Genomic DNA, 71,446 nt, shown 5'->3' with positions numbered 1-71,446 from the left:
TCAGATGATTTTCTAAATCTCTAAGGCACTCCAGATTAGCATTATACCAGCCATGTGATGAAGCCCTTTTATAGAGTGTGGGCGGGACCTTTGCAGGCCACCACCAGCTACTCTAAGCAAGTTCTAGTTGGTCTCAGGGGTCAGCAGCTAACAAGAGGGCACTTAAGAGAAACGTGAGTGAGGTCCCCACAGCGTGGAACAGTCCCACCATTTGTCTCAGTTGTGCCCTCAGACATGCGTGGATCTGGTGGCATGGACATAGGTACTACTTTATGAAGTTTTCCATGGTGCTGATAAGCACGTGTCTCCTGATGAGCTAGCCTAAGCTGTTCAGCGTAGCCCAGAGCCAACGGGAGCGGACTGTTCTCATGTCTGACACTTGAGTTGATGCCCTAGCTCTGCCAGACTCAGGGCTCTATGAAAGTAACCAGTTGCCTCTCCCTCACCACACGAGCTGCTAAGTAAATTCCAGTCAGGTGGATAGTTTCCTCTCCTAACACAATTCCTTGAAGGAGAGAAATAAATGTACACAGTTTACTTGGGACAGGGGCAGATCATCATCCACAAGCTTCATGGTTTTCATCTGCACTGTTTTATCATTGAATGCCTCCTGTGAAGCTCACTAGAGTAGCATTTGTCTTTCTGTCGTTTTCTTTATGTAGGAATTACAATTTGATGCAAATCTTGCCAGGTCTGCCTTCAAATGACCTAGACAAACTCCTCTTATCTGTTTAACCCTCTTTCATTTCCTCCTGATTGCTACAGCACCTTAAGAGCCCAATTTATATGTCATTTTAAGTCATCAAAATCCAGCAAAACCTCTTCTACCTTGTAGATCACACTCAGCAAGGGGCTCAGCTAAGCAACTAAAGCGTCATTCCCAGGTTGCCTGCTGAATCGACCTACTTAAATGGAGGAAATAGTCCCTTGTTCAGTAAACTGGGCACCATACACCACCTTGATTACCTTCTCTCAGCAGCTCTGTCCCTTCTCTTTCAGACCCTGATTCATGGGGACCTCAGCTGCTAAGAACCAAGTGTCCCTAATGGCATATATAAGCCAGGCCACAAGGAACTGATTTTTGCCCTGTCGTCCCAGATTACTCAGTCTGTGTCCCTAGAAGGGATGGCTTATTTTACTCAGCTACTTCCACAGCATCCAGGCTGATCCATGTACCCTGTGTTCCATGGTGAACCAAGCTGTGAGTTCTTTCCCTTCCTTCTTACGAGTGTCTCCTGCCACAAGCCGTTCCAAGGCAGAGAGTGTTCCCCACTCTTGACATTTGGTATACCTTGCCTATACTGAATCATAGGCCTTGCCTTCTTGTGCATCAGAAGCGTCTGAGAGGTAATTCTGTCATCTTTACCTTATTCTTCAATCTTCACTGGCTGACTCTTCTCATGGGATCAAGTTTTTAATCACAGGAGGGACTCTTTACCAGAGCTCCTTTGTGTTCTCTTTCCCATTTGCATTCCTCTCAGCAGCAGAAAGTGGAGAACCAGCAGCTCTTAACTCATCCTCTTTTGTCTAAATTACCTGCTGAATTAGAGACTAACATGAGGGTGAGGACAGCCATCTTGGCCTCCACTGCATATTTTATTAGCATAGTAGCCATCATAAATGCTATTGCAGCTGGCTGGAGTCTTGTCTCTTGTATTCTCTGGTCCTTCAACTGTCTTCAGGTCGAACCCCACTTATTACGGAGGAAGGCCACTTAGTGAACATGGAGCAAGAAAGCTATCCTGACTGAGCACTGCCTCTCACCTCCATGGAGACTCCACCTCCAATATCTCAGCATTAGTCGTGTGTCTTACCACCCATAACAAGGCCCGTGCAACTGCCGCCATAGCAAGAAGGCACATGTCTCACACCACATGGGGAAGATTGAGGTTCCTTACAAAACTGTAGGTGATCTTCAAACTGCAGTACCTCCTCAAAGCCTCTCCCATCTCATACATGATGACTTCATGGAGGCCCACTTTTCAGGAACTTTATGTACTCTAGCAACTCCCCAGTCTCCCCAGTCACCACAGTTCAGAAGGGAAGCTGAAGAGGAAAATGGCTAGAATTCCAGAGGAGGCCCTTCTGCTGGGTGTGTTAAACTCTTCCTTGCTGGGTTATGCTGACTCGTGCCTTTAATCCCAGCACTTGGGAGGCAAAGGCAGGCTGTGAGTTCCAGGCCAGCCAGGGCTATACAGTGAGACTCTGTCCAAAAAGAACTAAAGTTCCTTTACTGCTGTGTAGAACTAGCTCTGTGAGACTGGGGTGTTGTGCAGGGTGGCACGGGACACCATGGCATGCCCAGAGGAAAACCTTGTTGCAGTACATCTAGTGAGACAACCCTTTGAGGACGCCTGTCTCCTTCACCTCTCTTTTCCCATCCAGGTTCAACTCCTTCCATCCAGAGACACACAAGCCAATGCACAGAGAGTGTGGCTTCATCCGCCTCAAGCCTGACACCAACAAGGTGGCCTTTGTCAGTGCCCAGAACACAGGTATGGTGCCCCTAACCCAGGGCCTGCTGGTCAGTGTTCTCCACAGCCTTGAGCCTTCTCCTAGTGTAATCTTGGTTGTGGTGCTTTTCCTGTGCCAACACAGTACACGCCCGAAGGATAGGTCCTAGCAAGAAGAGGCCCACTGACCACATGGTCCTTGTCAATAGCTGTGTGACCTTGACCATAACAAGTCTCACTCGTGTTCAGAAGTAACAGCTTGGAATGGAGCTACCACCAGGCACTGTCAGACATGGGCTCTCTCTCACTCGCTGACTCCTTCCCCAGCACAGGGCAGAACTATAGCTGAGGGTACTACTCTAGCCACCGAGAAGTGCAGTTAGGAGGGCTGGGGTCCAGGCGTATCTACAGAGATGACCCTCCATCTAGCATTTGCCCTTGTGATCCCAATTTCTTAGAGGTGTGAGACAGGGGGATTTCTTGATTCACTGAATTCTAGACCAGCCTAAGCAACATAATGGGACCCCTTCCCCAAACAGGTATGGGTGCTGGGGAGATAGTTTAGTAGGCAAGTGCTAACTCTGTATGCATGAGGACCTGAGTCTGGATCCCAGTATCCACATAACAGAGTATAAACACAGGCTAATCTCTAGGGCTTTCTGATTGGTCAACCAGCCTGGCAAAGAAGTGAGCTCCAAGTTCAGTCAGAGACTGAATGTGTCTCAAAAAAAGTAAGAAGGAAAACACTCAAAGTCAGCCTCCGACTCCATATGAGCGTATGCAGAGCAACGGTGAGGGAGAGAGAGAATTCTGAGTCACTTTCCTGATATCTGCAAGAATGGCTCATCTCCCCTTGTGAGAAGGGAGAGACACCACATCTGGATGGTGGTAAAGTTCAGGTTTCCCTTGACTGTCTCACATGCTTCAGAGGGTGGGAGTGGCTTGGGATCACATTAACTACCCCTCCCTTGCAGGTATTGTGGAAGTGGAGGAGGGTGAAGTGAATGGGCAGGAGCTGTGTGTCTCATCCCATTCCATCTCCAGGATCTCCTTTGCCAAGGAGCCCCATGTGGAGCAGGTGAGCCCAACCTTCCTCCCAGATGTTCCCAGACAGTTTGCCCTTGGCAGTGGTACCACACCATCCGATAGACTGGGGCCTTACAAGAGTTTCTTAGCACTGCTTCCCCTCCTCTTGTCCTCTCGCACACCCTCCCGTGGTGTGAGTGGTCCCTACTGTTAATACTTGCTTCTTGCACCCTTTAGGTTATGGTCTTTCCAATCCAGATGCACACTTTATGTTTGTGCTTTATACCTTTGTAAATATGCCCAAATATATTAAACAGATTTCTCCTAAGTTACTGAGCCAGAGGGTAAGTGTACTTCCAGGGTGATCCTGGTGAATAGTTTCACAGAGAGATTACTAGCATGGCCTGAGTCCCTGCTTCCTGCCTTAATCCCATTTTTGTTAGACTTGTGAATGAAGGACATTTCCTATGCTATCTATTGGCCATTGTATTTATTACCTTGTATGTTTTTTTAAGATTTATTTATTATATAGAAGTACTGTAGCACCAGAAGAGGGCATCAGATCTCATTACAGATGGTTGTGAGCCACCATTTGGTTGCTGGGATTTGAACTCCAGACCTCTGGAAGTGCAGTCAGTGCTCTTAACCGCTGAGCCGTCTCTCCAGCCCTATTACTACCTTGTATGTTAATACATTCTGTTTATGCTGGGTTTCCCGTAGGTAGAGATTCTGTCATTGACTTAGAGGTTTGTTACATGCTGGGGCTGTTATCTGCGGTATGTTCCCTGTATGACTTGTGTGGCCCAAGGCAATGTCTTCATTTACGGTACTGCTGCCCCAGGTGTTCACTTTGCCACATCTGGACTCAGATTCCTACTTCAGGATTTGCCTTCTACTCCAAAATAATAACAACAACAATAATAATAATATCTCATTTTCTTGTACTTTGTAGACTTGCTTTTCTCTGTTAGACCTTTAATCTGTCATATTTGCCTTTCTGTGTGATTCAGGATGTTCTGACATTCACCAACTGAGTGATTTGTGTCTTTATGTGGTTTATAAGGTGCTGTGTATCTCTTAGATTATGCTCGTATGAACAGAGGCTCTGGTTCTTTCTTTATGTGCTGAATCAACCTAGCCCTGAGCTTTTCTTGTGTGAGAGATTTTTAATTACTCTTCTATCTCAGTGGGTCTGTTTAAATTGTTTGTTTCATCTTGATGTATCTTTAGTAGGTCATGTGTCAAATTTTTTCCATTACTTTTAGGTTTCCCAATTTGATAAAGTACAAATTTTCTAAAAGTCTGTCTCACAACCAATCTATAACTCCTGTCATTCACAGACACCACACATGCACATGAAACACAGACATACATGAAGTAAATCCAAAAGAAAATGAGTTTTTTGAGCAGTGTGACTTCTTTTGTTTATCTTAAGTTTTTAGACTTAAGTTTTCTGCATCTTCTGTAGAGCTAGTTTGGTGGGCAGAAATGTCTCAAACTTTTTATCATGGGATATTTTCCTTCTATTGTGATTGATGTTGTTGTTGTTGTTGTTGTTGGGAATAGTAGTTTGTATATGTGCCTATTCATCCAGGCCCTTCTGTCTTTCAGACTCTCCCCATAGAGAAGTCAGTGGCCCTGCATGTATAAATGCAGACTTGGTTTTTTTCCCTTGCAGTTTTAATATTCTTTCTTTGTTCTGAGCACTTGATGTTTGATTATTTGTAGTGGGAGTTTCTTTTCTTCTCCTGATTATATTGTGTTCTATATGCCTCTTGTACCCCCTTTCTTTGAGAAATTTTCACACAGGGTTTTGCTAAACATATTTTCTATGCTTTTGATCTGGGTTTCTACCTAGTCCTTTATACCTATTATTAGTGGGTTTGGTCCTTTCATAGTGTCCCAGATTTTTGGAATGTCCTGTGCCTAAGATTTTAGATCTATCATTTTCTTTTACTTTGTCTTCCAGATGTGAAATTCTGTCTTCCAATGGTTTAATCAGCTTGGGGCGGGGTGGAGGGTGTTGATCTGATTGCTTTGTTTTCATTTCTTTGTAAATTCTATTTTCTTATCTCGAATTGCTTTCATTAATTTATTCAGCTATTTACTTGTGGTTTCTGGTCTTCATTGAGATATTTATTCATATCTTCTTAGGGTCCTTGAATATACTCATAGTTGTTATTTGAGTCCTGTCTTGTGCTTCAGCCACATTGCTTTTCTCAGGAAAGACTACAGTGGGGTGCTGATTCTAGAGGGGACATGGTTCATGTTTGTGTTTGGGGCTGTGACCTGTTACCTGAGCATGGGAGTCAGGACATGTGTGAATGTCTGCTCACACCTCTGCTGGGTGTATGTTGGGTCTCTGTTGGGTTGTGGATCAGCTGGATGAGTTGCTTAGAAGTGAAGCTGGGAGTCCCAGTGGAAGCCAGGATATTGTTTAAACTAGACAGGCTCAATCCAAGAAAGCCCTTTAACCCTCCCTGGGCCAGCAAGTATTCTAAGTGGGGTGCCTATTTTGCCTCCTTATTCCTTATTTCCTTGGTGGCTTCCTAGTACTCTTAAATAAGTGGGTCTTTCCCCTCTATGACAAAGTCTTGTGCACCACTATATCCAAGTTATTTAGTGTTGGCGATCTAACCCAAGGCTTCATTTCATGTTTGCAAGCAAACACTCTACCAATTGAACTACAAATCCCTAACTAGAATCTTGTTTGTCTGTTTTTAAATTTATTCAAGAGATAGATAGGGCTGGAGAGATGGCTCAGCAGTTAAGAGCACTGACTGTTCTTCCAAGGTCCTGAGTTCAATTCCCAGCAACCACATGGGATCTGATGTCCTCTTCTGGTGTGCATGAAGACAGACCACTCATGTACTTTAAATATAGATAGATGGATGGCGAGTAGATGATTGATATGTAGATAAATAGATAGATAGATAGATAGATAGATAGATAGATAGATAGATAGATAGATAGATAGATAGATAGATACAGTGTATGCATGCATACATGTGGTCCTTTGTTAGAGCAATAAGCACTCTTAACCTCTCTCTGGGACCATCTCTCCAGCCCAGTTAACTAGACTTGTAATAACTGACATTTTTATCTTTTTTTCAGGAAAAGGGTTGGGAGTCCACATAATGGGCATGGCAGAAGCAGCCGATGGAGCACTGAAGTGATAGGCCCTTAGAGAGTTCTTTAGACATTCATTTGTCATATGGTCACAGTGTCCACAAGCACTCTGTACACGAGCACATGATATTCTTGTGGAAAGAGCCGTATAATAGGCCAGTGCTCCCCAAGAGCTGGCCCAGTTTAAGGCTCAGATGGAAGCAGGAGCTGATAGGAGACCAAAACCATAGGAGACTTCTGAAAGCTGAGCACACACCAGCCATGTCCACCTGCTGCTTGGGAGAAGTGGCTGAGGAGCCTAGAGCCACAGCCTCGACCCTGGTGTGTCCCGTGGTTTCTCACACAGTCTAACCTCAGTGGTCTGTCTCCTGCTCACAGGCCTGTGACCAGTGTTTGACACAGGGGGTGTTTATTCACTGCTTATCCAGTGTTTATTCAGTATTTTTGGTTTTGTTTTGTTTTGTTTTTTTCTAAATAAAACCCAGGATAGCTTGGAGCCAGGCTGGCCTAGAATTTGAGACAGTTCTCTTGTCCCAGCCCGCTGGGTGCTAGGATTGCAGGCATCACCACCACACCCAGCCTTTGTTGAATCCTTTGAAGATATAAACTAAAGTGTTCTGTCTTGTTCTTCACTCAGATCACTCGGAAATTCAGGCTGAATTCTGAAGGCAAACTTGAACAGACGGTCTCTATGGCAACCACTACACAGCCAATGACTCAGCATCTTCACATCACCTACAAGAAGGTGACCCCTTAACCTGGAGCTACTGCCAGAGCCTGGGGGGGAGCCTGGCACCTGCATCCAGCCCCCCAGTTTAGTAGTCATGGTGTGCCCACAGGTTCTGCTGACACTCAAGTGTTGTCCAGATGTTCTTGTAATGGCATAGAAAACCAAATAAAAGGCCTTTATTTTTATGGCTGAAGATTTTGAATATTATCAGTGTGTAGACTGTACATTTCTTATCTGCTGCTGATAGTTTGTATTACAGTCTTGAAGATACTAAGAAAGGGTCACAGGCTCCCTCCCTCTCCCCGTCCATCTCCACCTGCTATCTACAAGTTTTGTTTTTCCGTTTTGTAGTATTGGGGATCCAACCCATGCTAGGGAAAGTCTATACTGAATACTACACCTTCTAGCACCTTTCTTCTACAGAGGTCCGTCCGTCCGTCCATCCATCCTTCCTTTCCTCCTTTCTTTCTTCCTCTCTCTTTTTTTTTTCTCCCTCTTTTCTTTTCTTTCTACATAGCCCAAGCTTGCTTTGAACTTAAGATCCTCCTGCCTCGGCATCAGAGATGTATACTACCAGGCCTGGAAAGTTTTTTCATAATACAGGTCCGTGTGGGAATCCTCATGAGACAGGGTCAGATACCAGAAAGTAGGGCAAAAATACTCAAGCTGCCAGAGGCAAACACTTAGGGTACCAGGGTCAGTACCTCAGACCCCGAGGAGAGCCCTGGGCTGGTACCCAGGAGCCATAGGCCACATGAGCATGGAGACTGTCCAGAGTCAGCTCTGCTGCCAAGGGGATGCTGAAAGGTCCTGCTGTGCTCTGCAGGGTCGCCACCTCCCTGCACTCCAAGCTCCCTTACCCTGTAGCCTGAAAGCTCTACCTAAATTTTGCCTGGGAGCACTTCCAAGGAGGTTGAGTTTGCACTTTGTTTTGTTTTTTTATTTGGGTTTTTTCTTTTTTTTTGTATTTTTTAAATTGGATATTCTCTATTTACATTTCAAATGTTATCCCCTTTCCCCCCCACTCCCATCCTCCACTTGCTTCCATGAAGGTGCTCCCTCTCTCAACCACCCTCTCCCACCTCAGCACCTTGGTGTTCCCCTGCACTGGGAAAATGAGCCTTCATTGGATCAAAGGCCTCTCTTCCCTTTGATGCCAGACTCAAATTTGTACTTTAGCGCATATGAGGAGCTCACACACAGATGCTTGTCCCCTCCAGCATGTTTGGGGAATCATATACCCTCTTTTTCTTTTTTCCCCAAGTACTGGAGTTGGAACACAGTTGAGCAGTAGCCCCACCGGCCTAGCCTAGGTCTCAGCCTTGTCTTCCATCAGCCTTCTACCTGGAAGTCTGTGTGTGACCTATCAGCAACATGGCTGTCCGTTCCCTGTTGCTTCTGGTTGTCATGCTGGGATTCTCCCAGAAGCTGTCAGAGCCACAAAGGTGACATGCTCATGTGATGCTTTTTCCTTGGGTGTGAGCTATGGTGTGGGGGTGCCCTCATGTGTCCAGAGACAGCCAGCAGACAGCACTCCTCTCTCCTCCTTTTTTTTTTTTTAACTCTTCCCTGGGTGTCAGGACACTTATTTGTGACTTGCCTGCAATTTCAGTCAGGTGCTGTTTTTTACTTTGGCCCCTAGAGACCCAGGTTCCAGAGCTCTGGATCTTTCTGGTGGAAATAGAGACCAAAGCCTGGAAAACACAAGTTCTTCTGGTGGGCTGCTCAACTTCCAGGCCTTTTCATGAACAAAAGCCAGGATGTTTTTGTTTTGGAAACAAGGTCTCAAGTAGTCTAAGCTGACCTCAAACTCACTATATAGCCTAAGATGACTTGGAACTCCTGATTCTCCTGCCTCTGCCTCCTAAGTGCTTTTGTTACAGGTGTGTGCCACCATGCCTGATTTTATGCAGTGCTGAGGATCAACCCTAGAGCTTTGAGCATGCCTGGCAAGCCCTTCACCAACTGAGCTCCAGCCCCAGGTCATTTTATATTTATTTCCTCTACTTTCCCTGAGACAACGTGTGAGGTTTGATTCAGAGTCCATGGCCTCCTTGAGGCAGTTAAATGTTAGCTTGACTACACTGAAAAGTACCTAAAGATTATTAGTGCAGCACAGCCCCGGGTGTGTCTGAGAGTCTCCGGCACTCGCAGATCATAGGGCCTCTGACTTAATCAGTGGGTTAATCATTTGATGCCACATAATATGGTAGCGTTATTAGGAAGTGGTGAAAGGTAAGGGTGGAGCCTAGCTGGAAGAAATAGGTTAGGGAGTGTCCTCCTTTCCAGACTACATTAGCCTCTGACATACACATTTTAAAACAGAGATGAAGGACTGTGGAGGGAGCTCAGTCACTACAGTTCTTGAATTTAGTCTTGAGCACCTATGCAAAAAATGTATTGCCATATATCCCTATGTTGTGACTATTCCCCCACACCATACAACTGCCATCTTGAAGCAGTCAGGCTGTGCCTATTTGCAAAAGAGCATCCCAGCTGGGCTTGTTGACTATATATGCCCTCCATATTGGAGGGGTGGGGAGGGTCAGGAAACCCTCTCCTGAGTATACAGCTATTCTCTTCCACCTGTTACATACAGATGTGCCTTAGTTGCACATGACCTCGGAAGGGGCTAGAGTGTGTAGTCTGGAGGAGACGAGAAGAGTTGAGCTTCATCTGTGGGAAAGCCCTCACTCATCTCTGCTGGGTAAAGTCTTTCCCGGTGCAGGGGAGTGCCCACCCTGAAAGCCCAATAATGTCATGGGTTTACTGTAGTGAGAATTCTGGAATTTCGGTTTCTTTAGAAGCACAGAAATATCGTAAGAATGTGGTTTTGTTTTAATCTCAGATGTGGGGATATGAGGTTGCTTCAGACTACTCAAGGAAGCTGACTGATTTGATTTGTCTTGTGCTCTAGCAGAGGCGTGGTTTGCCAGCTGCAGACAGTGTCTGCAATTGTGTGACCTTTGGGATTCTGGGAACTTTTCAGAGGGTATATAAATGCTGGTGCCCTGATAGGGGTTCTCTGTCCCTCAGTGAGGTTGGTTGCAGTTTGTTAGTAGTCAAGCTCAAAGAAGAAATGAAAGGGGAAAAAATTAGGTTCAGGGATCTCTATCTCCGTTCTTCCTCTCTATCCTTTCTCTCCTGTCCGGTGATAGAGAGTGAAACTGGGTTGGGGGGGTCATAAAGGTGGGGAAAAGAACCCACAAAGTAGCAAATACCTACTACAGTTCACCAGAGTGGATTTTGGCAGAATCGTGCTTTGGATTGTTCTAGGGAGCTTGGGAAAAGGGATTGACTGCGTCTCCATGTGAAGGAACTTCAGTTCTATGCTGGGAACGTGTGGACAGGAGGGTCCCTGGGTTGGCTGGCCACTCAGTCCAGCCAGTGGACATGCTCCAGATTCAGTGACAGAGATTGTCCAAAAAAGCAAAATCAGGAAAAGCAATAAGGAGGAGGACTAGAGAGATGGCTCGGAGTTTAATACACCCACCATGCCGCTGTTCCAGAGGGTCAAGGCTCAGCTCTCAGCACCCACATGGGGCAGCTCACAAACTGCCTGTGTCTCCAGCTCAAGCGGTTCCAACACCCTCTTTTGGTCTCCGTGGGTGCACATGCACATAAATAATAAAATATTTTTAAAGTATTTTTTTAAGGTAGAATCTAGCATGGTGGTGCTTGCCTTTAATCCCAGTACTTCGTGCTGAGGCAAACGGATCTCTGAGTTTTGAGGCCAGAGCTAGGTGCTCCAGGCCAAAAAGAAACTTTGTCCCCCCCAAGCCCCCCCAAAAAAAAACAGGCTGGAAAAGATGGCTCCGTAGCTGAAGAGCATTTATTGCCCTTGCAGGGAGCCAGGGTTCAGTTTGAGCATCTACACAGTGGTTTATAACTGTCTGTAACTCCAGATCCAGAGAACTTAGCACGCTCCCTCTTATCTCCGTAGCACCAGGAACACATGTGGCATATATGCACATACATCAGACAAAACATGCATACAGTTAGTCTAAAGTATCTAAAAGATGGACAGTCCACAGGAGCACGCACATGTGTGTGAGCATCTGCACACAAACAACATGGCTGGAGAGGTGGCTTGCCTGTACGGCTCTTGAGGTACCGCCTCACCCACACCCAGCATCTAACGGCCTCCTGTAACTCGGCTCCAGGGGGTCTGCCACCCTCCTCCAGCTCTTTCAGGCAACCACACACACACACACACACACAGAGCTCCAGCATCACAGCCTGAAAGGAAAACAAATTGAAGTCTGAGGAAGAGCTTCCTAAAGACAGAGCTGTTTGTAACCTATGATGTGGGGTCCTGAAGGGAAAGAGCCCTTAGTTCCCTTAGGCTCCACAGGATTAGGAGAATTACACCATTTTGTCGGTGGCCCTGAAATCCTGTCAGTTCCTTCAGATTGATGAACAAGGAAGGTGCTCTCTTATTGCAGGTTTGAGGGAGTGGGACAGGGCGGGGCTGGGGAAGTAGAAATCGGGAAGGCTCTCTGGAAAGTAAATGGGGGAGGTCTGTGGCCAGGTGGAGCAGAGAAGGCATCTGAGAGCTACAAGGTCACACAGCACGCCATCCTCCCAGCTTCCCCCAGAGAAAGAGACCACAGAGGAGCCTGCATTTCCCTCTGGGAGAAAGCAGCTAGAGGCTCTGTGACGAACACTTTCTAATTCTAGTTTAAGATTTTTTTTTTTAAAGCTTATATGCTTTAATTCTGTTTCTTTTAAGCTGAAATTTTAAACTAAAATGTTCCTTTATTCTATGGGATATATACAATGTGATTAAAATTTGACTTTTGCTAGCCTATATACCTTTCCTATAAAAGACAGAGTTTAAATTCCATGTATTAATTTCTGACTGTGCTGTGACTCCAGTTTGGTCAGTTCAGGTGTTCTAGTGGTTTTGCTGCCGGAATTCTAGAGCAGGGTACATCTGTTCACAGGTACAGCCCCCTCAGGGCTCCCATGGCTGCCCCGCCAGCGCTCCTTAAGGCCAGCATCAGGGTCGTTTAGCCTTCTGCTCATTAAATAGTAGCATACAAAGCCTTCCATGTCATTTTGGAATTTTTTTAGTCTGTCTTTGTGACTGGCTTCTAGACGTGAGATTCTACTCAAAGGGCAAATACCTGGCCTGCTTAGGTGCAGCCCTCCTTCCGTGGGGCTTTGTAACCAGTACATGGGCAAGGTGCCCACCCCCAAGAACAGAGACGGTCATTCAACTTAGACTTGGACCAGTGACAGGTGGAAAGTCTGGACTTTAGGTTTGTATTTCTCTTGTATTTTGATTTTCTTCTTGACTCAGTTCACAAACTCCTTTGAATTAGGAATATTAATCCTCATCTCACTTAAATTATATTTTTTATTCATTTGCATGTGTATGCATGCAAACACAAAATTTGATGTTTTAGTCATCTTAAGAGTATGCCACCCAGTGTCACATAATATAGTCACACTGTGTCATATAGTACAGTCACCTCTACTTACCAAGACTTTGGTCATGTGGAAAGCCCACACCCCCACACCCTCATCCCTCCCCACCAGACTACACTGTACTATTACTACCATGTTGGAGCATGTTAAATGGTACCTGAGCTCTGTTTCCATGTGAATTTTATCTTTATTTTTTTTTTAACTCTAAAATCATACATAGGAACATTTGCTCATTCCTCAGTTACAAAGGAATTCACAGATTTTTTTTCTAGTATTACCCATGTCTTACACTAGCCTTTGCTCTACTGGCCAGTGGTCTTGGTGCAGGGGACACAGTGCAGATCTCCAGGCATGAATGATACTTTTTATCAGACTGGACCTTTGTAGACACAAGTCTGAGCCTGGGTTATCTGCATCCCTGGCCTTCCAACTTGCTGTCTGTGCTGCTGCTCAAGGCTGAATAGGAGCAAGTAGGACTATTCTCTCCCGTTCTCGTCACGGGGGTGGGAGTGGTTCCTGGCACATATGCTGGCTCACCAGCTCTTGAGTGTATGTTCACTCTCTCCCCCGCCCCGTTTCAGGAATTCTATAATTAACTTGTTCTGATTACGGTAGAAAACACCCTGTTTTACAAGGAATGCATGGGGTTTATGGATGCCCCAGGGTGGGGCTGGGGGCTGTCCTGTCTGAGGGTTCTCTGCTAGCCTTCTCTCTGTGTGTCCTTAAGACGTTGTCAGAGCTTCCTTTATCTAGGTTTTCACAGTTCTTGTTCCATTTAAGTCTGCAACCATTCTGTTGGAGTTTGTCACATCCCAGTTGTTTCCTCTAGCCATGCAGATTTATCTCTGCACCACTTTAAGCCCCACGCTTTTCTGGGTTCTTAGCGTTGAGCATTTATTTTCTTGTGTTGGAAATAGACCAAAGGATTTGCTCCAAGGAGAGAAGGCTGCAGAGGCAAGACCACCCACACAGCCACATTGGCGTTTCCCTTCCTCCTTCCTTCCCCACATCCTTCCACCTGCTGTCCACCAGGCAGCAAATGCCAGGACCACACTGGGTGATGGTCACATATAGGGGTCCCACCCTGAGGCAGACTTCACACAGCTGCCCCGAAGCTTACCTTACCCTCTTGGGGCTGGGAGCATGGGGTGACTGGGTAGGACTTTATACGGAAGGAAGGAAGCAGGAGAGCAGCAGGGCCTTCAAGGTTGGTGGCAGGTAAATGTGAGGTGACAAGAGGCTATGGGGAGGACCTCTGACACTGACACTGCCTCATGTGGAAGCCAAATGGCTAGACTTCTCAGTTCTCAGTCCCGACCTTACTGTATAGCAAGGAAAACCAAGGCTGAGAGGTTCCAGCACCGTCCTAAAGCCTGAGCCTTGGGGAATAGTCCTGCATTAGGAAGCAGTGAGTCCTACCTAAGGCTCCACTTCAGTGAAGCCGGCCTGGAGGCAGAAATATATTCTGGGCCTACAGCGAAAGGCTGGTTCCTCTTGGGTAGAGGGGTGATCTGGTAAGAGCAGGTAGCAGGGAACTATAAGACAACCTCTTCAGCATTTACTTACAGGTCTTTGAGTCTCTTCTCCATTATGTCTCTAGCAAAACTTGGTGTTGTGGTGCACTTTGAACCCAACACTCAGATGAGGCAGGATGATCTTTGTGCGTTTTAAGCGAGCCTAGTCTACAGACTGAGTACCACAACAGCCAGGACTAGAGAGGCTCTGTCTCAAAAACACAACAACACGTTGAAGATCTCTAGCTAATACAGTGATCGACAGGCCTAAGCTTCAGCCATTCACAGCCAGTCCTGCTTCCTCTCCCACCTCCAGCTGCAACAGAGCACACTGCTTGGTGAGTTGTCAGTAGCTCAGCATGACCCCACTCCTCTCCGCCTGGAAAGCCGTTTCCACGTTTCCCATAACCTTTCATAAATAAGACAGTAAAAATTCTTCCGAGACCATGCACTTCCTGTCTCCTACCCTCTGGGGTCCTACAGGGACTTGTGTCCAGCTGCAGGTCCATAAATAGCAGGGGTGAGGGGTGTCCTGGGATGCCTCACTATGCCTTAGAAATGCTGGTAGTCGTGTCCTGGTGGTGGGTCTTGTTCTCCTTACAGAAAGAAACCTGCTGCTGTGGGAAGCTGTTTCTGTGGGCTAGGACCCTTCATTAGGCCCAGTGTCTCCAGCTTCCTCAAGGCCTCCCACAACTCTTTCCAGTTCCTGCCGTCTCTTTAACAAGAGATCCCTGTGACCAGTTAAACCTGTGCCATGGTCCAGGCACTGGTAAGAAAAGGCTCTGGGCTGGATGGTCAGCCACCTCAACTCTGGGGCTGAAGAAGAGGGTCTCTATTAGGGGAGGTGTAATTAATTCTGGGAGCTTTTATAGGACGCTAGAGCTCGGAATTTGAAGCCCTGTGCTCTTCCTTTTCTTTCTCCATGTTGTCCAGTGTAATTAGAAGCGCCGCACTATTTGCATGGAATTCCATTTGGATAGTGTCCAAATTAACCTGGCCTTCCTTGTGTTCTGAACATTCCTATCACTACATCAATCCCTAGACTAGCACAGAGCTCTTGAATGTTAAGACAGGCTAACAGAAGAACCAATATCAGCCTACCCATTGTGTCACCAGACAAGCCTTCTCTGACGTTTCTAAAGTGGGCTACCCAACATCCTAAAGTGGCTCAGCCAAAAGCAAAGGGTTCATTGCCTCTTTGAACTCCATGGAGATGTGAACCCCATGTGACTACAGGGCTTCCCTCGGTCTGGCACACAGCTCACCCCAACATACACAGAGCTGCTAGGCTAGGTCAAGTCAAAAAGAATGGCCCAAAGAAATACAGAACATATTCATCCAGCACATAACCTCCAGAGCTACTGGGCTGGCTGGGGCTCCAAAGCATTCCCATTGGCTGACTTAGATAATAGACATCAAGGAAAGGCTGTTGGGAGCCTAGCGAATGTATAAGATACAGTGAGTGAATGTGGATTGTTTGACATAGTCCTCACACCCATGGGCAGGAGGTAAAGCCTTCCTTTGTTCTGAATGAATGTCGGCAGGATATGCGTGCACTAGCGACTGCCTCTAGCAAGCCTCTAGATGATCACAGCGTGATACGGTACCATACCGAGACTAAGACCAGCCACCCCCTTCCCCCTGCGTTGTACACAACCACTGCTGAGGTTCCAGGTTGCTGCAGCTCCATCAGAGTGCGCACATCCCGCCTGACCGCAGCTTTTCTGTACATGAGGCTGTGTGTGTTCTTCAGTCCCGCACAGTCCCAAGTGAGACCGAATACAAGGCCATACAGGGACACAGCAGGTAGGGAAGGGTGACCTAGGGAAGGACTGGACTTCCCCAGGTACTGAGCTCCTAGAGCAGGCAATATTTGGTAGTACTGTGAGGACAGACACAAAGAAAGCAGAACTGAGTCTCACACTTCACTGGGTAAAGCTTTATTGGAGTATAACTTACACAGACCTCATCCACAGGATCTCTTGTTCATTGGTCAGGTGAACTAGCCTGGAGCCCTACATCTCTGGTTCCTGCCACAAAGGACTCACCGTGGCTTAGGGACACCTTCTTCATCTAGAAACAGCCTAATGAGCGAGAAGCCTTCTACTCTGCCTTTAGGGACAGCAAACCTCCCTGGCTTCTCCTGTATTAGTCACCTGCAGATCAAATGTACAAGGCCTGCTTCCCACAAAGACTGAGGCCAGCTCATGTCCTGGGAAGGCCCCTTCCTTGGGTGGGGCCTGGGAAATCAAGTGAAAGTATTCACAGGTCCCTTTCTCTGGGGCTGGACACTGACCCTGACTTTCTGGCAGGAGTTCCAGAAGAGCTACAGCAGACACAGAGGCCAGCTCCGGACTCTTTCTCCACTCACCCCTCCCAGAGGCCAGGGTCCACAAAGGAATGGGGTTTGGGACAGGGCCCCAGGGGCTAAATGCTCCCAATCTGAGTGACAGAGATGCTTTGCAGGTGCTGTAGGCCCCTTGGATTGGGCCCAGGGACCCCAGGAGTGGCCCCGGCCCTAGTGGGCAGCTCATCTCTCTGGCAACAAGAGGAAGAATGCAGCCTTCAGGAAGCGGCCAAAGCTGCAGAGTGTGGCCACAAGCCAGTGGGAGCGGAAGCCAGGGTCTGTGCTGACCACACACTTGAGGACATCCGTCTGGGAGATAAAAGGAATAGTTAGCAAAGCCAGACACCCAAGGCCCCTAGTACCTCGCACTAGAAAAGTGTCTACCAAGTTACAAAGGGTTTACAAAGGTGTTTGAGAACAGGCTGCTGCGGTCCATCTGGACCAAAACTTGAGCAGGACACCTGAGACTTAGGTGGGAAACAGTCTCAAGTCTGACTTCGTCACCTACCTATGTTATAGGTAAAAATAGGCTTCTGGGTGGAGCCATCCTCCATGCCCAGTACCCAAAAGCATCTTGGATTTGGCCAACCGTGTAGGCAGTCAGGTATGAATCCTGACATCCTGGGAACCTCTAGGTCTTCCTGGGAATATGGAAAAGTGGGGCCTCCAAGAGGGAAGTGAGGGTGCTTTGGGGCTGAAGGGACTACCGTTGGCCTTTTTCTGCCAGGCACCTTCTGGGAGCAGCCAGAAGACAAGAGTTTGGGATCAGGGAACATGTCAGCGCACTGCCTATGTCTCAGAGCAACCCTGAGTCCTGAAGCTCTTGCCTGCTGCTCCCATCTCCCATCCCACCCCCTCCTTCTGTTTCCCCGCAACCCCACAGCCCTGTCGATGCGCAGGCTCACCCATCCTCCGCGCCTCCGAAGCCAGGTGGCCAGGGTCTTGCGTACAAATTCCCCCAGGCAGTCAACCAGGGCATGAACCATGGCAGGCTGAGCCTGCCGAACGCAGTCCACTGCTAGCCCTGCAGCCACTGAGTACAGGGACACTACCTTGCCCCATGTGATACCTGTGGAGAGGGAGTTGTCAATCAGATCCAAGCTGGTGCCCAGCCCGCAGGCTGAAAGGAAGAGCTAAGCTTCCCGGAGCCACTTTCCTGCCTGCCATCAGCTGGTGACTAGCAATGACAATGGAGCCAGGAACCCCCCTGCAGGCCACCACAATAGGACACTGGGCTACACGGTACAACTAGACCATCCTCTCCAGCAGGTCAGACTTCCCTTCTCCGGCAGTTCTTAGGTGGAGATTCCCAGCATCAGATACACACCTGCAGGAGCCTAGGATGAGACCCCGGCCATACCCACATCTGATAAAGGTGTCCACAAGAAAGCAGTATGACTCAGCACAGAACTGAACAAGAAGAGCAGGCAACTACAAGGGTGTGTCTAACCCTGTTTTGTCTGCAACTCTGAACCTTGATTTCAGGGTACTAGGTTAGGGCCTATCCCATACTTGCTTTATTAAAAGTAATAATAATATAACAATAATAACATGCCAAGGCCCACAAGAGGACTTCCCCCCAGACCATTGACCTGCTGGAAGGCACAACTAAAACCTGGAAGTAACAATAAATAAGCCAGAATTATATATAGCACCTTAACATATGGGAGTGTAAGGGCCGGAGGGATGGCCCAGGAGTTAAAGTAGTCCGTGCATGCCTGAGACGCAGCGTTCAGATCCCCAGAACACATATAAAAATGGCAGCCCACCCCCCAATAAAAGCCTTGGAAGGCAGAGACAGGATCCTCAGAGCAAGCTGGTTAGCAAGACCAGCCGTATCGGCAAGCTCTGTCACTGAGAAATTCTGCCTCTCTAAATTGGAGGAGTAATTGAGGATAATGGCCAACATCACCCTTGGGCCTCCTTGAGGACATGCATGCACATGTGACTACAGACATGCAGAATATGCACACACATATGAAAATGGGGGAAATGGAGACATTTTGTATTCCATCACCAGTACTGCCACAAAAACAAGAGTAAAGTCCTGACACAATCAAAACACTTTTGCTGAAAAAGCAGGAGAATCAGGAGTTCGATCAAAGTCTTGCTCAGTTGAGAAGCCTCCAGGCCACCTGACTACCTATGTTCTTATCGCAAATAGACGAGAAGGAGAAACGGCTCAGGAGTGAAAGAGGCCAGAGGACCAAGTCCAGTTCCCAAGAACCACTGCCTGTGACTCGATCTCCAGGCAAATCTGATGCCTCTGAGCTCCACGGGCACCTGAAGACACAGGCACATATCCACACACAGGTACAAACATACACATAATTAAAAATGAAATAAGTGTTTTAAGAAGAGGGTTAGGTAGGGAGATGAAGAGATGGCTCAGCGTTAAGACCATTGGCTGCTCTTCCAGAGGTCCTGAGTTCAATTCCCAGCAACCACAATGGTGGCTCACAACCATCTGTAATGAGATCTGATGCCCTCTTCTGGTGTGTCTGAAGACAGAGACAGTGTACTTACATATAATAAATAAATCTTTGAAAAAATTTTAAAAGAGGGGGTAGTGGTATTTCCCAGTAATCTCAGGAAGCTGAAGCAAGAGGACCTTCAGATTGAGACAGCCAAAAAAAAAGGTACAAATAACACAGAAAAAAAACACTATTTCCCCTTGTTAACAGCACAAGAAGATGGAGCTGTGGCCTACCACCCTGAAAAGCTTTAGGGGTTAGAGCAATGGTAGAGTGTTTGCCATGCAAGCATGAAGGACCAGAGTTCAGATCTCCAGCACCCATATAAAAAACCTGGCATGCTGCCATACACCTATAATCCCAACACCGGCATCAAAAAGATGGGGGCAGGGGCAGGGATGTTGGAGACAGAAGGACCTTTGGGCTTACTGGCCTAGTCATTGCTGACCTCCTAGTTGAGTGAGAGACTGTCTCAAAACAGAACTGGAAGAAGATATTCATCATTAACCTTTACCTACGCACATAGTGTCTACACACACATACACACATTCACACGCACACTCATGTAGACACACACTGGTGAGGATGAGAGATACTGGTTCAGGTAACCGCTCTGCTCAGCTTTGCTAGGGCAGACAGTTGGAGAACTTTTCAGGGAGTACCTGAGAAGCTCACACAGCCCTGTGAGACGTTGGCTTAAGCACTAACATTTACAAACTATGAAACCCCTCCGCCCACCTTCACAGCAGCCAGAATAACCTCCCACGGTGCATGAACCAGCACACAGATGTTCACCACAGCACCATTCACAACGACCAGAAAGGAAAAACTGCATGCTAGCTAGCACACTGCTGGGGTTGTGCAATGGCAGCCAAGAGTCAGCGTGAAGTTCTGATGAATGCCGGAATGGGTACCACAGCCAGGGGAAGGAACCAAACGCAGAAGGGCACAAGTCCCGTGCCAGTCCACCTACAGGAAACACATGGAACAGGCAGACCTGCTGAGACAGCAGATTCAGAAGGGCCTGGGGGCGAGGGACAGGGAGTGACTGCAGTTTGTCCTCAGGATTAGGATAAACAGCATTCTGAGTGTGCTGAGTAACACCAAAGCTGACATTTAACATGGCTAAATGTACCATATATGCATGTCACCTCAATGAAAAGTATTAGGGGGAAAAAGAAGCCAGCAGCGCCCCCCCCCCCAAAAAAGCGGCAGTGGCGTGCACCTGCTTCTAACACTCAAAGGAGCTGCTTGCTCTTCTTCAAGGTAAACCAAATCTGTAAGCCCTGCTGAGCCCCACTCCGGCCTTGGCCTTAACTGCACTCTTGTAGCTCCAGCTCTTGATCTGCAGAGCATCCTAGACAAAAGGTCAGTCAGGTGAGGTCAGCCAGGTGGTCAGCCAGGTGGTCAGCCAGGTGGTCAGCCAGGTGGTCAGCCAGGTGAGGGCGCTCAGTCACATCCCCACAGGCTGGAGGATGGGCCTAGCATCTGAGTCATCCAAAATGCCCCAGTCTGAGCCCATCACAAGAACCATGGAGCTTGGATGTCTTCCGGTTAAACGGAGTGTTCCATGGGGTGGCAACATTCCCAGTAAGGAGCAGGGTAAGATGATGTCCAGGGGTGCGCCAGACTCCTCCTTTCCCTGGGCTCTTGTATATCCACAAACATGTGCAGACTATAGTTATAAAATATCTAACTATAAACATGTACAACCATCTAATTCTGGAACATGGGGGGGGGGCGGTGCAATGTGGTATTTGCTTGTTGAGACAAGGGCTTTCTATTATGGCTTTCATCCTGGCTGTCCCGTAATATCCTATGTAGACCAGGCTGGCCTCAAACTCAGATATCCACCTGCCTCTGCCTCCAGAGAGCTGGGATGAAAAGCATGGGCCGCCACACCCAGCCAGATTTATTTATCTTTAATACAGATGAGCGTTTCGTCTGCACCACGGAGACCAGAAAGTGGCTCAGACCGCCAGCTGCCTGTAAGCTACCATGTGGGAGGAATAAGTACTCTAACTGCTGAACCAGCTCTCCAGCCCTAAATTCCAGAACATCTTATCCACACAGCCCCTCCCCCACACAAGTCCTAATCTGCTCTGTCACCGTTAACATATTCTGCACATTTCACACAAACGGGATTTGTGTGTGGCACGTTTAAGGTACTGCTCTGTCTCGTGTCTGACTAATACTCCACATGGAGTATTGCTCAAGTAGTCAATTAGCGGACCCATGGACAGTTACTTCCGCAGATAATGCTGCTGGGAACAGTCAGCCAGGCTTCTCTTGGGCTTTATTTTCAGGAGGCAAACACCTAGCGGTAGATCCGGTGGGTCATGTGGAAACGCCGTGCTCCGCCATCTGAGGGCCTGCCAGCCCGTTTCCCACCGTGCCGTACTTCACACGTCCTACCAGCTCTGAGTAAAGGCTGAGTTCCCCGAGACCTCATCGACACTGTGGATGTCCGGCCATCCTGACACAATGGCTGTCACGTTAACCATCTCATGTGCCGGTTTGCAAAATCTGCTGGTGGTGCTTTCTGGCCACCAGTGAGATGTGACTGTGACCACCCTACACTCCCATGACCTTCCTTCCCCACCTCCCTGCCGAAGCTTAGAGACAGACACTCAGGACGTCACCCGTGGCTGGCGTCCCTTGCAAAGGCTCCATCTCCCAGAAGCTCTCCTAGAGCGAGTGCCTCTCTGGGCTGCCTCCATGTTCAGGGTAGGCTTGCACCAGGCAGGGATGTGGACATGAGGTAAGGTTTTTCTGACCTCTCCTCAGCTCACACTGCCACCCAAGGCCCTGCTCACCCCTCTCCTGCTCACACCTACCACTAACAGAGACCCAGCCACTCGAGGTCCTGGGCTCACTGCAGCCATCAACAGAGCAGATCTGTAGTCTCCAGAGCAAAAAGTCCCTTATAAATCCAGCCATCCATGGCTCATAAACAAGCCTGCTTGACAGCTTGGAGACAGACACCAGGGCAGCCACTCACGGCTGGCGTCAGCTGCAAAGCTCCAGAACAGGGTGGTCCTCCACCCAAAATGCCTGGCTGCTGGCTTCCTTCCTGAGCTCTACCCACCGTTGTTCCCATTAAGTGTCTGCAGGTTACCCTCAAGGAAGGGACAGGAGCTTGCCCGTTAACTCCTGGTACAGTTTCTCCCACCCCCATGTCACAGCCCTCCTCCCCCTCTCCCACTCCACCACCCACATACTCCCCTACTTCCCACAGCCCAGCCCCCCCTGCAGTTTTAGTACAGAGGCTGAACTAGCTGGCCCTGATCTGTCATACAATGCTGGCTTGGGCCTCCCTGCTCCTAGGCAAAGACCACATGGGTCTGGTGTAAGTGATACATGTGGATAACAAGGTCTCTATCGGGTTCTAAGAGCATGGAGCAGGAGGGTTTTGGTGAGATAAATCTCGCAGCCTCCTGTAAGACTAGGGCAATGAAAGGAAGGGAACTTGAGGGGAAGTGGGAGGGGCTGCAGGAGCTTGTCACTTCTGAGCAGGCACGGAAACTCCTGGGACAGTCCCAGTCATCCAGACCAGCATGTCCCTAATCTCCTAAAGTGTCCCATGACCGGCCACTTTCACTGACTTAGGGATGCTTATGTGTTTTATGAAATGCCTCATGTGGATCTCGCTGTGGAACTTTAAGTACCATGGTCACAGAGCTGCTGCCCTGCAGGGCACCCCAGTCCCAGCCAGTGCCCGGACACTATCAAATGTCAGGATTGTGTCAACAGCCCTCAGAAAGACCAGCAGCTGGGTGGTTCAGAAGATAAAGGCACCTACAGCCAACCTCAGGGACCAAGCGATAAAATGACAGCCACCTCCAGAAGTTGTTCTCTAACCGCCACATATGTGCTGTGGTTCATCTCGTGAGCATACACACACCAAATAAAAATGTAATGAATAAAAAAAAAAAAAACAGGTGTGGTTTTGCACACCTTTAATCCCAGCACTCAGATAGGCAGATTAGATGCCAGCCTGGTCTACAGAGCAGAGATCTAGGACAGCCAAGGCTACACAAAGAAACCCTATCTCAAAAAACCAAAAATCAATAAGTAAAACTAAACAGCAAAGTCCCCAGGAGCCCCTCCTAGTGCTGGGTAAACCAGCTCTTCAGTGGGCTAGCCTGTTACACACCAAGGGCCAGGAAGCTTGCTTGAATGCTGGCAGTGATTTTGGAACCCATAGGGCTGTGTTAGGGGACCCCAAGAATTTTCTATCCCTGCAAACCTGCCTGATCCACCCACATTGAGCCCCTCCCAGTGCCACCTCAGGTTAACAGGCCAGACCTACCTGCTGAGAAGATGTGGCCTGCCACAGCGAGGAAGGCATCGGTCACCACAGGCTCAGACTGCAGGGGGATGTGCAGCTGCCGGGCCACATTTCGGTATACGCTGGGACGGATCTGCTCCAGCTCATCTCCTGCAAGGGGACACTGTCGTTCAGGTCCTCTCACACCTCAGCCCTGGGGTCAGCACCTTAACCTCCAGGCTAACACCGTCGCTTCTCTAGGCTCTGTCCCACCCCTTCACCTTACCTTGCTTCATTTGACTCTCCTAACCTTGGTCCCATGAACAAAGAGACTAGGGAAGCTGTGGAACCTCCACGTCCCCTAGGGCAAGCTGGCTGGGCCAGTAGGGCAGGAATCCTGCGGTGATTCATGGGCAGTGCCTGTTCAGTGACTCACGGCAGACAGGCAAACAGATGAGCCAGTGGGTAGGCTAAGCAGGAGAGACCAGGCAGAAGAGCCCAACATGGAGACGGTTCGGCTGGAGGACCACATCTATGCAGTCACCCCCCACAGCCTCACAGGATGATGCTGGCTTAGGCCCTGTGGCATTAGCATCACTAGCAATGGCTCAGTTAACTGACTTAGGTTGAGCCAAGGCCTGGGACAATGGGACCTACCGCCCACATGCCAACCTAGGTTCCTGGTGCCAGATGGGTGTGTTTTTATGTGGTACTACATCAGCCCAGCCACAGCTGTGCCAAGGAGATGCCTTCCACAGACCCGCCTGCCCCCTGGGCTGCAGTGCCTTGGGCATTATCACGCATGCACCGGGAAAAATGGTGCCGGGAATTCCACACAACCTCTGATTGGGTGTCCCTCCCGAGCCACTTCCCCAGCCAAAGCAAATAGGGAAATGCAGTTGCTGCCTGGCCTGTCCCAGCGATAAGGGCGCCCACGTCATCCCTGAGGCCAGCTGTGCTCTATCTAATTAATTAAGATTTGGAACCAGAGCAGAATCAGGAGGGCCAGGGGATGAGGAGATGGCATGGAAATTCCCAACACTTGCCTGACTGTTGCCAAGGATAAGCCCTGGGGACCTTTGGAGAAGGACCCTAGGAGATGGCTCAGGGACACTAGCTAGGCTGCTTCCTGTTTGTGGCTGGGGCCCATGTTTGGGGTCAGGAAGATATTGCTGACCTTGAGTCGTCATGACAGCACCAAACATAACCTGAACAAGAACACATTGGAATTCAGGCCCTTTCCTTCCGGGAATCCCCTTAGCTGTCTAGAAGGGTCTGAACCCCAGAGTATATAGGAACAGCTCTGGGAAAAGGCCTTAAAGTTTCTGAGTACTCAGAGCGCTCCTGCTGAGCTGGAGGCTTTGCACCCATTCCTTTCTATAGACCAGAGTTCAAGGCTCTCAGGACCTGCCAAAAAGACTGTAAAGACAGAAATTTCGTAGGTTAGACGCAAAGCAGGACTTTCCCTTTGCCATCCCAGTGTCCTGGGAACTTACAAGAGGCCAACATGTCCTTTCTCTAGAGAGAGCCAATGCTCTTCTTTTGTCTGATGCGTTTACCCTACCAAACCTCTCATTCATGCTCTCCACACACCCAGAGATAGCTCCGCTCTGTCCACGCACAGCCCCCCTGGGAACCCAACTCAGGCCGAGTGGACTCCACCTCCCTCTAACTGTTGAGCAGGGCTGGTTTACACAGCCCTGCTCCTTGAGGCCAGCCCATCACAAAGATGCAGAGGTCTATATAAAACAGCATGTGTGCACACCTCATCTCCCAGGAAGCCAGGTCTTCGCTCCAACCAGGAGAATGCACACCTGCTCTTCCTGACACCCACTCGCCCATTTATTTGATCTCTGCTATCTCTTTGTCTCTTACAGCCCAGGTCCCAATCTGGCTGTGCTAACATGAACTGTCCTGGATCTAAGGTTGGTTATCCTTCCCCATACATGTCCAGGCCTTAGAGGAGTCAAAGAGAGCTGCTGACCCCCCAGAAACAAGTGTCCCAGATATCCTTCCAAAAGGCCCTGGGGGGGGGGGGCTTCACATCAAGGGAAACTGCAGTGGGTGTCGGACCTCAGCCAATAACTGAAAGGCCTATTTTCCAAAACAAACATTGGGACACGTGGTACCACAAAGGATTTTTTTTTTTTTTTTTTTAGTCCAGCAGAGTACAAGGGTCACCATAAAGTTTAGCTGCTAAAATATTGCTCTTCCAGAGCTTTCTGTGTTTTATGGCAAGAATGTCTGTGATCGGGACTAAGCAGGCACCAGGGAGGGGGGAGTCTGACAAAGGAGCCGGCAAGCAGGCAAGCCTGGGGGTGAACAGAGCAGCACCAGCCTGGGTGGCCTATCCCTATATCCTCTCCATTCCAGACAGATTTGGGCTCCCACGCAGCCTCCCACCAGAGGGAGGGTGAGGAACAGCCGCAGAGGGGTCATATCTCAAGAAGGAATGTCAGTGCAAAACAGCTGTACCGGGAACCCCGAAACACAACGGGGCAGACCCATCAACCAGCAATAGAAGGGCTGCCTGGGATGCTGGTGCCCCACACTCACCCAAGCGCAGCAGCACGGTGCACACCTCTGCCAGGCGTCCTCCAGGGGCAGGCGAGGCACGCTCTGGAGCGCTCCAGGAGAGGCCGGCGCGCAAAAGCCGCGCGTGCACGTACTCCCGGCCTAGTGCCTTAGCCTGGGCCACCAGCTCCTTGTCTGTGGGCGAGCGATCAAAGGCGTCCATGATCTCCGCAGCAAAGACTGAAGAGCGCCGCAGCACCTCCATGGCCGAAGCGCAGGCAAGAGGCGCCACACCTACGAACAGACTGAGTTCGGCCCGGATCGCCTCCAGCCAGGTGGCGAAGGGACTCTTGCCACGCGAGGAGACCCGGAGGCGCGGCGCGAGGCACAGCGGTCCTCACCGCGTGCGCCCAGGTCGGGGCCGGGCCAATTCAAACCTCACAGGAGGTCGGCTGGGCGCCGCCCTCAAAAAGAGCCGGCTTCTGATAGCCTCTCGTTTTGCACCCCAAGCCTTTTAAAACACAGTGTCACGTTCATTTTAGGTTCCAAATTAAATATCGCAGGTCTCGGCGGTGGCCAAGGGTTGAAACACCGCGGGGAAGGGGCGATAGGTTCTTTGGTCACAGCGCCCAAGCTCGAGGACCAGTGTTGGGGGCGACAGAGGATGCAGAGTAGCCTGCTGCGACCAGCCCACCAGCAGGACCCCGCGGGCTCCTCCCTGCCGGCGAGTCAGGTCCTAAAGAAGGCTCCAAACTGCTCGGCGGTCCCTGGGCTCGGAGGCCACGCACCTGCGCACCTCGCAGAGCCCGTGTTTGTCCCCGGTGTCGCCGTTCCCATGGTGCTACATCCAGGGCACCGACGCCACGCCCGCCCGACTCACCTCTCCCGCCTCATGGCGCGCAGGGCGGCGGTGGAGTTCTGGCTTCAGGACCCGCTCACCGCCGTCTCCGCCGGTCTAGACCCTTCCATTCAAACCCGCGAGCGCGCGCCCCGCCCCAGCGCCCGCCCCGTCCACGCCCGAGCTGAAGCACAGGCTCCGCCGGTCTTCCCGCGCGCTCGCTGAAGTCCTGGTCCCGAGGGGTGCGGGAGGCGTACCGCGGACTCCCCGCGGGCGGGAAGCCAGGCTTAGGGCTTCGCCTTCTAAGGAAACGGCAACCCCCGGGGGCGGAGCCGCAGCCCAGCTCTGCCCAACGCCTCCCCGGCTAGAGAAAGGCCAACACAAGTTCTCGGGATGCGCCCGGGAACGCCGCCAGGCTGGAGCTGTCCCGGCAGGCAGCGCGAAGAACATCCAGCTCTGACACCAACCCACTGGGGCGCACCGAGTTCCATTTTAAAATGGTCTGACTTATCTTTTCCTTATTGCCTTGTAGAGGTTCCTTAAAGATCCTGAATTCTTGCCGTTGTCAGGGATCTGATGCCCTCTTTGACCTCCGAGGGCACTAGGCATACACGGGGTGCACAGATGTGCAGGCAGGCAAACATTCATACACAAAACAAAAATAAACATAAGTAAATATTTAAAATTAGATTCTGGATTCTCGGCTTAATAGAAGCCTTCGGAGTGTGGTGAAGATTTGGATGTGTGCTTGGTTGAAGATACTGCAGATACTTTCTCCCACTCGAGTCTAGCTTTGCTTTTAATGAGCTGGACTTATTTATATCAAGTACAATATATAATTTGTAGTTAGTTATCTCTCATTAGGGCATCTTTCCTTTGATAGAAAAAGGGGGAGGGAGGGAGAGGCAGAGACAGAGAGACACACAAAGACAGAGAGTTGCTTGTCTGGAACTGTGTTGATCAGCTGGTCCAGCTTGAAGGGATCATCCAGCCTCTGCCTCCAAAGTACTGGACCACAGCCGTGTTCAGAAGCTTGGTTATTTTAGGGTTCATATGCAGACCTCTGATGGGTCACAAACATCGTTGTGAACAGTGGTAGTGAGTCAGAGCTCCCTTTTCCACACAGACTTCCAAGAAAGTCAACATCACCAAACTCGGTTCTTCTCCTTCATCCTTTGACCCAAATGCACAATTCCAACAATGGGATTTGCTAATTTGACCTAATTCATGTAATTTCACTTAGAGCTATAAAATACATATTCTACATGTGAACACACACACACACACACACACACACACACACACACGAAAATAGACTACACTGGGAAACATAAGAAAATGTCAACAAATTTCAAAGAGCCGAAATCAATTGTACAGTAATTATTCTCTGAATTAAAGCTGAATTACAGAATAACTAGTGGAAATCTCCAAATGCTTGGAAAGGGAACATGCTTATATGAGGTAATACATGATAAATCACAATGAAATTGTTAAAAGATTTATTTATGTATTTTACATATATGGGTGTTTTATCTGCACTTTAGAAGAGGGCATCAGATCCCACAGGACTACAGTTATAAGTGGTTGTGAACCACCATGTGGGTGCTAGGATTGCATTCAGGACCTCTGAAAGAGCAGTCAGTGCTTTTAACCACTGAGCCATCTCTCTAGCCCTACAATGGAAATATTTTTCAAGTGAATAATCACAGAAACAATACAAGCCCAAGTAAAAGCCCAGCATCATCACATGCAAGTCTCTACTTCCAAGTTCTATTGGGGCAAAGAAAAGGAGATACCTGGGGCTTGCAGGGCATGAGCCTAGCTCAAGTATCACAGACAGATCCTGTCCTGGGGAATAAGTGGGGGTTGTTAGAGGATGAGGGGAACCCTGCAGGTGTCCAGGCTGGGAATCAAGAATAAAGTGATTGACTTCATGAACCTGGATCAAACTTGGGGAATCTGATCTCAGTTTAACAAATTTAAACACAGTATGATTTGGAGGCAAAAAAAAAAAAAAAAAAAAAAAGGTCACTGCTGTAATATAATCCTCGGGGGACAAAGAAATATAATTACATCAGACTTGACTCGGGGTACATGTCATTTATTCCAACAAGATCTGGCTCTAGAGATAAGCTACCTAGACTAGCCTAATGGCCTAAGGAAGACTCGGCCTGGTCTGTTACACAGACAACATAGAGGTCATTTGTGCTGTCAGCCACCTCCAGTCCTGACTCTTGATATGCCCTGGGCCAACAGGTACCGCAGATCACCAGGCTGCTAATCTCTCCCAGTTCCAATTCAAACCCAGGCTGCTGGATGGAAAGACAAGCATGTTTGCTTAACACTCCTGGTTTCTCTGGAGATCTGTTAGCGAAAGGGCCTTTGTGCTATGCTCTCAACAAGACAAGGCCACTGGAAGTCTTCCTCTGGTCTCATGAATACTCAGATAAGCAGGTGCACCCCCCCCCACACACACACATACAGATTTAACTTAAAAAAAATAGAAGAAAATAGAATATACCATGTCACAATAATTTAAATTTTTAAATGAAACACAGTTTACCATAACTGACACAGGAAGAAAGTCTGGAGAATCCAACACCAATTAAATAAATTTAGTTTGACAGACTATTCTAATACCATCATAGTTACTTTTCTATTCTGAAGAGACACCGTGAACAAAGTAATCTAGAAAAGAAAGCTAATTGGGGGTTGCTTACACTTTCAGAGATTGAGCCCATGACCATGGTGGGGAACAGGCAACAGACAGGCAGGAATAACAGAGGAGCAATAACCGAGCTCCTACTTCTCATCCACAAGCAGGGGGCAGAGAGAGTTGAAACCTCAAAGTCCTACCCCACTCTGTAACACACCTTTTAACCCTTCCCAAACGGCTCCACCTAATAAGGACCAAGTTTTTAAATATATGAACCTACAGGGGTCGCTCGCATTAAAACTACCTCATATATTGACACTTTGGGTTGTTTACTGTTGGTTGAACTGAAGAAGTATCACCAACCTTACACAGCTCTAACCAAAAATTTTTAAATGAGAAAATCTTTCTCAACTCATTCTGCAAGAATAATATCAAATGTTGATATCCAAACCTGTCCAGCATGTTACAAGAAGGGCGGAAAAGGACTGCAATGGTGGCTCCGAGGTTAAGTTTGTACATTGAGCAGCTCATAACTGCCTGCAAGTCCAGGGGGATCCAGGGCCTCTGGCTTCCCAAAGTACCTGCACTCATATACCCTCATAGGCACACACCCACACACACATACACACAAAGTGGAAAACTTCAGGGTTCTTTGGAAAGTCGGTTGCATGGTGTTTTGCTGATGAAAACACGTGAAGGAATGTTTTGTTAAAGTGGACACAGGTGTGAAAGGCTAAGACTGACTCATGAAGGAACATCTCACTGAAGCAGACACAGGAGAGAGGATGTTCTGCTAAAACAAGCACAAGAAAGGACACGTGATAAAGGATTCTTAGTGAACAACAGGCATGTATTGGTCTGCCTTCCATTGCGTAGTTGAGCTGCGTTTGTCGGAGCTCCATAGAGAGAAACGCACCAAAAACGTTCTGGTGGTGTGCTGCGGCCTGTTGCTGCTTCCAGTTACTGACTGTATGCGCACGTGTTGAGCAAGATCCATTCGGAGGCCTGGCTGTCTGTGCCGGGTCATTTCACCACTGCTGCTAACCCGCCTCTACCACACTAGATTGCTGGTGAATTCCTGAGGTGTTTTCGAGTGAATCCAGCTGCCGCTGCCTGCTAACCTGTGAACCGAACTGCTGCTTTCAACACAACACAGAAGGTTACTGCAAAGAATCTTTCTAAGCAGATCCATTCCCCACCCACCCACCCCTCTAGGTCCCCCATCCTTTCTTTTCCACTACCTCTGGTGGGTGGTAGGTTACAATGAAGGTTAAAATATTTAAGAACCATCATTAAAAATACGATTGAAAAAAATTAAAGTTACAGACACACATACACTATTAAAAACAAATAAACCATTTGTAAAAAGAAAGTTGGGGGCTGGAGAGATGACTCAGTGGTTAAGAGCACTCACTGACTGCTGCTCTTCCAGAGGTCCTGAGTTCAATTCCCAGCACCCACATGGTGGCTCATAACCATCTCTAATGGGATCCAATGCCTTCTTCTGGTGTGTCTGAAAGACAGCTACAATGAACTCATATACATAAAATAAATAAATCTTTAAAAAACCATACATTTGGGAAAGGTTAAGGTTACAAACATACATACGATTTTAAAAACAAATAAATCAGTTTTAAAAGAAAGTTGGGGGGCAGGAGTAATGCCGCATGCCTTAATCCCAATACTCAGGAGGCAGAGGCCGGAGGATCTCAATACATTTTTTAATTTTTATCATCTTTTATGTGTATAGGTGTTTCACCTCCATATATATCTGTGCACCACAGGCATGCCTCTGCCAGTGGAGGCCCAGAGAGGGAGGCGTCACTGGATTCTCCTGGTGACTGGAAGTACACAGTTGTGAGCCACCACCATGTGGGCTCTGGGAGTTGAATCCTGGTGTTCTAGAAGAACAGCAAACTCCAGCTCTTTATAAAGAACTCTCTAACTTGGAGTTGAGCGCTGTGGAAAGATGGTCATAAACTTGTGAAGAGTGCTCAAGCTTGGGACTGCTGCTCTGAAGAGCTAGAAACATAAAAGCTCAACAGGAAAAAGAAATTAACCCAAAGTGTTGGTGGGGGAGGGGTGTAGGCAGCCCTGAACCTTCAGTGTACCTCTAAGTCCTTCGGGATTTACTTCTCACAAGTGGGGAACTGAAGCCTGCCAACCTAACCCATTCCCACACCTGCTTCCTTCCTTCCCCTGTGCAGCAGCCTCAGGCCCTTCCGGCCTGCTTAGTCCGTTTGCTTCTACATAAAAAGAGAGCGTGTTTCTCCCCCTTCCTGTCTCCTGTTGAGTGAAGCTTGCCTCCTAACTACACAGCAGCCCCCGGTGAGTCACTGGGCAGAACTCATGACTGTCTCAGTCCAGGAGTGCAGAAAATAAGTCAAAAGCCAAGCCACGGCTGGGTGTGGTGGGTTGTACTTCCAACCCTAGCACTCTGAAGGCTACAGAGGGAATTCTAAACTATCCTGGGCTACACGGTGAGACCCTGTCTCAAGAAAAAGAACATAAAAGAAAGAGAGAGAGGGAGGGAGGGAGGGAGGAAGAAAAGAGAGAAAGAGAGAAAAGAAAGCCAGGCATAGCGATGCCACACCCTTAATCCCAGAATTTGGGAGGCAGAAGCAGGCCATCTCTGTGAGTTTGAGGTCCTCTTCTTCCTTGGGTGGTCTATACCATCACATACACCAAGCTTGATACCTCCTGGTCATGTCAGGATGCTGGTTGGCACTAAGCAGGGCAGAGCGAGACAGCGTGGGGGGTGGGGGTCTGCACTGACTAGCGTCCCAATCTGAGTGTGGGGAGAGCCCTGTGTGCAGGATGACCTGCTCTACAATTTCTGAAGTCTCCTTGCTAATTGTGCCCTCAGGTGGCTGCTTCACAAAAAATGCTTGCTGCAACCATTGAGGTCCATGTCAGCCACTCCCTCCGGATGGCCCTCCTTCCCCATGACCCTGTCTTCCCAGGCCACTTCAAGCACAGGCACTGAGAACTAACTTCCCAGTCTCCATCACAGTTCCTAGGAGTGAGATCAGGCGACTCCACACATGCACAACCATGGTTCTCTCCCCACCCATCTCCACCACCATCTTGGCCTCTTCTCTGTCACCAGTCTCCCCAGAGAGCCTTTCTTTGGAGACTGGGGACCTCTTTTGCCTCAGGCACTAGTTTCTCCCTCCCAGAACATGCTTTGATTAGTTCCCTAGGCAGGTTCTTCTGGGTGATATAAAAGCAAACTGAGAGATCGATGAGAAGCAAGCCAGTAAGCAGCGCTCTTCGGTGGCCTCTGCTTCAGTTCCGGCCTCCATGTTCCTGCCCTGACTCCCCTCGGCGATGGACTGTTATCCGGAAGTGTGAGAAACCATTTCTTCCCCAGGCTACTTTTGGTCATGGAGTTCATCATAGCTATAGAAACTAAAACAGTAGCTAACATTAATATTCCTGCTTCAGTTTCCCAGGCGCTGGGATTGCAAATGTGTGGCCCCACATCTGGATGGTTTGTTTGTCTGAGACAAGGTCTCTTATAGCTTCTTGGAGCTTGACTGTGAACACCTATGCCTATCAGAAAGGAGGTACATCTCCAGCCTGTTGTTCACTTGAACTCTTGTGATTTCAAGCCAGGCCTGATGACACACAACCAGAGAGGCCAAGGCACAAATATTGCAAGTTCCAAGCCAACCTGGGAAACTAGCCAGTAAGAGAGTGTCTGTAAAAAAACTTTTTTTTAATAAAAAGAATTCTTTCGATCTCTAGGAGTGAATTTGACTACTATATCCACGGCCAGATCTTGACTTCTCCTCTTCCTGCTCCTCTATTGGTTTTGCTTATTGGTTTTATATTTCTTTCATTTATTCATTCATTCACTCACTCATTCATTTATGTGTGTGTGGGGGGCAGAGAGAAGGCAGTTATGTTAGTGTATGTTAAACATTTAATATTGAAGTTCCTGTGATATATATCATGATGAGTTTGTTTTCTACCATAAAGCCACAATCAGAGTAGTCCAGGGTAGTATGGGTGAGAACGGAGCAGGAACACTCAGTCAACCGCCCTCAAACCTGGTAAGTAGAGAACCCCAGCTCACACTTTTAGTTTCCTTTTCTACAGCTGTCATAAAAGACCCTGGCAAAAGCAATTTAAGGAAGGAAGACTCACAGTTCAAGGACACACTCCATCTAGGCAGAGAAGTGGAGGCAGGAGCTTAAGGGGACCTGTCCCTTACACCCTCAGTCAGAAAGTGAGGAGTGATAACTGAGCTCTTTTGCCTTTCCTATAGTTCACATTCCAACCCAAGGAACAGTGCAGCTCACAGTGGGTGGATCTTGTCATATCGATTCCATAACCAAGACAATCTGTCATACGCATGACCAGAGTCCTGTCTCTTAGCTGATTCTAGAGCTCATCAGTCTGAGAATGGAAGGAGCATGGATTGAACATAGGAGACCTCCAAGCTAGTCCCACAGTGATGCACTTCCTCCAACAATGCACCTACTTCAATGAGGCCACACCTAATAGTGCCACCCTTTATTGGCCAAGCATTCAAACACTTGACTCCATGGGGGGCCATACTCATTCAAACCACTGGAGTTGTCCTCTGACACTACTTACACACATGTACTTGCATATGCTCACACATACATACACATTCATGCACACATACACTCATACACTCACACAGTGACATGGACATGGACACACACGCAGAGGCACACACCTGCACATATAGAAAGAAAGCAAGAAAAGAGAGAAGCTTAGAATGGGAGAAGATTCAGACTCTTTGCAAGATGTCCCATTAGCAAGGAGGGGAACCCAGAACCCAAACTTCTGGAAAACCCATAAGCCATGAAAATCTGTGCCCAGCTTGCCAAGTTCTCCAAAAGGAGGTTATTGACCAGCTTGGTGGTCTTGCCACTTGGCATCTGAACATGGGTTTGGCAGCCCTGCCACTCTGGACACCAACCAACCTGGCCAATATGGATGGAAAGGCACTTGATGATTATAAATTAAGGCCAAGACTACAAGAACACAACCAGGTCCAAGTTACTGTCCCCTGCAAACTCAAGTAGAGCTTAAATAACCACTGTCCACGATGTTACCTCCTATATTTCTTTTCTCGTCCAGAGCTTGCACTTAGTTATGGACAAATGTGTCCAGTGGTCTTTTATTTGAACAGTTACTGCATCCACACCATCACAGGTCTGACCTCAGGCTTCTGTGTTGTTTTTATTTTAAATGTTGACTTCATTGAATTTTCACGGGATGTTTGCCAAGGACATATATCACAGGTCAGGAACACATCGATTTTTAAAAATCCATTTTTCTGAATGGTAGAAAGATTAGTTCTTCCTTCCTTCCTTTCTTTCTTTCTTTTTTCTTCTCAAATTGTATTAGTGATTGGGCCAGCATTTCCTGAAGAGCTCCTACTGGCAGGGGACTCAAGACACCAATGAGCTGCCCACATAGCTGCCCAGGGGCCCAGCTTCTAGTCATCAAGATGCTAGTGACTTTATCACAGCTGTAGATCATCTGAACAGTGACTGCTGCTCTCATGCACCTATGCATTTATTGATCAAGATTTTTCTTTACGTGTAGGTGCACAAGTGTGTGTGGATGCCCGTGGAAACCAGAGAAGGGTCCTAAATCTTTTGAGCTAGAGTTCTAGGTGTTTGCGAGGTGCCTAACAGAGGTGCTGGTCCTCATGATTGAGCAGAATGCACTTGTGCATTTTAACCAGAATTTTCCATGTCTCTGTTCACACAGGCTGAATATTCCTCAGCACTGTCAATAAAAACTAGCTGCTCCCTGCTTTTTAGCCCTGTATCACATCACCCCGGGTCTAACTCCACATCACTCCATCCCACACTGTTCCACTCACAGGTCACCAGACTTTCCACTGGGAATGATAAGGAAGTAGTTTCCCCTGGCTCCTTCCTGCTTTGTGTCCTAGTTTGATAACCCAGGTGAAAAGTTACATTATCTGCCAGCGTTGAAATTTTTACTTCTGACATCAGTCTTGCTCTGTGGGAAACCTGGGCACCAGGAGTTACACTTTTTTTTTTTTTTTTTTTTTTTTTGTCTTGTTTTGGTTTTTAGACTTACCTTCACTGTACTCCACTGGGTTGATTATGTTTGTTCTCTGAAGTGGCCTGGAAGTCAGCACCTTTAACTTTCTAATGTTAGCTCTCTGTTGTTTGGCACACATGTGCAAACTTTGGCTGTTCCCAGGGTCCAGGTTAATTTTTTTCTCTAGTTTCTCTTTGTTTCCTTTCTATATGTTTGTAGGCAGTGCATGTGCATCTCTCTCTCTCTCTCTCTCTCTCTCTCTCTCTCTCTCTCTCTCTCTCTGTGAGTGTATATGTACATGTGCACATGAACATGTGTATGTGTGTGTGAGCATGTGCAGGTACATGTGTGTAAGGGGTGTCAGAGGACAACTCTAGTGGTTGGAATAGGAATGGTCCCCATGGAGTCATGTGTTTGTGAGGGGCAGTGACCTGTGCCACCAGACAGAAGAACTGGTAAAGTAAGTAGCAACATTCAGAACCCCAGTAAAACTCATGATAAAACTCACAATTGGGAATGGCAGGAGTTCGAACTAGCGCCTTACCAGATTCCTGTCCTAGAGCATGTGACCACGACACCCCCACTAAGAGCACCGTGGGAACCAGTCATGTAGCACAGAGCCTAGAGTTCTCCATGCTAATGAGCTATCTCCCTGCAAAAGGGGTATGTTTCTCATCCACCATGAACAAAGCAGTTTGGATAAGAAAGGACTGTCTCCATCAGAGACCACCATGAAGGGTGGGGAGGGGGGAGGCCTTTGTCATACAGAGCCAGGAGTTTAAGAACCACAGTCCCCACTGTTTCTCACTGGAGAAACACGGGCTGGGGCCCCCATCTTAGACTGTGTTTCATCTCCCCTGAGTGGGATGCAGGCACCCCAGGAGCCAGCACCTGAGCAGCGAGAAAGAAACACAGACTAGTGGCCTGCATTTCACCTCCCTAAGTGGTGTTCTGACAGCCCAGCGGCCAGGTGGTGAAAACCTCAGACCTACATGCTTGAATGCTTGGCCCACAGAGAGTGGCGCTATGAGGAGGTGTGGTGTCTTGGAGGTGTGACCTTGTTGGAGGAAGTGTGTCACTGTGGGAGCCAGCTTTGAGGTTTCCTATGTTTAAGCCACACTGAGTGCAGTGTACAGGCTCCTGCCGTCTGCAGTTCAAGGTGTAGAATCTTGGCTCCTCCAGCACCATGTCTGCCTGCAGGCTGCCATGCTTCCTGCCATGATGATAATGGACGGAACCTCTGAAACTGTGAGCCAGCCCCAATTCAATGTTTTCTTTTGTAAGAGTTTCTATGGTCATGGTGTCTCTTCACAGCAATGGAAACCCTAAGACTACAACCTCTGGTATTATTCCTCAAACACAGTCCATTTTAATACATATGTATTAATATATACATGTATATATATGTAGATAGATAGATAGATAGATAGATGATAGATAGATAGATGATAGATGATAGATAGATGATAGATAGATAGATAGATAGATGATAGATGATAGATAGATAGATAGATAGATGATAGATGATAGATAGATAGACAGATAGATAGATAGATGATAGGTAGATAGGTAGATAGATAGATAGATAGATAGATAGATAGATAGATAGGTAGATAGATAGATGATAGATAGATAGATAGATATGTAGGTAGGTAGGTAGATAGGTAGATAGGTAGATAGATAGATAGCTGATAGATGATAGATAGATAGATAGATAGATGATAGATAGATAGATGATAGATGATAGATAGATAGATGATAGATAGAGATAGATAGATAGATGATAGATGATAGATAGATAGATAGATGATAGATAGATAGATAGATAGATAGATAGATAGATAGATAGATAGATAGATGGGGTCTCTCATTGGCTCAGAACTTGCCAAACAGATACACTGGCTAGCCTTTAAGCCCTGGGAACCCACTTATCTCTGACTCTACCTTTTCATGTATTCTGGTGATTAGACTCAAGTCCTGGGATATACAAAGTAAGCACTTTACCAACTAAGCTATTCCCAGCCCTCCACCCCAGCCCAGCCCTCCACCTACCCCTTCTTTTTTGAGGCACGGCTTCCTGTAGCTCAGACTGGTCTGGAATTTGCTATGTAGCTGAGAATGACCTTGGATTCCCGGATTTTCTACTTCAACCTCCAGACAGCTGGGATTACAGGTATGTGCCACCACACCCAGTTTATGTGGCACTGAGGTGGAACCCAAGTCTTCATGCATACTAGGCAAGCACTCTACCAACTAATATACATTCCCAGCCTCTTGCATAATTATTTTCCACCAACACACACACACACACACACACACCACAGGTCAAAGTCATTTGACTTACTAAGAACTAAAATTTAACTGTACTTGCTCATCTTCTGAGCCTACATTTTATTTTCCTGGTATAATTGTACCAGAAATCCTGGTGCCTTTATTCAGGTTGCCAGAAGGCAGAGATATGGCTGTGTGACTTTCACACCCTCCAGACTCATGAGAGTTCTGATCTACACTTCTTGTTTGTCCATCTCACAAGCTGGGCTGTCTTCGTACCAAGCTCTTTCACCCCCACAGACCCCTGTCCACCCTTCCAGGGCTCCTCTGTAAAACTCTTACTCATTTATTCACTCTGTCTCCTCCTCAGTCTTCTTTGCCCAGTGGAGTCCCCTCCTGGTTTTACAATATCTTGCCAAGCTTGCTAGCACACACCTATACTCCCAGGACAGAGGCAGGGGCAGGGGCAGGGACAAGGGCAGGGGCAGGGACGGGGCAGGGGCAGAGGCAAGGAACTCAAGGCTGTCCTTGAGTTCAAGAACAGCCTGCGCTAGCCAGATCCTGTCTTCGTGATACATCTATCTCTTTAGTACCATTGTGTGTCCGTGAACCCTTTCTAACTGGGACTGAGGTCTCTGCTAACTGCTCTTGTCATTCCTCTTCAGGGACATGGACTCTGCATGTGCGTCACTGGCTTCTTTTGCTTCTGGCATTAAACTCTCTTTGTTTTCCTTTGTTTTTTGTTTTTCAGAACAGTTGGTGAGGGCATCTTCCATACTTCCTGGTGTCCTGTGGGTTTGTTCCCTCAGTTCTATCTCAGGCTTGAAAGATGGTGGCTTAGGTTAGACCTGAATCTTCACCCCACTCTTTATACTCTGGTTTCACACATCAGTCTGATTTTGTGACAACCCTCCCTTCCCCCATCCCTCCTAGGTTGATTTCCTAGTAAATTTGGCACTATACAGCCACCATATAAGATCCAGAGGCCAGACGTCCAAGCGAGGGAGTGGTAGAGCCCTGGAGCCGAGCAGCAGCCTTAGCATTCCTTAGCGAAGGGTCTGTGTCACTTTACTCTGCCTCTCAGTCACAAGGCATTCTCTCCTGTTCCTCAGTCTCGGTGTCCCATTCCCCTTCTCCTTAAAAGGACACCAAGTGCTGCTCTTAGGACCCACCCTCTAACTCTGTGCCACCATATCTTAGCTTGACCACATCAGCCAAGGCCGATTCCAAATAAGGTCACCATCCCAGGTGCTGGTTAAGACTTGAGCATTATGTTCTGGGGGGACACAATGTATCCGACTCCATCCCTTTCACACTTTGTCAGATTGTCAGATTTGTCTTTATCGTAGACTATTTCCAGCACTTAAGAGAGCAAACAGGGGCAGAAGGATTAAGAATTTAAAGCTATCACCAGCTAAGCCAGAGCCTAACCTTGCCTCAAAACCAAGCAGAAAACACAAAAACCCCCAAAGCAAAAAAAAAAAAAAAAAAAAAAAAAAAAAAAAAAAAAAAAAAGTACATTTATTCTGCTTTATCTTACATCTTATTTATTTATATTTGGGTGGGTAGGGGCACATGTGTGCCATGCTAAGCCTGTAGAAGTCAGAGGTCAACTGAGTTGGCTCTCTCCTTCTATCATGTGGATCCTGGGGATGGAAGTCAGAGTTCTTCAGGCTTGGTGGCACGTGTCCTGACCTCGGGTCATCTCCTTGGCCATTTCTCCCTTTTAACAATTTTTCTTATCAAATTTGGGGATATTTTTCTGTGTGTGCCTGTGTATATGACATGTATTTGTATTTTTGTGTATCGTTTATGTGTATGTCCATATGGTGAGTGTGGTTTGTGTGTAATGTGTGCAACCATGTATTTTGTACTGTGGTAGACAGGTGTCTGTGTCTATGTGTATGTGTCTGTATTTTGCCTGTATGTCTGTGACTTGTATATGTGCATTGTTATGTGTTTGTATGTGCTGTGTACATTGTTTGTATATTGTTGTTTGTATGTAGTGTGTGTGTATCTATGTATGTGTGATATGTGGTATATATTGCTGTGTGTCAGTGTGTGGCTGTGTGTCTGTCTGTGGCTGGTGCCCTGACCCCAGCTCATGGTACATGGCTAATAGAATCTATGTCTGCCTTCCATGTCTTTTTTCCCTTGACATCAGTTTTGGATCTATGATAGAGAAATCGAATTCTTGGCTCCATCTTCCTCTCATGAACTTCACTTACAATCCTACATTATATGAGTTCATAATTTAAAAGCCACATCTAGCTGGGCAATGGTGATGCATGCCTTTAGTCCCAGAATTCGGGAGGCAGAGGCAGGCAGATCTCTGAATTCAAGGCCAGCCTGGTCTACAGAGGGAGTTCCAAGAAAGTCAGGACTACAGAGATACCCTGTCTCAAAAACCAACCAAACGAACAAATGAACAAACCATACTCATCTATTACCACACCCACATAAACATAATGTACCATGTTTTTCTGAGACATCTATGATATTCTGGAGTGTCTGGTCACCCCTTCAGCCATGTTTCCCAGGGGTAAGAGCAGGAGTGATTTCTTCCTCCAATCGAGCTGGTGTTCCTATTTGAGTTGGCTGAATAAGGGCCTTGATGCCCTGGTCTTAACCCCCAGATGCTTAGCACTGCAAAGAGGCTCTGCAGATGGCAGATGGAATCAAGCTCAGGAGCTAGGAATGGTCCAGGATCTTCATAAGAGAATCTTTGTGAGGAAGAAGCAGGAGAGGCAGGCTGGGACTGGAGATGCTTCAATGGAAGTAGATAGGAGAGATGCTGTTACAGCTTTGTAATGGACAGAGAAAGGGTCTGAGACATCGGAAGGAAGGGCAAAGGTCCTGCCTGGGGAATGACAATGACCGAGGAATAAGCCCACCTGCACCAGGATAGATCTAAAAAGAGAGAGGGCACCAGGCTGAGGCTCCCATGGACCCCTCAGTCCCTTCCAGCTGGGGCTAAAGACTCCTGGGGACCCTCTCTCGGCGAGCCTGGTGTCAGCCCGCTGTCAGTCTACTGCCATGCCCAGAGTATGGGAGAACAAGGGGTTTGTGTTACACCAGGAGGTCTGTGGTCATTTGTTACAGCTGTCATAGATAAACAAAGTGGTTTAACAAGTGTAGGTGTCACTACAGGAGCCATGTCTGTTCCGGAGGAGGGAGGGGACCCTTTGGGGTTGCTCTCCTGTCCCTCCTCAGAGGTAAACTCTTCATAAATAAAACATTGTTCTGTCTTCTAAAGTGTGGTGGACCCAGAACTAAGGACATGCTAGGCAGACACTGTACTGCTAAACTGTACCCCAGCTCTTCATTAAACAAACAAACAAAACCAATCAAGGCTGGGGTCAGGTGTGGTGGACATTTAATCCTAGCATTTGAGAAACAAAAGCAGTCAGAACTCCATAGGTTTGAGGACAGCCTGGGCTACATGGCAAGTTCCAGGCCAGCTGTCCCCAACATTTGGGGGTGCAAGGCAGGAAAATCTTGCCTCTGAGGACAAGCTGGGCCTCAATCATCCTTTTTTCCTCCAACACAACGTTGTCTCTGTGAGTTAGGGAGGAGGAGCAGGGATACACTAACACAAGATGTCAAGTTGAGGTCAGGCAAGGTGGCTCAGGAGGTAAAGGCCTTTGCTGCAAAACGTAATGACTTGTTCTATGCTAGGGACTCACATAGCCGGAGGAGAGAATCTTCTGTAAGCTGTCCTCTGTGGGATGCGCATGTGCCTACACTCGCACACAGATGGACAGACAGACAGATAAATGGGATGGGGGAAGACAGCAACCAAGTAGGTATAAGCTGACCCACACGGGGTAGCCCTGGAGAGAGGGGAAAGAGGGCACCAGACTGAACCCCAAACAAATACCTCTCAGCCCTTTCCAATTGGGACTTAAGACTCCTGGCCAGGGGTGGGGGCAGGGGGCACTGCTTCAGTTCCCACTTCTGACATGGACCAAGCCAACCTACCAGGACCAGGATCCAGGCTTCACTGGGACAACAAACAAACAAACAACCCCTATCTGCAAACCTGATGCAGGTAAGCAGCTTGCCTTATGTGGCTTGTCTCCCCCACCCCTTCCACCCTTGACCACAGCCCCTCCCCCCCCAGGACCTGCCTTCAACGACCCCTGCCTGGGTTGGGGTGGGGAGTTGTTCATCTCCCACATAGTGTCTGCTTCTACCACGATCTGCACCTACAAATGGCTGGGCTGCATTGGGTTCTACCCCTCGCTCACAAGAATCTGTCTTTCACACTACAAGGCCCTACAGCCTGTCCTTCCGATGTTCCTCACCTGTAACATTGCAGCACCAAGATTACTAAAGTCAGGAGAGGGACGGGAGTGTGTGTGTGTCTTCTTCCTCTAGCACTGAGGCCACTTCTCTGTTCTCTCAGAGTCTCAGGAAGTGTACACTTGCCAGCCACATGCTAATTGTCAGGGACAAAGAGGACCTCTTCCATGGCTATGGGTCCTCTTGTGCCCCCAGGCGGCCAGCTGTCCCAGAGAAGCACCAGGTCCCTTAGAAGTTGAACCTGGGGTCAGGTTTCATCTCCCTCTAGGGAGCTGGATACAGATTGCAGTGTGCAGAGGCTTCAGTGGCCCTTGCTTCCTGTAGGGACTTTATTCCCCACCCCCCCACCCCCCCTACCCCCCCCACCCCCGGTGAACAAGCATTCCTTTCTTTTGTTTGTTCTTGGTTCTGGAGTCCCCATCCCGCAAAAAAAAAAAAAAAAAGTATTTTAAAACAGAATTGTTCGGAGATTTCAAAGCCAAGGCCAGCACCATCACACCCTGCCTCTGCCCCCACTATAACAGTAAAAACTGTGTAAACTACACTAGGAAGTTTGGAAAGCATATAAGATTAAATCCACAATTGCTGTATGATGGCAAGGGCTCTAGTGGCTTATTTCCACTCAACAGAATATTCATGTTTATGTCAAACACCTGAGTCTCCAAAACCTGACTTTGCACTTAATGTTACACCAGCATTGAGTTCCTCTCTGGTCTTTCTTTCCATTCCTAAAGGCTGTGTGAAATTCCATCGCACAACTGGAACCCTTTGCTCACTCTCCCAAGACAGCCTAGCCTTGTCCTTGACGTGGATAGACACGGGGAGGGGGTTGTCTACCAGGTCTCAACACTGCTGCGGACGCCTTGATCTGGAAGAGATGCTGGTTCCTTGCCCTTTTCAATCCCAGGAGAGATAAAAGGTTTGCAGTCACATTCTCCACCTGACTGAGGAAAAACAGAGGGAAACGACTGGCCTTCACAAAGTCATTTGGTGAAGAAGTAGAAGACTGAGTAACCAGCAAAGACCCCAGGAGCCAGGTAAAGAGGGTGAGGCATGTGGAAAAAGCCAGGTAGAGGGTGTGGCTAGTGGGAGGAGTCAGATAGAGGGCGGAGCTGGTAAGAGGAGCCTGCAGCTCTGCTCAAGGAATGATCCCATAGGGCTCTATCCTGACCCCCAAGGGGGATCTATCTCATTTGGGGCATTTTTCCTCCCTGCTGAGCTGTCCCAAGAACAGTGACAAGGGCATTGTCTTAGTCAGGGTTTCAATTCCTGCACAAACATCATGACCAAGAAGCAAGTTGGGGAGGAAAGGGTTTATTCAGCTTACACTTCCACATTGCTGTTCATCACCAAAGGAAGTCAGGACTGGAAGCCAAGCAGGTCAGGAAGCAGGAGCTGATACAGAGGCCATGGAGGGATGTTGCTTACTGTCTTGCTTCCCATGGCTTGCTCTGCCTGCTTTCTTATAGAACCCAGGTCTACCAGCCCAGGGATGGCACCACCCACAATAGACCCTTCCTGCTTTGATCACTAGTTGAGAAAATGCCTTACAGCTGGATCTCATGGAGGCATTTCCTCAGTGGAGGCTCCTTTCTCTGTAATGACTCCAGCTTGTGTCAAGGTGACACAAAACCAGCCAGCACTGGCACTGTGCCATATATCTCCAGTCATTCCCAGGCTTTTCTCCTGCCCAGCGCCTCTGCAGTCATTGCTCTGAGGGGGCCCTTGATCCCACTGACAGAATAGGAACATGGCTGTGTGACTGGGAGCTCTTGGGAACTGGCTCTAAAGTCTATACATTCACACGCACGCACAGGAAAGTAATCAGGAAGTCTTTTCTGGGACCCTCTATGGTCAGAAGTGAAATTGCCTGGTTCAGGAGGAGAAGTCCAAACACAGTGCAGGTGGCTTCTTCACTTTTCTTAGTTCTCACAGAGCTTCACCCCAGCACTCTTGTTATCTCCCTGGGAGCACAGGCTTCTCCAATCCTTAGATAATTCAGTTGGGCCCAAAATAATCAGGAAGTAGTCCTTGTTACAAACCCCAGCTAGGGCAGAAATTACCAGAAGAATTTTCTCCCAGCATAAGGGTCACACAAGTGACGGGGACAGGGGGTGCACAGGATGGCTGCTCTAGTCTGCTATTGGCTCACCGTGTCCTATTGGAGGGACCCTAGTCTGCCAGTTGACTGAGACCCATACTCAGACCCCTTGTGGCCGAACTCCTTGGCTCTCATTGCCTTCCTTTCCCTGGGCTCTGCCCATCACTTTCCCCTGCAGACTTACTATGGAGGCCCATCTGGTTATTCCTTAGATCCCAGAGCTGAGCTTAGCAAGGCTGCAAAGCAATTTCAGTTTCTCACAGGGAATATTGACTTTTTATACTATTTTACCAAATGGCTTTTTAGCCCAGTCTCAGCAGTGTAGCTGAGTCCTGGACATCTCCTGGGGCATGGATGTCTCCAACCCAGTGCTGTACTATCTCAGCCTCCAGGTTCAGCGAACTAAGAATGCCCAGAAGGTTTCTGGTGTGCTACAGGAGAGAAATCTATAAAGATGCCATGGCTTAAGGGACAGAGAAACTGGGACAGCTCCTGGGGATTGGAGAGACAGCACAGGAGACCATCAGTACAGCTGTGAGGTCTGAGGAGGAGGAGTCAATGGCTGCTTTTGAACTTGTAATATCAGGGGAGTCAGGGACCCCAAGAGGCAGTGAGGCAGATAGGTGGCTAATGAGAGGTAATCTCTGATGGCCATGGAGCCCTGACAGAACAAGCAAATGGAAGCTGCTAACGAACCAGTAAGTAAGCAACAAGGAAACATAGTACTGGACCGCCCGAGTTCATTCTCCTGTCTCCTGGCTTCTTCCTCCGTTTTCAGGCAGGACTGGTGACATGCTTTCTAAAGCTGAAGTATGAGCACCCTTGGGGGAGAGCATGAAAGTACTTCTGAAGAAAGACCCCATAGGCTTGCTCCCAGCCCATGGAGGGGCCGTCTGTCCTCACTGCAGTACAGTTCACATCTTTATCTGGGGTCATCCTCAGTGCTACCTACCGTTGTGACCTCATAGAACTCCTTGAGTGACATAGCTTACTCTAGGGAGTGGAGAGAGTCCATGAATGAATGCTCTATGGGCATCTAGTTTCCCTGAGCACAGATCAGGTGGAATGGTCGGGTAGAGTGCTTATCCAACATCCAAGTTTCTCTTCCTTGTTTCCATTAGAAGAGTGCCACCTCATTCTGGGCTAAGGTAGACCAGATGTCCCTCTGACTGTGACCTCCTCCACATTCTCTCTCCATATCTAGTCCAGCTTCTATAACAGAAGAGTGAATTGGAAATGTAAGGGTGCTTTGAAAAGTCAGTTGAATGGTGTTTTGCTGGGGCAAACAAGTGGAGGCACATTTCACTGAAGTGGACACAGGTGAAAGTCTAAGGCAGACTCATGAAGGAGCGTTTAGCTGAAACAGACACAGTGAAAGGATGTTATGCTAAAACAAGCATGTGAAAGGACACATAATAAAGGATTCTTAGCTAACAACACACATGTATTGGTCTGCCTTACAGTGTGTAGTTGAGCTGTATTTGTTGTGACTCCACAGAGAGGAATGCATCAAAAAAACTTCTGGTGGATATAGGCCAGAAGCTGCTGCCTTAGTTCTCTTTCCCATCTTGCAAGATGGTGGGTGAAAAGGCAGAGAAGCCTGATACAAAGAAAAAGAAATCTGCGGCCAAGAAGGCTGGCGGGGATGCTCCTGCCTCCAAGACCCGGCCCCCTGGTGCAGCCAAAAAGGGTAACCCTAAGGTTAAAGGCGAAGCCCCACTGCAGCCGAAACCCTGTCCTGGTTAGAGGAATTGGCAGGTACTCTCGATTGGCTGTGTATTCCAGAAAGGCCTTGTACAAAAGGAAATACTCAGCTGCCAAGACCAAGGTTGAAAAAAAGAAGAAAAAGGAGAAGGTCCTTGCTACTGTCACAAAAACAATTGGTGGGGACAAGAACGGTGGCACCCGGATGGTGAAGCTTTGAAAAATGCCTAGGTCTTATCCTACAGAAGATGTGCCTCAGAAGCTACTGAGCCACGACAAGAAGCCCTTCAGTCAGCCCGTGAGCAGGCTGCGCTCCAGCATCGCTCCTGGGACTGTCCTGATCATCCTCGCCGGGCGCCACAGGGGCAAGAGAGTGGTTTTCCTGAAGCAGTTGGGCAGTGGCTTGCTACCTGTGACTGGACCTCTTGCCCTCAACCGAGTTTCTCTACGCAGAACACACCAGAATTTTGTCATCGCCACCTCTACAAAAGTAGATATCAGTGAGGTTAAAATCCCCAAACACCTGACTGACACTTACTCCAAGAAGAAGCAGCTGCACAAGCCCAGGCATCAGGAGGGCGAGATATTGACATAGAGAAGGAGAAATTCGAGATTACAGAACAGCAAAAGGCTGATCAGTAAACTGGACTCGCAGATTTTGCCACAGGTTAAAGCCTTTCCTCAGCTCCAGGGCTACCTGTGATCTCAGTTCTTGCTGACAAATGGGATGTATCCTCACAAACTGGTGTTCTAAATTGCTAACAACTTAATCAAACAGCTTCATGGGTTAAAAAAACAAACAAAACAAACAAACAAACATACAAAAAACTCCTGGTGGTGTGCTACAGTTTCTTGCGACTTTCAAGGACCCGGGCTGATTGGCAGATTGATGTCATCTGAGACAGACACGTGCTGAGGCAAGCTCTGTGGAGGACACGTGATGTTTGGAAGGCCTTTAGGACTCACTGGACAGTGGCAAAGGCTGAGTTAGGCTTGCGTGTAGAGCTTGCTGTGAAACACTTGTTGGTCTCACCTCTTCACTGATCTTCATTTTGCTGAGAGAGGAACAGCTGAGAACCTCTCCTGGTGTCCCTCTGGGTCACTCCTGCTGACTCGAGCCAAGGCCTGGCTGTCTTTACTAGGTAATGCCACCACTGCTGATTCCTGTTTGCTAACCCAACTCTACCCAAACTGGACTGCTGGTGAATCTGTGAAGTGTTTGCAAGTTGGTAGAGTTGCTGCTGCTGACCTGTGAACTGAGCTGCCGATTTCCAGACAACACAGACGGAGGTGCTCCAAAGAACCTTTCTACACAGGTCCACTTATTCCACATTCTTTCTTTCCTGCTACCTCTGGTGGGTGATGGGCTAAAAAGGAAATTAAAAGTTGTAAGAACCATCATTAAAAATAGGTTTTGAAAAAATTATAGGTACAAATTAGTGAAAATTTTGGAATTTTGGGAGAAAACATAGGAATAGGGCTGGAGAGATGGCTCAGTGGTTAAGAGCACTGACTGCTCTTCTAGGGGTCCTGAGTTCAATTCCCAGCAACCACATGGTGTAATGGGATTTTTACATCTGTAAAGGGATCTGATGCCCTCTTCTGGTGTGTCTGAGGACAGCTAAGGTGTACTCATATACATAAAATAAATAATTATTAAAAAATTTTTAAGTTACAGAGAAATATAGTAAAAAATTTGGAATTTTAGGAAAAATCATAGGAATATTTTAAGAATGTGTTTTTGCTTTAACCCCAAGTGTGGGGGTGTAGGGCTGCTGTGGACTAACTTAAACAACTGACTGATTTACCTCATGCTCTAGCAGAGGCATGATTCTGTCAGCTGAAAAAAGCGTCTGTGATGGTGTGATGTTTGGAATTGTGGGGACTTTTCAGCGGGTATATAAATACTAGCCCCCAAAAGAAGTTGGTTGTTGTTCATTGCTGTTGTGTTGAGTAAATTTTACTTTTTTTTTTTTTGTTTTTTCTTTAAATCCCACTTAGATCATATAGTTCCCAAATAAAAGACACAAAAACCTTTATATTTATAATAAGTCTGTAGCGCTGGGCAGATATCAACCTGCTATTCCATTTTTGTCTACTTTCCTGTCAATAACCCAAGTTATCACTGGACGTGTTTCCCCTTGGCCACTCTTTCTCCAACAGGCAGGTTCTGATGGCCATGTGCTCCTGGGACTATTTCCTTCTAATTCCTCCATGCTTCCCTCTCACTCTCCTGAGACCCCTAAACCCAGAATCCTTTGCTCTGTCCCCTCTCTTCTGCCCAGGCCAGGCTGTAGGCATCTTTATTAACCAATCATGGATAACTTGGGGGCAAGGTTTGCACGGCAAAAGCTGGCCTAGGTAAGGACCTGCTGTCCTGAAGCAACCAGATCTTGGGGTACAGAATTTGGCATTTGACTACGAGCAGCACCAGCCCAACCTCCTACACTGATGGTCACAGTTCGTTAAGTAGTCATGTGCAAAGAAGAAACAACAAGAAGCAATTAGGTATCCTGACTGCAAAGATCAATGTTGCTCCAGGGAACTCAATGCCCCGAGCAGCAGAAAGTTGTCTAACAATAACTTTACCCCATTTCTGACCCTTGAATTTATCCAGGGATGTCTTTCTTTTTTCTGTCTGTCCTTTTTCTCTCTCTTATCTAGGGTGAAAAGGGGGATGCAGAAGGGTGGAAGAAAGAACTCACAACGTTGTCAAAAGACAGCTACAGAGGGGAACATCTTTACACCTGAGCACAAGACTTCCATGAAGACGTGCTAGCATCTTCTGGTTGTCCTGCTCCCCTGACCCTCATATTTGGGTGTTTGTGTAATCTCCCAAATGTGACCTGAGAATAAGAAAAGATCTGAGCAGAGAAGCCTGGAGCACACAAATGTATCTCTAATGATCACCTCAGGAGCAGTATCTGATGAACAACATAGTTGTGGAACACAGAAAGTGATATCCAGACCATAGCCACCCATTGTTGCAGGATATTTGATCACACTGTGATCCTGAGATTGTGTGATCAAAAAGAAAAACCTGACTAAAAATAGTTATGGTGTGGTTTAGCCTTAGCACACACCTTTAATCCCTCTGGCTGGAATAGAGGCATGCCTTTCATCCCAAACAGTGAAGGTAAAGCTAGTTTGAAACTGATGTCTAATTGAATGGCAGATAAAGTGATAAATCAGAGAAAGATTTGACAGAATAGGATATGCCCAACTCTCATGAGAGAGGAAAGAAAAACTATTTAAGAGGGCACAGAAAGGGGAAAAAACGAGGCAATTTTATCAGGAGAGTTTTACAGAGACAGGTAGAAGCTAGATACAGGTGACAACCTAATGAGCCAGAGAATGGAAAGGAGTCAGAACATTAGAAAATATTGTCAAAGTATGTATGAGGTCAAGCAACTCGAGAGAGAGGGGGAGAGGAGAGGGAGGGAGGAGTATAACTTTAATTTTTTTCAAATCCTACTTTTAATGATGGTTCTTAAAAGCGTTAACCTTCCTTGTAGCCCACCACCCACCAGAGGTAGTGGGAAAGAAAGAATACGGGGGAAGTGGACCTGTTTAGAAAAGTTTCTGGAGCAACTCCCATCTGTGTTGTCTGGACAACAGCAGTTCAGGTCACGTGTTAGCAGGTAGTGGCAACTCGATTCACTTGTAAATACCACACAATACACCAACAGTCAGTTCAGTAGAGACAAGTTGGCAACAGTGGTGACATGATCAGCAGAGAGACAGCCAGGCCTCCACCTCAGCGAGCAGGAACACCAGATGTGCCTCTCTCAGGAAAGTGAAGATCAGTGAAGACGCAAGACCCACAAGTGTTGCACAGTGAGCTGTACCAGCAAGCCAAGCTCTGTCTCCGTCACTCCATGGAGTCCTTTTATACCCTCCAAACATCACGTGTCCTCCACATGCCTTGCCTCAGCACAAGTCTTGTCTCAGCATCCAATCAGCCCGAGTCCCCAGAAGTGGCAAGAAATTGCAGCACATCACCAGAAGTTTTTTGGTTCATTTCTCTCTATGGTGTCCTGACAAATGCAGCTCAACTACGCAATGTAAGGTAGACAAATACATGCATGCTGTTAGCAAGGAATTTTTTTTTATCACATGTCCTTTCATGTGCTTGCTTTAGCAAAACATCCTCTCTCCTATGTGTGCTTCAGCTAAGTGTTCCTTCACGAGTCTGCCTTAGCCTTTCACCTGAGCCCACTCTGGAGAACCCTGACATACACTTCCATTATTATCTGTGATTTATTTTCTACCAGAAATTTCAGTGTATGCACAGTTCATGTCTGCTCATGTATACATGTGTGGAGGTCAGAGGATGACTTTGTGGAATCAATTCTTTTGCCTTCATGTGAGTTCGGGGACTGATCTGCTGGTACCAGGCTTGCTTAGCAAAGGCCTTTCCCTGAAAAGCCACTTGGAAATTCTTTCTTGTACTGGTTGTTGCTGTTGTTTTTAAAATAGGGCTTCTCTTTGTAGCCATGGGTATCGAGGAACTTATCCTGTAGATCAGGCTGGCCTTGAGCTCAGAGATCTGCATGCCTTTGCCTGCCAAGGGACTAAAGGTACATGCCACCACTGCCAGGCTCTTACCTTGTTTCCTCAGACTGGATCTTTAAAGAGTCTGAAATTAATTAGACTAAGAAATGTGGGAGATGGTTTTGTGCACTGTGTATTCAAATGTTGATTTCTGTGCCCAAACATTTGTTTACAGTCCAGAAGATGATGTGGTTAAGTATCTCTGGTCTTAATGTTATATAGAAATTGATTTCCATTACCACTGATTGGTTAAGAAAAGTGCTGATCAGTTAGCTGGGCTGAAGAGATAGGGCAGGACTTATGATCCCAGTGTGGGGGTCCTAAAGGAGACCAGAAAGGAGAGAAGAACCACAAGGATAAGAAGGTGTAGAGAGCCCATATGGATGGACCAGGAGGATTCGCCATGAAGTCTAGATGAGAGAACAGCCGTGAGGACACACATAGTGAGCCAAAGCAAGACTCAGTTTGAAGGTAAAAGGTCACATGTCTGGGAAACAGGCAGCCTTAGAGGGCTAGAATAGCTCAGAACCTGCCTAGCATAATGCCAACAGTTCTTTAATAAAAATTCCAGGTCTCCATCTCCTTTATTCAGGAGCTAAAATGGGCTAGAGCAGGTATAGAAATGTTCTGCAGTTATTGGGAGCAAAGGGCTTAGAACCCTCCCAAATACCATTGCATAAGATGATTGTCCAGTAAGCCCCAGGGAATCTCCTGTCCCTACCTAGCTTGTGATGAATTACATGTGTGCATCTCCATGTAATCCCTTCTAGCATTTAAAAAATGTGTATATATGAGTGTTTTGCCTTCATACATGTCTGTGTAGTGTTTGTGTGCCTAGTACCCATGGAGGCCAGAAGAAGCCAAGTCCTCTGAGAGAGCATCCAGTACTCTTAATTGTTGAGCCATTTCTCTTCTCTTTTGGATTTTACATGGCTCTGGGTATTGCACTGTGTAAAAGTATCTTTTATTCAACTGATCTAATTGTCATCTCAGAGGGTTTCTGCTGATTAAACTTTCAAGTTCTTTCTGAACTTTGGCTGGCTGGTTCAACTCAGCTGTTGTGGCTCAAACTCCTCTCCAAGCTGACTGATTCAATCTGGCTTTTCTCAACTTCTCACTGAATTGCTCTGCTTGGCTTCAAATTAAGGCTGACTGACAGTTTCTTCTAATTTTCTGGCTCCTTTTTTTTAAAAATATTTACTTATTTATTTTATGTATACGACTACACTGTTACTGTCTTCAGACACTGCAGAAGAGGGCATCAGATCCCATTACAAACACCATGTGGTTGCTATAAATTGAACTCAGGACCTCTGGAAGAGCAGTCAGTGCTCTTAATGACTGACCCATCTCTCCAGCCCTTTTGAGCTCCTTCTTATTCTCTGGTTTCAACTGCTTCTGCTGCACAAACTGAATGGAACTGAACTAAACTCTATTGCACTGCTTCCTGTGCTGACTGACTAAACTCAACTGACTGACTTTGAACTCAGAGATCTGTATGCATCTATCTCCTGAGATTAAAGGTGTGTCTGTATTCCAACCAGATCACACAGACCTAGAAGGTATTTGGATGTCATCCCTTGTCTACAACATGGGGGTCCTTATGCTTGTATAGCACATACTGTACTAGCCAAACCATCTTCCTAGCTCTACTTCTCCATTTTTTTTCAAAATTCAAAGATATATAAAGGGGCTGGAAAGATGGCTTGGCAAGTTAAGAATTGGTTGCTCTTCCAGAGGGCCTAGGATCCAGCCATCTGTAACTCCAGTTCTAGGGGATACAAGATGTAAGAGTAGTTCTGATGCTGAGGTCCTATTCCCCAATTGATTCTTGATCTGTCAGTAAAGGAAGCCATGGGGCAATGGCTGGGCAGAAGGTACAGGCAGGACTTCCAGATTCCTGGAGGAAAAGGCAGATGCAAGGAAAGAGAGAGGGAGTTTGGCATGCTTTGGAGAGAGGAAAACCAGGCAACCATATGAGGTCTCAAGAGGAGTAATCGGCTGTGGCTGCTCCTATAGGCGAGTGGTCAGTGATGTTTAGGGACTAGATTCAACTGATCAACTAAGTTAAGGCAGGTGGGAGGAGCTGAGCTAAAAGTAATGATAAAGACATGTTTTTTTTTTTTTTTTTTCAGGCAGGAGATAGTAGCACCCAGCAATTCTGCTAAAAAGGCAAAGTGAAAATGAACAACTGAGTGTGTGCCTTTTATTCGATGATTCAAGGGAAGCTAGGTAGGGACTGGTAGTGTAACCCCTTCATAGAGCTTAGGAGGGCTAACAAAAAGCTACACACAACACCCACACTTTTTTCTGAGCTCCATGGGCACTAGGCATGCATGTGGTGCAGATAAATATGTACAGGGAAAGTGCTCATATATATAAAATAAAATAAATCTTGAAAATAATGTATTTACTTGTATGTGTGTGTCTGCTTGTCTGTACATGTATCACATGTGTGCAGTGCACACAAAGGTCAGAAAAGGGCATTGAATCATCTGGAACTGGAGTTACAGGCATTTGTATGCCTTCTAATGTGGGTGCTGAGATCATAGCCAAGGTCCTATGCAAGAGCAGTATCAGCTTATAACCACTGAGCAACCACTCTATCCTCTCCCATTATCTTAACCCTGTCTTCATAACATCAAAACTTAAATGTTGGGGTCTGAGGGATGGCTCAGTGATTGACAACACTGGGTCTCCTTGTAGAGGACCAGGTTCAGTTGCCAGCAGCTACACGGTAACTTACAAACATCTGTAACTCCAGTCCCAGTTGATCCAAGGTCCTCTTGTGATGCTGTATGCAGTAGGCAAGCAGGCATGGTGTTGGAGTAGCAGATAAGGGCTCACATCCTGAACTTCAAGAAAGAAGTAGAGAGAAGCAATTCAAATAGCAATTCAAAACCCATGCCCAGTGACAAAATTCTGTCAGCAAGGACACACATCTTAATCCTTCCCAAACAGCTCCACCAACTGGGGACTAAATGTTTAATCAAAGGAACACATGGTGACCATTTTCATTCATACCCCACAGAATTCAGTGTCCTCTTCCATCCTCTGAGCACAGCTGCACAGGAGGTATACCCTCAAACAGACACATACTCATAAGTAAAAAAAAAAAAAAAAAATCTTAAAATTAAAAAATTCAAGTATGTATAGTAATCATTGTTTAAAAAATAAACCTGAAAGAAAAATCTTAAGAAAGAACGTAAGTAAAGAGGTGCCCTTATTTACTGCTGGTGCAATTAATATGTTCATTATGAAGATCAGTTTGGAGATTCTTTCAAAAAAAAAGGCCCACAGGGTCTTCAATGTAGATCTGAGGAGGAAACTAGCGAATAGGGAACAAGAGACACAAAGAAGGAGAGCAAATCTAAAGTGCTGATCAAGCTCTCGTTTATTATGCGCCAAAACTATTTCTTTTAAAGAAAAGTAGGAAAAATTACATGGGGTGGGGGACTACCCAGGTGCAATAGACTGTTCTGCCAAGCAGGATCTGTTGCCTGGGTGACCATTTTACTCCACTAGCTACCTGTCCACAGTGAGATCACCTAATTTCTGGGAAAAGGTCTCTATCATGGAAAACAGAAACCTAGGCCTAGATCTATGTAAAATGGTGTTACTCGGCACACACACACACACACACACACACACAAACACGTTTTTATTTTTTTACTACAGTAAGAAAATAGAACCAACCTAGGTGTCTATCAATAGATGAATGAATAATGAAATTGCATAAATGCAATGTGTTGGGGAAGGGTTTATATGCCCATTTTCTCCTATAACTGCAGGGCATTTCCATGCCTGCTCCAGCCCATTTTAGCTCTCAAATAAATGAGACAGAGACCTGGTGTTTTACTAACAAGCTACAAGTACTAATAATTGGGCAGATTCTGATCGATTCGAACCCAAGTAGGCTGCTACTACCCAGTCATATGGTCCTCACCCAAATCTGTCTTGTCCCAGCTCACTCCATGTGTGTCCTTGTGGCTGCTCTCTCATCAAGATCTCATGGCCAACCCTCCCGGCCCATGCACGTGGCCTCTCTGCCTTGCTCTCCTCATGACCCTCCTCTACTCTCATCTTTCTTAGATCACCTGACTGGGATCAGAAGTCTCACCCTATTCTCTTCTGCCCAGCTGATCAGCTACTTATTAGCCAATCAGAGGTGATGGAAACATTTTTACATAAAATAGAGATTGGAGATGCCTGACTATGCCATATTCCAAATCCCATAACCAGATGTCTGGGCATAGAAGTCAGCAACTGAACACACATTGCACAAAACCATACCCCCTCAAAAAATGAAAAACATACAGAAAATGGAATACAGCTATTAAAAAAATATAAAAAACCCTTATACCATTACATTTTCAGGAGAATAAACTATCTTGGAAAGTAAAATATAGTAAGATTAATGACCTGAAAATATCAGAAAAATATCACATGTTCTATTTCATATGCAGATCTTAGCTTATACATATGTATATATGTTAACAGATGTAAGTGTGGATGTAATAGAGAGAGGGAGGGAGGGTTGGAGGGAGAGAGAGAGAGAGACCAAGAGAGGGTAATGCTATGTAGTGAGGAGGGATGGAATGTCGACCAAAGAACATGGTCCTTCTCTAGATTTAATTATGACAATTATTTTCTTTTTTGTATCAGATAAATGAATAAAACCATAGTTGATAGTGAACATGCAAAACAGCAGATGAGGCTCCATTGCTTCACAACGGCTGTGTTAGAATCTTCACTGAGATGTGTAAAGTTTGGGACCGGACAAATGTTTGAGTGGCTCACTGATCTAGGTCTGTGATGTTTTAATTTGTGAATTAATTAGAATAAAGTGATTTTATATTATAGAGTTAAGTTTTTCCTTTTGTCTGGAGAGAATTTTAAATCTTTTAATGGTTCGAAGGTGAAGAGACCTTGTCTAGAGGGTGCAGAGACTCAGGAGGGACGTCTCTTGATCTCTTTCCACCCTGAGGAGTCAGCAAACATTGCAGCCAATTAAAGTCTAAAAAACAACCCTTTTCAGGAAATAAGACTCTTTAATAAAGGTGGTGGCTCAGTGCAGCTTCCTGGACCACTGTGGGGTCAGCGCGCAGACTCTCACCTCGATTTATATCACGGACTTTAATCCTTTCCCCACAGGGCTTGGATAACTAAAGTAGTTAATGTTTCTCTTCCCAGATGACATGAGTCATGAAGTCCTTGAACAATGTTTTTATTGATCTGCTTGGGGCTAGAGCATCTTGGTTTCCCTGGAATCCGTCAGACATTCTTCATCTACCTTCACTGTGTGGCCGGCCTCTTTCCTGTGTTTCGAGGACAAAGTGGAGTCAGACACACCTGTTAGTGTGTTACTCGAGTAATCACAGAATTGACCCTGATGTCCCTGGGTGTGTTACCACCACCTGTGAGTCACCAGACACTTCTAAAAGAGATAAAAATTGTAGGGCCATATTTGACCAGTTGTTTTTTTCCATTCAAAGTTTTCTCTTTAGGGACCGGAGCAATGGCTTTGAGAGTGACTGCATACTGCTCTTGCAGAGGACCTGAGTCCTCTGGTTCCCAGCATCCACATCAGGTAGCTCACAACTATCCCAGGAGATTCGATACCTTCTTCTGGCCTTGGTCAACATATGCACTCACACACACATAATTAAAAATATGAAAAATTTTAAATTCTCATTTTCTACATAGCAGCATGAGCAGAAAGGATTGGGACTGAATATCCAGTCAGTGTAGACAGCAGCTTGCTTATTTTTACCATCTGTGAAGCAACATATTCAACATTCTGACATTTGACATAAGACATTGTGAGGAGAAAGCTTCCCTTTGTTTGTTTATTATTTAATTTATTTGAGGCAGGCTTTTGTGTTTCTCAGGCTCACCTCAGATTCCCTAAGTAGCTGAGCGTAAACTTGAACTCTTGATCTTGTGAGTGCTGGGATTAAAGGCATGTACCATCCTGTCTGTTTCTATAATTATTTGTTTATTGATTTGATTGATTGTGGAGGTAGGTAGATTGATTGTGTTGTGGCCTAACAAGTGTGTGAAGGTCAGAAGACAACCTGGAAGAGTTGTTTTTTTCTGTCTATGGTATGGATCCCAGAGCTTGAGCTCAGATCATTAAATTTAATGATAAGTCCATTTATCACCTGAGCTATATCACTGGCTCCTATATTATCTCTTGGACCAATCCTCTATCCTGTCTTTTTAAAACATTCATTATTGGGCTGGAGAGTTTGCTCAGTGGTTAGAGCACTAATTGCTCTTCCAGAGGTCCTGAGTTCAATCCCCAGTAACTACATAGTGGCCCACAACCATCTGTAATGGGATCTGATGCCCTCTTTCGGTGTGTCTGAAAGACAGCTACATTGTGCTCATATATATATATATTTATACACATACACACACATATACATATATATATGTATATATGTATATAATAAATATTTAAGTCATTCATTATTACTGTGGGGAGGAGACACCTATGTGCCAAATAGTAAATTGTAGACGTCAGAGGACAAGTTTGTGGAACTGGTTCTCTCCTTCCACCTCATGTGGGTTCTGGGGATTGAACTCCTGTTCTTGCAAAGCGTGCTGAGCCAAATCACCAGCCCTACCCTGTCTTCTAAAGACCTTTATGAGAAAAAGGGGAGCTCTTGAATCTTGTCCACTCCATCAACCTAAGTGGAAGCCCTCACTTTATTTTTTGTTTTTATGTGTGAGACCCCGGGGAGTCTTAGCTCAGGAGCGCAACCCACAGAACACAATTAGACGATAGACCACGGTAATAACAAGAGGTTTTGATTCCATACATAAGAGGTTGCTCATCCTCACAGGGAGAGTAAACCACAAACTAAAAAAGCACACATCTTTTATACTTTTTTGTGAGAGGGGTGAACTACTATTTTACCATTGGTCAGCAGTATAATTTCCAGAAAGAGGAAAGAAACTTTGGCAGTAAGGTTGTTGACAATTTGCATTCTCCTTGGAATTCAGTACAGGGAGGGGTAGGGGAGCTGTTCCTAAAGCAGTCATTTTTGTTTTGTCTTAACTCATCTTGGTCAGTATAGCTTGACCTGTCCACTAAAACTTTCTTTATACATTCTCAAAGACTTTGAGGGTTTAGGCTGATGATGACGCATATTTGGACTTTTCTATGAGACCTTGTGGCTGTCAGCCAGTAAGTTCTGTCCTTGTCTACTTTCTCAAAAAATGGGTGTTTTTGAAAAGTCTCAGAGCCCCTAAAAACTTTATTTTTGATATCTCACTTAGAGTCTCACTACATATTCCTGGCTGGCCTGGAATTTGCTTCTTATACCAGGCTGGCCTCAGGCTAGGGGCCATTGCTCATTTGTCTTTACGAATGGACTCGTAGCACGGTGCTTGTGTCGCAGAACTGTTGCAGAAGTCCTTACCTCTGAGACATACACACAGATCTATGGACTAAAGGAGTTTGTAAAACCACAGTCACAAAAGATATGCAAAGAATAAAGAGTTTCAAAATGGAAAGCCAGCTCTAGGCAGTGGTCTGGGCACTGTCATTGACTTCTCTGGTTCAGACTCAGCTGAGCTCTGGCTATAAAGAGGACTTAAATATGCTGCTCAGCTTCTGCCATAGCTCAGAATAACAAACCTTCCCTTATGAGAAAGTCAGATGAGCTGCAGAAGCCCTGAGACCCCAACTGTTATAAATGTAGTAGGGGCAGAAGGACCCCACTTCCTGTGAGTGAGGACAGGAATGTGGGCACTACTGAAGGGCAATGTCCTTTTTTAACATTTCAGATGTTTGCACTCATTGAGTCATGACTCCCTTCCAGGAAATGTTCCCATGCTCTCATGTGACATCATCACAGGGGTCATGGTACAGCAAAGGTTAGGACACACCCCAAGTTCATCATAGGAACACATTCCATCTTTAGGTATCGGCTTAGATAGAATCCTACCTGTCGTCAGAGAGATCAGGCAGGTGTCCGGTGCTGCGCAGGAGGGAGGGCACAGGCTACCTTCGTATGCAGCTCTGTATTTGACTTAGTTGGACTCTTCATAGGCCCTGGGGCTGGTCAAAAATAGCAGCTGTTCTGGGAGAAAAATAAAAAACAAAAATTGAGGCAAGAAGTATGTGAAAAATGATCAAGGAGCCCTTTCTTTCTTCTGTCCTCCTTTCTTCTTTCTTTCTTTTTTTTTTGAACCTAACATTATTTTAATAGGAATTTTCTTTATTGTTTTACATTTCTTGTAGGAGCTAATCTCCTAATCTCCAGTACCCCATTGGTGACCCAGTCCTGATGAGCAAGAGAGAAAAGGAGGCAAGGCCGATACCCCGCTTTCCTCTGTGTGGGAGTCTGAGCTCCATACCTTTCTCCTGTCCTCTTGGGATTCCAGGAAAGAGGGCAGCTGGACTCTCATGTCTAGGTGTCTCTTCCATACTCTTGCATCAGGGCTTGTAAGAGAGTAACAGAGAGATGGGGAGATGGTAAGCTTGTGAGTCAAAAAAATACTAGAGCCTGTGTGTGATGGCTATTGGCTGTTCTTGGTTGTCAGTCTGACTACATTTTGGAATTAATTAAAGCCCCCAAATGGAGGGCACAAGTGTGAGGTATTTTTGCTTAATTTGAAGTGAGAAGACACACCTTTAATCAAGATCATTTGAGCTGGGAATCTGGGCCACACCTTCTATATAAGGAAACCTATATAAGGAAGCTCTCCTCTTCCCTGCTTGCCCTCAACTCACTGGCATTAGAGCCGACTTCTTCCAGATTCCAGCCTATGCTGAAGACCAGCTGAGACATCCAGTCTCATGAGCTAAGGAACTACAGGATTCTACGTTCACAGCCAGCCATTGTTGGATTAGTTGGACCAGAGCCTGTAAGTCATTCTAATAAGCCCTCTTTCCCTGCATAGTTAGAGAGATTCATTCTGTAAGTTCTGTTGCTGTAGAGAACCTTGACTAATACAGCTGGTATTGAAGGTTGAAGGAGAATCAGACAAAGCACAGGGTTGGGGGAAAACAGTCCATTCTGGCTCAAATACGAACCTGCCTGGAAATTAAAAGAAAGCTCTCGAGTTTCATGGGGACCTTGATTACGGTGGCTGGCTCTGGGACAAGGGTGTTCTGGAGGTGGGCGGTGGAGACTCTACAACTCACCATCCTCCTGTTCCTTTCTATGCTTAAGTCATCACCCTGCCTACGTGTCTCCTGTTTTTCTGCTGCCTTCAGAGATGCCCTACAACTCACTAGCAAATGCTTCAAGATGCATACATCTCATGGTTAGTGTGGAAACTGCCAAGCAAGGTGGCAGACTCCACCTGCCAGGCATCTCAGCCCAGCATAATAAAGCTATCACTGGCATAGGGCTGGCATCAGGGTTGTTTTCTGGGTGGACCCAGGAGTGGTTCACCTTTATTGAGTCTACGTGCCCTGAACTCAAGGTTCTGAATCACTAGCAATTCCTACTTCCCATCAGCTTTGGTCCCAGCTTATAAGATCTTGAGCTTGCCTTTGGAGTGGAGCTGGGTATGGTGGCATGTTAGAGCAATTTTAAGAGTGGTAATTTAGTCTTTATTCTGACTAGATCCAAAATAAATGACACAAAGACTATAATATTTATTTAATCAAGCTTATGGAATAATAGCTGAATAGTATTAATCCATTTTAATACTCTAAACTAATTCCTGAGATACTTGCATTTTAGTATTGCTCTGGCTCTCTTTGCTCCAAGTGTGTTCTCATGGTGTCTCCTGTCTCCTTTGTTCTTGGCCAAAGACACCCCCCTCCCCTTCCCCTACTGAGATCAGAAGTCCAGCCCTCTCCTCTCCTCTACTGAGCCATTGGCTGATTAGCTTTTATTGACAAATCAGAGAATAAGTGTGTGTGTGTTGGGGGGGTAATGTTTAAACAACATTGAGGCAGGAGATTGTTAGAATAAGCATTACATTGCCCATGTCTGGAGTGTAACCAGATGTGGGGGCAGAGAAGCCAGTATTTGACTAATACAAGGGAAATCTTTACATGGTACACACGAGCATCATGCCTATATTGGCATTTACCTATTGCTTTGTTTTGAGACATGGTCTCACTATGTAGTCCTGACAGTCAGGTGGATTTCTGTGAGTTCAAGGCCAGCCTAGTATATACAATGAATTCCAGGACACCCAGGACTACATAAAGATATTCTCCCTTTAAAGGGAGGGAGAAAGAACCTCTGGCTTCCCTTTTGTTTTTAAGATTTGTTTTCACCCAGGCATGGTGACATATACCTTTAATCTCAGCACTCTGGAGAGAGACAGGAGGAGCTCTGTAAGTTTGAGGCCAGCCTAGTTGACATAGTGCCAGGTCAGTCAGTGCTACCCAGGAAGACCCTGTCACAAAAAAAAAAAAAAAAAAAAAAAAAAAAAAAAAAAAGAAGATGTTTTGTGTTTAATTTATGTGCATGTTTAGGTGTAAGCATATCATGTGTGTATGGATGCCCACGGAGGACAAAAGAGGGTTGTCGGACCCCAGGAAATGGACTTATGGGTGCTTTGAGCTGCTAGACATAGGTGCTCAGAACCCAAATCAGGTCTTCTGGGAGAACAAGAAGTTTGTTTGTTTATGGAGGCAGTTTCTCTGTGTAACCCTGGCTGTCCTGGAAGTCTCTCTATAGACCAGGCTGGCCTCAAAGTGCTTGGAACTTAAATCAGGTCTCTTGGGAGAACAACAAGTATGTTTGTTTGTTTGTTTGTTTGTTTGTTTGTTTAGAGTTTCTCTGTGTAGCTCTGAATATACAACAAGTACATTGGACTGATTGATTGATTGATTGATTGATTGGGGCAGAGTTCCTCTGTGTAGTTCTAGCTGTCCTGAAAGCCACTTTATAGTCCAGGCTGGACTATATAGGGAGATCCATCACAAAAGAGTAGAGATGCTAGCCTGAATTCTATGCCCAGTGCTGGCAGAAACAAACAGACAGAAGAGCCTAGAAAGAAAGCTCAGTAGTTAAGTGTGCTTACTGGACTCTCAAGGACCTGGGTTCAATTCCCAGAACCCACATAGTAGCTTACAACCATCCATAACTCCAATTCCAAGGGATCTGACACCCTCTTCTGACTTCCATAGGCACCATATACACACATGGTATATATACATACATGCAGGCCAAACACTTAGACACATAAAATAAGTAAATCTAAAAAAAAATTAAAATATGGGAGTTAGAGACATCATCTTTTATGAGTGTCAACCATATTTCAAAGCTATGGCAATCAAAACAGTAAGGCATTGGAGTAAAAACAGACACATAGACAAATGGGACAGAGTAAAACCTAGAAAAACTACAAAAGGTTTCTGTGGTTTGAATATTTAACCTCTTCAAAACCCATGTTGGAGTTTACTATCCATCGAGGTATTAATAAGTGATAAGGTTTCCAAGCAACAACGGGGCTATGAGGATTGCGCCCTACTGAGTGAGCCGATACCAACAGAGAGACAGCCAGCCTTTCTCTTTGTCCTCCGACTGTGGACAGACGCAGTACGAAGGCCCTCGCCATATGCCAGCATCCTGATCTTGGCCGTTTCAGACTCAGATCTGGGTGGGGAAAGCAAGTCTACCTTCCAGCTTGTCCACTGTCATATTTGGTTGTAGGCGACCTGATCAGAGACTCAGGTAACAGGCAAACAACCTTTAACAAGGTCCCGGGAATACACCAGAGGGAAACATAGTCTCTTCTACAAGCAGTGCTGAGGACAGAGAATGCCCACAGGTAAACGAAAGGGGCTATTCCTTGCCAAATGCAAGACACAGAAATCAACACCAGCTAGACTACGGATGTCCACACGTGATCTCGAAACCATAGACTTTTAGAGAGGGATTGTCTCCTTGACGTTGGTAATACTAACGAGTTTTTTGAAAGCCACTCTAAAAGCAAAAACAGACAAATGGGATCTGGATTAAATCCCCAGCAATGGGTAAAGCAGGCATGGTGGTAATTTTAATACTCAGGAGACAGAGACAGGAATGTCAGAAATTCGTGAGTTTCTGTGTGTGTGTGTGTGTGTGTGTGTGTGTGTGTGTATAGCTTATGCACAGCAGGGGGGATTACCATAAAATAGATAAGGCAGCCTCTGGTTCTGAAATGGAAGAATATAGATCCAAAGTGTGTGTGCCATACAGGAGAGAGGAAAGAAGAGAGGACAGGAGAGGGGAAGGGGTGTGGGGATGGAGAGGGGGATGAAGAGGGAGATGGAGAGGGAAAGAGAGGGAGAGAACAAATTCACATGAAAGCAAAACCCCACATATAACCTGACAGAACTAGACAGATGACCTGGATAGACATTTAAAAGGCGCCAGCGATGGCTGGGTTATAGCTCAGTGGCGAGTTCTTGCTTATCCCGCTCAAGGCCCTGGGGCTGGTCCATTTCAGCTCCCTTTGGTGCTCTTGCCTTAGCTGCTGAGATTATTGTTCTTTTGTGGATAGCAGTTTCTCTCTGGCAGTCACACTGGGTGATGTGATCTCTTTATCCCTGGAGCTGTGCAGTTTCTCTGGATTGCAGCAGAAGGGAGATACTTCTCATGTATGCAACTGGCCCATGGAGGTTTCACACCTTTAAAGTCTTTTTTCAAGTCTGGAAGGTCTTAGATGGCATGTTTTCAAATAGTATCAAAAACTGTGAGTCACACCTTGTCTGCAGTCTAGGTGGAAAGAAAAGCTCTGTGGCTTGAAGTCTCTGGATGTGTGAGTGTGTGTGTGTATGTGAGTGTGTGTGTGTATGTGAGTGTGTGTGTATGTGAGTGTGTGTGTGTGTGTGTGTGTTGGTACATTTGTATGCACAGTTTGACACTGGGTGTTATCTTCAGTCATATTCCATCTAGTTTTTGAGGGAAGCCCTCCCACTGAGTCTGGAGCTTGTCGATGTGGCCAGTTAGCTGGCCAGTAACTCCAGGGACCCACCAGTCTCTGTCCCCCCAGCACCAGGATTACAGAACTGTTCTGCCTTTCCTGGCTTGTATGTGGGTGTCGGATCTGAACTCAGGTCTGCATGGCAAGCATGTTGTCAACTGTGTCATCTTCCGACCCCCCAGATTCCTCATCCACAAAAGAAAATATCCCAATGCCTGTGTCTCATCCTTTAAAATAACCAGCTGTGGCTGAGGCATGGTCTACATTGAGACTGGAAAATCAGCCCAGTGGTAGTGGCACACACCTTTAACCTCGGCACTTGGGAGGCAGGTGGATCTCTGTGAGTTTGAGGCCAGCCTGATCTACACAGCAAATTCTGGGACAGTCATGACCACACAGAAAACCCTGTCTCAAATAAACAAACAAACAAAGACTGGAATGTCTTCACATTCTGTTCTGAAACCATACATAAATATTTCATGTCTATCTACAGTGGGCTGGGCCACACACTTTAATCACAACACTTGGGAATCTGAGGCAGTTACAGCCTTGTGAATTTGAAGCTGGTCTACACAGTGAGCTCATATCCAGTAAGGGAATAGAAGGTGAGACCCTGTCAGACGGAGAAAGGAAGGACAAAGCAAACCAGCATTCAGTATTTGATGGTTACTGCTAAGACAGTATTTGTTGCCAAACTGGGCTAAGTACAATGGAGCGGCATAATTGCTAGAGAAGGCTTTTCAGGATGTAGCTCAGGGTGGTGTTTACCTATCATGTGAGGACCTAGGTTCCATCTCCAGCACGGCCATAATGCCATACTTCCCTCAACTTCTCCCACTGTGACTGAAGTTCTCCCTAAGAACTCACCCTGCGGCCTCCAGGAAGAAGTTTGGCGCTTCCTCTGTTGAATCGGGTTTGGCTGGCGACTGGCGAAAGGTCTTCCAACTGTAGGTCAAAAAAAATATTCTGCCTTACTCTATTAGAATGCTGGTCCTTGGAAACTCTTGACCTAGCCTGAACTGTGCCTCTTTCCCTCCTCATCTGATGACGTCCTGTGTGGTGGTTTGAATGAAAATGGCCTCCATAGGCTTATAGAGGGTGGTACTATTAGGAGGTGTGGCCTTGCTGGAGTAGGTGTGGCCTCGTCGTGTGTCACTCCAGTGGGCTTTGAGGTTTTAGAAGCTCAAGCCAGGCCCAGTGTCTCACTCCTCCCGGTGCCTGTGGATCCAGATGTAGATCCCGGTCCAGTACCACATCTGCCTGTATTCAATGCAGACATGCTTCCTACCACGATGATAATGAACTTCTAAACTGCAAGGCAGCCCCAGTTAAATGCTTTCCTTCATAAGAGTTGCCATGGTCACATTTATGAAGCAGGAAATTAAAGGATTGGCCTTCCCTGTCTTGGTAAAGATGGGCAGTTGACTTCCTCCATGTTCTGCTTGTCTACGGTTTGGACGTTGTCTTAGTTAGATTTCCCATTGCTGTAAAGAGCCACAATGACCAAGGTACTTTTTTTTTTCCTTCTATGAATGATATTTTATTTACAACTACTAAAACTCTGGGTTTTCAAAATTAACATCCTTGCCTGTGAGCTTCTTGTACACACCAGAAAAGGTTCCGACCTGCGCTCCATGTTGCTCTGTGGTGTGTTGTCTAAATGAACTTTTATGAGGCGGCTGCCATCCAGTTTCACACGGATCCGCTTACCCACAATTCACTTGGGAAGACCAAGTCCTCAAGGATGGCATCTCTCCAGCCTACAAATGTAGCTTTCAAGAACAAGAACTTTGCTCAGTGGTTAAGAGCACTGACAGCTCTTCCAGAGGTCCTGAGCTCAATTCCCAGCAACCACATGATGGCTCACAACCATCTGTAATGAGATCTGATGCCCTCTTCTGGTGTATCTGAAGACAGCTACAGTATACTTATATATAATAAATAAATAAATCTTTTATATAAAAAGACTAGAGCTTTACATTATTTTTTAAAAAACGAGTTGCTAGATACAATACCTTTAACAAGAGTTGAAACATATATACAGTATATTGTAACAAAAATGTATTCTTACATTTATATCAATATACAATAATCTGTATCAATATTTGGCTTGTGGATGCTCTTTAGTTTAAAAGTAGATATAATAAAGTACCCAATAAAGTACACTTTTATCATTCCTAAGTCCCCTCTTTTCTTTTCAACTTTTCTCCTTAAACACTAGATAAAACAGAAAGAAAAACAGAGGGGGGAAAAAAGGAGAAAGAGATCCCTGAATTTAACTTCCTTTATTTTGTTTCCTCCCTGATTATGACCATTAACAACTTGTGACCAACCCCGCTAAACAATGACAAACATCCATCACCCACCAAATGACTAAAAACCACCACCCAGTCACTGAATCTCTACAGGAATGGGGTGTCATTCTCTTTAAGATTGTTTCCTGCTGTCTGGGAGCAAGGGCATCTTGGAAGAGCTAGATGAATTATTTGCTGTCCTGTCTCTGTGTGATGGGAAAGTGCAGGGCTTAACTGAAGTCCTGGCTGGAACAGTTTGTGAGGCTGGATGATATTAACTAGTCATTTTGAAATTGTCCTGGATGCAGATTTTTTTGAGGAAGCTGCATTTAAGGCAGTCTGAGAGGCTGGATCACCTGGGCTACTTGTCTTGTCTTAATTGGTGTCTGGTCCTTTTGCTCTGAAAACATGCAAATTTTTAAAGGTAATATAGATTTCTGAATTAACATGTGTATGGGATGTGCAGTGTATACAAATCAGCGAAGGCCGATTCTCTGCTCTTGGTTTGAGTCAGAAAGGCATCCAACTTCATACGTGTGTTTGGACTGTGAACACAGCCAAACTGTAATATAAACCTCCATCCATGCCATATGAAGATTGCATGAAATAATAATTCCTGAGGACTCTGTAGCCAATAAGATTTATTCAGAGTCATTCTCAGCCAGTCTCAAAGCTGTTCCCATGAAGAGGGATCATGTGACCTGTTTTGTTGTTATTTTTGGTTTCTTTCTTCATGATTATAGCCAAGATTTCAAGAAAATCTCTCCTAGTCAAATCTGATCTTTATTAATTTTAAAAGACTCTACAGCTTTCCTTCCCCTGTTGAAACAAAGACATAACCTCTCCTCCAATGTAACACTGTAATACGAATTTTCAATCCTAATAAGCCCATATAAAAGACACATGATTTATAGATTTGATTTATATGCCTATATATTTTATTTATAAGCCATATGCCTAGATCGGGCAGATCTAGGGCTAGACTAACTTATTCCCCCAGCTACAATACCTCTCGCTACGTGCTCTTTTTCCTGGCCACATAGTTCTGTTCCATGGCAGCTTCCTTCTCCTCCATATTCCTTGTCCTCTCCCTTTCGTTACCTGCAACCCACTCTCTCAAACCTCAAGTCCCACCTTTCTCTCTCCACTGTCCAATCACAGACTCTAGCCTTTTATTGACAAGTTAAAGTGGGGAGAAGGTTCACACGGCATCACTTGAGTATGTGAGGATCTGCTTGTCAAGAGTAACCACATCTTGTGGAACCAGTATTTAATATCAGAATACAAGCAGCATCAGATGAACCCACTACATTTCCCCCCTTTTATCTAATTAAAATGGCCCTCTCAACGAGGCGGCCGAGCGGCAGACCCCAGATCTTCGTGAAGACCCTGACGGGCAAGACCATCACTCTTGAGGTCGAGCCCAGTGACACCATCGAGAAGGTCAAGGCCAAGATCCAAGACAAGGAAAGCGTCCCACCTGACCAGCAGAGGCTGATATTCGCTGGCAAACAGTTGGAGGATGGCCGCACCCTGTCCAACTACAACATCCAGAAAGAGTCCACTTTGTCACATGTGATTTTTATCAATTTGGAAGAAACCCATAGGGTTTCCTTTCCTGTGGAAATAGAGACATAACTCTCTCCCAGCATAACGCGTTTCCCGTTTTTCCATTCTGAGGTTAGGACATCTTTAAAATAAAAGGTTAATCGAGTTCATCATTTTTCCCCCATAGTCCGTCTTTCAGCAGCTGTAGTTTTTTTGTTTGCTAGTATTCCAGAAATTTAAGGTTAATAAAGCACCATGCAATCTCTCTCTGGTAGTCTCTGTCACCCTCTTGTTTGTTAAGCATCTCTTTTAAAGTTTGATTAGATCTCTCTACAACTGTCCTGTAGGAGCGTGTGGTATACCTGTGATAGGTTTTGTATTATAATATGTCTATAAAGTATTTAACCCCCTGTACACAACTCACTCCTTTTAAAGAAAAAAATTAAAATGTAAGGCTATGTAAGATTTGTTTTTAAACTGTACAGTGTCTTTTGCTTCATAGTTAACACACTACCGAATGTGTCTTTAGACAGCCCTGTCCTGGTGGTATTTTCAGTAGCCACTAACCTTGCCTGGTACAGTCTGGGGGTTGTAAATTGGCATGGAAATTTAAAGCAGGTTCTTGTTGGTGCACAGCACAAATTAGTTATATATGGGGACAGTAGTTTGGGTAGTTTGTTTTCCGTTTTTTTCTTTTGATTTTTTTTTTTTTTTTCATCTTCAGTTGTCTCTGATGCAGCTTATAAGAAGATAATTGTTGTTCTGTTAACTGAATACCACTCTGTAACTGCAAAAAAAAATGTGGCTGTTTTGTTGACATTCTGAATGCTTTTAAGTAAATACAATTTTTTTTATTAAAAAAAAAAAAAAAAAAAAAACAACAGTAAAAGACAAATCCTCAACAAACTAGAATAGAACCTGGTACTAGGATAGTTGTAGTTGAATGTTACTATGACAGACCTGACCATGTCGCTTAGGAAGGATTGCGGAAGACTCTGGAACTTTAGGTGAGATAAACCAATGAGCGTTCAAACCTTGGTGAGCTGCTCTGTGGGAGCTTGGAAGAGAAGAATACCGCGAGCTGTGCAGATGATGGAGGCCTGGTTGGTGAATTTTCAGAGGGAAGTTTGAGAGTCCCTTAATGATTTGCCATTTTGAGTTGAGAATCTGTGGTTCTGGTCAGCTGTGGCTGAAGAATCAGCTGTGATTAACCAGAGACCAGAAATATTGAAAGTAAAACCTTTGCTTAGCTGGGACAATTGATGCTGGTTAGCCAGAGCTGAGAAGTTAATGGTGATTAAGAAGAGAACAGCATCACTAGGAAAGAAACGTTTGGGAAGGGTTTCCTCAGAGTCAGCACATGCAAGCCATGTGACAAGGTGATCAAGGTTGTACCTTGTGTTGGCCATCAAGCTTGGTCATATGTCAGATTCTCCCACATGGTACTAGTTTTAAAGGTACAAAGGGGCCAGGGAGAGTTGCTGAGGCTTGACACTGTGAAAGCCCAGGAGAGGCTATCAGTGAAAATGCAGCGTAGTTGAATCAGAAGACCTCAGCATTTTAGAGATGTCAGTATCATAGGATGATCACCTAGAAACCAGTAGCTATGTGGCTGGAGCCCTCTGTGTGTACAGAGCCAGAGAAGTGACCCAGGCCCTTTGGACGAGCTAAGTAAGATCTTGAGTGAGTTCTAGACATTGGGCATTGTATGAACGCTCTGTTGTTGGAGGTTGGTTTGATCTGATTGTGACTCTGCCTTGGTTCTTTCCTCTTGAAATAAGAAAGCATCTAACTTATTTCTTATTTTATAGGATCCTCAAGTTAAAAGACTATTGATTTTAAAAGAGACTTTGAGTTTTAAAGAGACTAGGGATTGCATTTTAGAAATTACCTTTAGATTTATTTTTCTTGTTTTATGTGTATGCATGTTTTGCCTACATGATTGTGCACGACGCATATGCCTGTGCCTGAGGAGGTGGTGAGCCTCCATGAGAGTACTAAGAATGGAACATGGGTCCTTTGCAGCAAGTGCTCTTCTGTTTTTATTGAAAATAGATTTTTAAACAGAATAAAATATAATAAGGCAAAATAAAAACCATCACATTGAAGAAGGACAAGGAAAATCAAGGGAAAGAAAAGAGCCCCAAGAGAAGGCAAAAGAATCAGACACCCACTTGGTCAAACACTCAGGAGTTTCATAAAAATACCCAACTGAAAGCTGTGAACACACACAAAGGTGCTGCTGCAGATCCGTGTGTGCCCTGTGCTCGCTGCTTCAGCCTGAGTTCATATGAGCTTTCTTCACTTGGTGTATAGGGCCTTTCTCCTCTAATCTCTGGTCTATCTCCTGACACTCAGCATCTCATCTTTGAGTTCGTTCTTTATCTAAGTCTGCTTTATTTTAGTCTTTCTTAAAGAGGATATATACAATTATAATTATTTTTAGACATAATTATTAGTATGCTGATAATCATAACAAAATTACATGGGTTCCAAATGTCTTCTTCTATAATGTTTTCTATTTTTTAAAGATTTATTTATTACACACAAATACACCATAGTTGTCTTCAGACACACCAGAAAAGGGCTTCAGATCTCAATACAGATGGTTGTGAGCCACCATGTGGTTGCTGGAAATTGAACTCAGGACCTCTGGAAGAGCAGTCAGTGCTCTTAACCACTGAGCCTTCTCTCCAGCCCCATATTCTTTTTTTTAAAGATTTATTTTTATTTATTTATGTATACTGAGAACCTAATTCACATCCTTTGGAAGAATAGCAAACATTATTTTTTAAAAAAAAATATTTATTCATTCATTTTATGTGAGTACACTGTAGCTATCTTCAGACACATCAGAAGAGGAAATCAGATCTCATTACAGATGGTTGTGAGCCACAATGTGGGTGCTGGGAATTGAACTCAGGACCTCTGGAAAAGCAGTGAGTGCTCTTTACCACTGAACCAGTGTTTCAGCACCTTCTTATCATATTCAAACTTAAGATCCGCCCCCCTTTCTTTCCTTCTCTCTCTGGTCTCTTTGGGACCCTGTGCCTGACCCTTCCCTTTCTCTTCTGAGCAGTTACTGGCCGAATCAACTTTTTAAAAACTGTCTTAGTTAGGGTTTTACTGCTGTGAACAGAAGCCATAATCAAGACAACTCTTATAAGGACAACATTTAATTGGGGCTGGCTTACAGGTTAAAAGCTTCAGTCCATTATCACCAAGGAGAGAACATGGCAGCATCCAGTCAGGCATGGTGCAGGAGGAGCTGAGAGTTCTACATCTTTATCTGAAGGCTGCTAGCAGAATACTCGCTTCTAGGCAGCTAGGGTAATGGTCTTAAGTCCACACCCACAGTTACACACCTACTCCAACAAGGCCATACCTCCTAATAGTGCCACTCCCTGGGCCAAGCATATAGAAATCATCACAAAAACAAAACAAAACAAAACAAATTCCAGGTGATGGGAAAAATCTTTACACATCACAGAGACAGGGGATACTCCAATAATCATGACAATGTCCATTGTGGGTGGTGCCATCCCTGGGCTAGAGGCCCCAGTTTCTATGAGAAAGCAGGCAGCATAAACCATTAGGAACAAGCCATTAAGCAGCACCTCTTCATGGCCTTTGTATCAAGTCCTGCCTTCGGGTTCCTGCCTTGTTTGGGTACCTATCTGTCAGGTGAGGAACAGTTATGGGAGTATAAGCCAACTAAATCCTGTGGCTTTGGTAATAGTGTTTCATCACAGTAATAGGACACAATGAATTTATTATTTTATATGTATAGTTTTTCACATCCATGGATGTTTGTGTACCACTTGTGTGCCTGATGCCCATAGAAGCCAGATGAGGACTGGGATACCCTGAAATTGGTAGTAAGAAATGGTTGTGAGCCACCATGTGGGTGCTGGGAATCAAACCTGAGTCCTGTACAGACATCTCCAGTGCTCTTAACAGTTGAAAAACCTCTCCAGGCCCTTGGGAAGTGTTTTTAGCTAAACCACAATAAAAGTCTTCCCAAATAGCCAACAACTCTTTGCTATCTCTTTGATCCAAGAACAAGTCGATAAACCAATATGAAGTTTAATCCCATGAATAGAGCTTTTCACACAGAGTCTAGTGGTCCATATGTGTAATCCCAACACTTGGGAGGCAGAGGCAGAACTGCTGTGAATCTGAGGCCAAAATGGGCTCCACAGAGAGTTTTAGGCTAGCCTAGGCTACAGAATAAGATCCTGTCTTTAAAAACAAAATTAAAGGCCTACAGAGATGCTACAACCATTAAGAATTCTTTTTGCTCCCCCAGAGTACCCGAATTTAGTCCCAGCACC

General features: G+C 46.1%; 2 protein-coding genes and 1 pseudogene across 4 annotated transcripts in view; 2 read left to right on the top strand and 1 right to left on the bottom strand.

The window, feature by feature from the left end:
* The window catches only part of THAP4 (THAP domain containing 4), a 35,428-nt gene extending 27,883 nt beyond the window's left edge, over positions 1 to 7,545 (top strand). For both annotated transcript variants that reach the window (XM_080932755.1, XM_080932756.1), the window contains 3 exons: positions 2,386 to 2,495; positions 3,428 to 3,531; positions 7,246 to 7,545. In XM_080932755.1, coding sequence (XP_080788881.1) covers positions 2,386 to 2,495; positions 3,428 to 3,531; positions 7,246 to 7,365 — 334 coding nt within the window. In that variant the 3' untranslated portion in view covers positions 7,366 to 7,545. The remainder of the gene's footprint in view (positions 1 to 2,385; positions 2,496 to 3,427; positions 3,532 to 7,245) is intronic.
* An 8,689-nt stretch (positions 7,546 to 16,234) lies between these two features.
* Positions 16,235 to 26,875, bottom strand: BOK (BCL2 family apoptosis regulator BOK). The gene is made up of 5 exons (XM_080933068.1): positions 26,771 to 26,875; positions 25,933 to 26,184; positions 23,419 to 23,547; positions 17,538 to 17,701; positions 16,235 to 16,941 (listed from the first exon to the last, which is right to left on the bottom strand). The coding sequence occupies exons 2-5, from the start codon at positions 26,153 to 26,155 to the stop codon at positions 16,816 to 16,818; spliced, it is 642 nt and encodes a 213-aa protein (XP_080789194.1). The 5' UTR covers positions 26,156 to 26,184; positions 26,771 to 26,875; the 3' UTR covers positions 16,235 to 16,815.
* Positions 26,876 to 45,696: 18,821 nt separating this feature from the next.
* LOC308433089 (large ribosomal subunit protein eL6-like) lies at positions 45,697 to 46,579 on the top strand (annotated as a pseudogene). The gene has a single exon. The product of its transcript is annotated as a large ribosomal subunit protein eL6-like (transcript).
* The last annotated feature ends 24,867 nt before the right edge of the window (positions 46,580 to 71,446 follow it).

Source organism: Micromys minutus, assembly GCF_963924665.1.
Source record: "Micromys minutus genome assembly, chromosome: 19".
NCBI lineage: Eukaryota > Metazoa > Chordata > Mammalia > Rodentia > Muridae > Micromys > Micromys minutus.
Note: the sequence above shows the minus strand (reverse complement) of the source record. Positions and strands in the feature narration are given on the sequence as shown.

What these genes read in the sequence shown, in the direction of transcription:
- BOK (XM_080933068.1), bottom strand. Translation starts at nt 26,155, where the DNA reads ATGGAGGTGCTGCGGCGCTCTTCAGTCTTTGCTGCGGAGATCATGGAC. An exon ending in AGGCCACATCTTCTCAGCAG is followed by an intron (nt 17,702 to 23,418) that starts GTAGGTCTGGCC and finishes CCCTCTCCACAG; the next exon opens with GTATCACATGGGGCAAGGTA. An exon ending in TTCGGAGGCGCGGAGGATGG is followed by an intron (nt 16,942 to 17,537) that starts GTGAGCCTGCGC and finishes TTTATCTCCCAG; the next exon opens with ACGGATGTCCTCAAGTGTGT.